The sequence below is a fragment of the Canis lupus genome, chromosome 16 (genome assembly GCF_011100685.1).
Source record: "Canis lupus familiaris isolate Mischka breed German Shepherd chromosome 16, alternate assembly UU_Cfam_GSD_1.0, whole genome shotgun sequence".
Taxonomy (NCBI): Eukaryota; Metazoa; Chordata; class Mammalia; order Carnivora; family Canidae; genus Canis; species Canis lupus.
In genome coordinates this window covers 30,652,615-30,724,703 of record NC_049237.1, presented here as the reverse complement: position 1 = coordinate 30,724,703, position 72,089 = coordinate 30,652,615, and the positions used below count along the sequence as shown (strand labels likewise).

General features: G+C 36.9%; 1 long non-coding RNA gene across 1 annotated transcript; it reads right to left on the bottom strand.

Moving 5' to 3' along the window:
• Positions 1 to 44,190: 44,190 nt before the first annotated feature.
• On the bottom strand, positions 44,191 to 60,166 carry LOC119869580. The gene is made up of 3 exons (XR_005371086.1): positions 59,393 to 60,166; positions 55,199 to 55,427; positions 44,191 to 44,453 (listed from the first exon to the last, which is right to left on the bottom strand). It is a non-coding gene; the product is annotated as an uncharacterized LOC119869580 (long non-coding RNA).
• Between the last annotated feature and the right edge of the window lie 11,923 nt (positions 60,167 to 72,089).

Below are 72,089 nucleotides of genomic sequence, written 5' to 3'. Positions count from 1 at the left end.
ACCACACTTCTTCTTTTTAATAGTCAAAAAATTAGGATGAATTCTTACATTCAGTCTCACACTCCTCTCTAGTTATTCTCTCAAAAATTTTTTTCAAAGAAGAGCATTTTTCATAGGAGAATTCATGGGAGATTAAAGATGGCTCCCATACTCCTCCTCCTGTCTCTGAGATGTCCAATCTGATTCCTCTCCCATTATGTCTGGGCTGACCTTAGTGACTCATCTGACCAATAATAATTCCAGGCCTTCTGGTATTAGTTTTCTGCCAAGGCCTCAGGGAATACCCCTTACCCCCATTCCTTAATGTCATGAGCTGCCATACAAGTCTAGGTCTTGGCCACCATGCTGAAGAAACCACGTGGAAAACCACAGCAATGACATGAAGCAAGGAGAGAGATGCCCTGGCTCAGCTATTCTAACCTCTCTAATGAGTAAGTATGAGGTCCCAGACTGCCATGAAGCAGAGGTGATCAACACCATACATCCTGCCCAAGTATCAGATCTGTAAGATAAATGCCCATTGCTCTGTTAAATCCCTAAATTGCAGGGCTATTTGTTATACAGTGATACCTACCCAGGAGCATAATTAATAAGTGTACAACCAACTTCCCTGGCCAAGAAACATGGGCACACCTGGGACACGTAATACTTTCCAGTGCCAATGACCTAAAGGGGAGAACGTGTAGTGTTTTTGAAGCTGCAAAGTGAAAAGAACATGCCAGCTTAGATGGAATACTTGTTTAAAACAAAATTCTTAATTTGGAGCAGGCTGTAAAGTGTAACAGCATCACATGCAGTTTATCTGGTCTCTTTCATGCTATATACATGCTAAATGCATATTTTTTAAAAGATTTTATTTATTTACTCATGAGAGACACAGAAGAGAGAGGCAGAGACATAGGCAGAGGGAGAAGCAGGCTCCATGAAGGGAGCCCAATGTGGGACTGGATCCCGGGACCCCGGGATCATGCCCTGAGCCAAAGGCAGACACTCAAACACTGAACCACCCAGGTACCCCATAACAGCTGAATGCATATTTCAATGAGTTAATGTGGAGTTAGTTATTCTACCAGGGGCTGATGATGGGTTTACAAAAAAGCTGGTCTCTACAACGCTGGTAAAGGTTAGTGTCTGCCATTCTTCAACTATTCACTGAGTTACAGAATTAGTCTTTTTCTCTTTTATTAATACATTCTTTGTATTTTATTTCATTTTTATAATAAGCAAGCCTTCTAAACCTCAAGCCTGGTAACATATCTTAAATCTTTAATACTTTTCTATAATCTTTACCATGTAGTAAGGAGTTTTGTTTTTTCTCCCTGTGGATTTTTTTTCATTACCATATTGACTTTTGCTTTGAATATATATATTTTTCAATCTTTTATTCACAGTCCTTGGCTGAGGTAACAAAAATCCCAGCAGCCAGTTGTAAGTACTTGCCAACAAATGACTTAAATAAATATTTTTCTTATAAAAGTCACCTCTGATTCATTTTATTGGGATTAAGTCAATAATATCTCCTTTTTCCTATTTAGAAATGAGATATTCAAGAATGTGGAAACATGTTATTAAATAAAAAGAAAAAAGTAGTTTTAGTTCTGTCTAGTATGTATTATATGATGCTGATTGAAATACATATACATGTATTTATACATACAAAGAGAGAGAAAAATTTCTGCCATCATTTTTAAAAATATTTTGAGTAGTGAGTTTAACTGTACCTTTTAAATTTTCTCTTTCAAAATATATATATATTTAAATTTCTATAGTTAACTTAAAATTTGAAGAGAACATTTTTTTCCATTTCACATGGCATACATAAATTAAAGAGTAGTGTTTGCATAATGACTTACAGAGTACAGAGCACTTGTACATAATTTTGCTCACTTAATTCTCAAAATAATTCTATGAGAATAGAATATTAATATCTTTGGACTTTATTTTTCTGGGACTTTCACTTTAGCCCTTTGGCATGAATATTAGGCTAGCCTTTCATTTAACAAATAAAGGAACCGAGGTTCAGAAATGTCTTCCATAAAGTCACACAACTTGAAAGTGGAAGACATCAAAGGCCAGTGTATGTCTGACTCCAAAAGCCTATTGTAACAATCTACTGTGCTGAAGCCATAGATGCACACAGCTTGCTCCTCTATTTTCTACCACTGCATTTCCTATTCCCTTTTAGGACGCCTCTTGCTATTTCTCTGAAGCAATCGGTTTGTCCAAATCAGTTTTGCTTAACAGCATATGCTGAGAATGCAGATACTGATTTTGGCGACTGCTGTGCTTCTACCAATACCCGCGCTTTGGCTCTCGCATTCACCACCACTGACTCCAGATCTCAGCCCCATGCCTCAGCACTGAAGTTCATGAAACAGAAGGCTGGGCCTGCTAGCTACAAAAATTGACCCACGTTCTAAAATTTGAGTTTTATCACATGTCAGATGAGAATTATGGACATATTTCCCATTATTTTTGTGAAAGCTTTATGGGCACTTTACCAGAAAACTCTAAATAATTGAGGAACACCTTGTTAATTCTATATTAAGAGAGCTATGAAAAAAAAGAACCTTAAGTATATATTATCTGATATTTTATTTAAGAGCGATAAGACATTTAAGTCAACTAGGGAGAAATAGCTACTTCAAATTCATGCTGTTTTGAATAAAACCATATCAATTTAACAAGATTTCATTGCACAAAGAAATGCTCTTATTACATTGTTGCATATATAATGGGAAGGTGTATGGAATTATAATGGTGCTGGTCAAATTCTCATCTTTGTTGTGATCAAAGGTTCTGTGACATTTGCTTCTATTATTTGATAGCTTTTGGGGGATCTCCCCCCACACTTTAAGGCAGGCCTTGCTTAGCTATATGTTTCTATTTCCCTTACCTGCTGTCTGTCCTGTGACCCTTAAATCAGTCCAAACCACACATCTCAACTCATGAAGACCAAATGCAGACATCTACCTGGAGTGATAGCAACTGTCCTGGCAAGCCCACTTCAAAGATTCCTCCCACCAAAGGGGACTCTCCAGCTTGGAAACACTCTGCATTGCTCCTTTTCATCCCCTCAGTCTTAAATGTGACATATCAAGTTAGTCTTTCCAGTGCCTGGCCTTTGACCTCCTCCTAGACACCTTGATACATGTCTCATTTCTTCCTTGTACTATGTTGCTGCCTGCAATCTTAGAAGTTCTCCATAGGAGAAGAAGAAGAATGGCTGGCAGCCTCAAGAATTTGGCCACATTTTTTCAATAGATTGGATTTCCATAGTCTCTGTAGCTTACGACACACTTCCTCATTCATCAGATGAATATTGCTGTAACATGGGAATTGTTGATAATCTATTTTTATAGATTAAAAGAAATTGAAATTATGAAGCTTCCATGGCTTTATCAAAGGCCACATGGATATTTAGAGTATAAAGTTAGAATATCTTGGCTTAAAGACTGTTTTGATCATTTCTAGTGTTTTGAACTTTTGGACTTAGGCCTTAAGATCTGGACTAGGAATGAGACAAAGCCCAGATATCAAGATTCCTAAATCCAGGGTTTTAGGAGTTCTGTGTCAGGAACGGAAGGCAAAGATCAATATGCATATTTTCTAGCATCTCACATCAGTGCTATGGATTTCATTCATGTAAGAGCCTCTCCACCTCACCTTCTGATGGAGGTGTGGGGAGTTATAACCAGAGCACGAAGGTAAACTAGAACAACAACTCTAATGAGCAAAACCCTGAAATATTTACAGCCAATAATCTTTCCCCAGCTGAGGACAAGCTAACCAGACATACGTATAAAACTCTACATATCCAGATGTGTAGGTCATGGAAGTTGAGGCTATTTCTCTCCCCTCTCCCTCCCTTTTTACCCTTTGATTCACTGTGGCCTCTGATTTGATTGTTTTAAATTGCAGTAAATGTCTGGTAGTTTATTACTGATGCACCCAAAAGCTGTAATATTTGTTTCATCTTTTACTTTTGCAAATAAAACCTCTCAAATTTACGGCGAGGATTTACTTTATTTTATCCTGCTTTTTGTTTCTTTTTATTTCCCCTCTATCCTAGCTGGTTAGAATTGGCAGCTGCTTTGCCCATTCCCTGGAGAAAATCTTGCAAAGCTAATGATGCTGGTAGGGGTTCCATTCATTGCAGGAAAATGTCAAACAAGGTACTTAGGAAGTGGAATTGGCTAGAGAATGTGGCTGTACATTATTATTTAGAGTGGAGGGGGGAAGGTAGGTCTGTCAATTGCTTGCATTTAAATGTCATTCTTGTCTGTTTCATGGAGTTTTATGTCAGATTGAATATAACCGAGATTCAGCTAGTATGAGTTAATGGAGCTACTTCTGCTTCTAAATCCCCTTTTTCCCCTTGTTTTCAGAGGTTATGTGAAAATCTGGGCAGTCTGATGAGAAATAGAAGTGGTTTTTTGCCTTACACACACGTACGTGCACACACATAATTTCCATGTAGTCTCTTGTGTCACTAACTATATGATTTATGTGGGAATCAAATTGTGGGTCTTACCCCAGCAAAACTTTTCCATAAGTATTCACCCAAAACGTATGCATGCTTCCACCACATCATCTTACACAGAATCTGTCAGCCTCCCCTCCTCTCATCTTCCTCCTTGTTCTCTTCCTTCTATAAAAAATCTCCACCAACTGTCTCTTTTTTACATATAAATATTATGAGTCTGGTTGGTCTTTTTATGAACTGAGTTGTGTTCCCCCCAAATGCAAATATTAAAGCCCAAGCCCCAGTGTGACTACATTTGGAGATAAGGCCTTTATGGAAGTTTAAGGTTAAATTAGGTCATAAGGCTGGGACCCTAATCCAAAAAAACTGGAGTCCTTATAAAAAAGAGGAGGAAATACCAGAGCTTTCTCACTTTGTGCATATACAGAGAAGAAAGGCCATACTTTCCTCTACCGAGTGAAAAGGTAGACATTTACAAGCCCGGGGGAGAGGTCTCATTGGCAACCAACCCTGCTGACACCTTGATCTTGAACTTCTAGCCTCCAGAATTATGAGAAAATAGAATTCTATTTTTTTGAGCCTCCTAGCCTATGATATTCTGCCACAACTTAAACAGACTAATAGAGTGCTCAATAGAAAGCATGTTCCAAATTCTCTTCTCTCTTCTTGATGATGAATATGTTTCATTAAATTGTGTGTACTCCCTCATCCTGCTCTCCTAGAATTATTTTCAAGTGTTTTTATATTTTTAAATGGATTTTCCAAACAGTAGACTCATAGAAACTTCAAAAATAGGACACAAATTTCCTGTATACCCTTCACCCAGCTTTCTCTAATGTTCTCATCATATATTACCATAGTAAAATTACTGAAACCAGAAAATTCACATTAACATGACATAATTAAATAATCCATAGACTCACTTAATTGTTTCACCAATTTTTCAACTAATACCTATTTTACAGCTCTGGGTCCAATTCAAGATTCTGTATTGTATTTCATTATTATGCATCTCTTTTCTCCAATTTGTGACAGTTCCAGTCTTTATTATTTCCAGATTATTTAGTAGTATATTTATCTCTCGTGTACTTCAGTATCTGAAAAATACTGGTCAAGAGCATTTTTTTTTTACAGTATCTTAAAATTTAGATTTCTCTACTATTTGCTCAGGATGAGATGAAGGCTCTGTACTTTTGGCAGGAATACCACAGGAAGGATTATGTGCCCTTCTCAGTGCTTCCTAGCAGGGATGATTATTAGTGATGCTAATTTTGATCACTTTGTTAAGATAGTATCCAATGGGTATCTCCACTTTATAGTTACAATTTTTCCATAGTCATTAATAAGTATCCTGTAGGAGATACTTTAAGATTAGACAGGTCTCCTTTTTCCTCATGTTTCTGTCACTAATTTTCACATCCCTCAGTGGTTCTGGATGTGGGAAACAAAGGCAGAAGAAACGTTATTAATTTCTTTGCTACCTACAGCCCATTGACAAGTCCTTGAAACAGGCAGAGTGACATTCCTCTAGGGACTCAACTGCCTCCATGTTAATACTTTGCTAAGGGCAAAAGGCAATTCTAGCCAAACCCCCTGGATTCTGTAAGTCTATTTTAACATATAAAGATTCCTTTAGAAAATTTGTTTATCTCCAAACACCCCCAAGATACATGTTGGCAATCATCCCCCAAGCATAAGGCCCACTAATATACATCTGAAGGGTATCATGACTCAGGGTTTATTAGAGAGTAATAAATGACCTTTTCCCAATGATAGTTCAAGTCAGGTCCTGGAAACCTTTCTTCCAAAATTCCTTAGAGAATTATGCCTTCCCTAAACCCCTCCCAACCTGAAAATACATAAAGAGCCACTCCTCATGATCTCGGTGCAGCTCTTTCTGCCCATGAGTCCTGTCCCCACTTTTTTGCACCAAAGGCATCTCAAGAATTCTTTCTTTGCCCTCAGCTTTGAACCCTAATATCTTTCCTACATCAATTCTTGTCTGCAACTATTATTATTACTGCAAAGTTTTCCTAGTGCTAAATTTCTGTTCATAGTTCATTCTACATTGTTTAACTGGAATTCTTCTCTAAGAAGAGGCTTTTCCTTCTCTCTAATTTATTTATTTATTTTAGTTATTTATCTGTATCAATATGGTCCCAAGATATTTCTTTTATTCTTTGTATTATGATTTATTGGTATCATTTCGTTGTTATTCAAGTTGTCACACATTTGGCCTTTGAGAAATCCTTCAGTTTGCTCCTGTGTTCTTTTGGCATAACTCTGTTGTTTTAAACACTCTCTGACTTTCTGGCAGCAAAAGATATCCCAAGGTCATCTTGTATTTCTCCTGCCCCAGCCCTATATCAATCATACCTCCAAGGAGCCCTACTTCTTTTTATTGAAGAATGATATTAGAAACCAAGATCTGGGCACCAGATGTGTTCCTTGCTACAAGCGTATGCTTGCTTGTAGGTCTTTGTTTAGATAGAGACAAGTGAGAAGTATGTCTATTCACGTGCACATAGATACAGCTTTGTTGATTTTTCTTAACTTTAACTTCTTTTTCTAACAGTGTGAAGGAGAACAAAATTTGTCACTCCAAAATATGCCTCTTTGGCATAAGAATTGTTTTAGGCTTGTTATTTGTCAGCAGACGTAGGAAAAACTGTAAAAACTAAGTAGAAGTTACCCTTTTATAAGAGACATTTACATTTAAAAGAGAAATCACCATTTGTAAGAGGGCCTCCCTCTCAGTACCAGGAATACAAGGACTTTAAATCTCTAGAAATGTATCAATGGTTAGGCAATAACATCTTTTTTAGTCTGTATTTTAATTCCAGTCAGTTAACATACAGGGTTATATTAGTTTCAGGTGTGCAATAACAGTGATTCACCAGTTCTATATGTCATCCAGTGCTCATCATGACAAGTGCTCTCCTTAATCCCCATCACCTATTTTCCCCATCCCCTGTCACCACCCCTCTGATAACCAGCAGTTTGCTCTCTAGAGTTGAATCTGTTTCTTGGTTTGTTTCTCTCTCTATTCTTTTTTTTTCCTTTGCTCATTTGTTTTGCTTCTTAAATTCCACATATGAATGAAATCATGTGGTGTTTGTCTTCTGACTGACTTATTTCACTTAGCTTTATACTCGTTAGCTCCATCTATGTTGTTGCAAATGACAAGATTTCATTCTTTATTATGGCTGAATCATATATATATGATTTGTTATATATATATGTGGGTATATATATATATATATATATATATATATATATAAAATCACATTTTCATTATCCATTCATCAATTGATGGACACGGAGGACACTTGGGCTACAAGGAGGGGATAACTTAAATCTGCATAAAAATTTTACACTTGCCTACACTACTTTTCCTGGAGACTTCTTTTAACTGACCTCCCTCATCACCTCACCACCAACATCTACTTTTGTCTTTAGCTGGAAATATTCTTTAAGGTGGTGGCTTGGGCCATTTGGGAGAGTTATTCAGTTTTCCTAAGTCTCTCCCATGTATACAAGTTATTAAACTTCTGTTCTCATTTCTCCTGTTATTTTGTCTTTTATTGCAGGGAAATCTCAGCCAATAACCTAGAAAGGTAGAGGGAAAATTATTTTTCCTCCTCTACAAGTGAGAAACCTAGCTCTCATTATCAACTATATATTTACTTATTTTCTCATTCCAAATATATACATAAATTAGTTTCAGAATTATTAGTCATATCCCTGTGGAAACAAAATTTACTAATAAGAAAGCCATGCTACTGTACAGTTCCTTTTCTTGTTATCCTTACAGCATGTAGCCAAAGTCATGTCTCTCAAAGCTATTTAAGTCAATCCTTTTCTTTCTTCCCTCTTAAATGTGATTATTTTATTCAAGTTATTCAAGCCAAGAATGACATGGTCACCATTACTTGTTAGAGTTTGAATTCCATTTGGGGTCCCCCTCATGACATCCTTGTTGATTTTAACTAATTTTTTAAAGATTTATTTATTTATTTTAAAGGGGGGAAGTGGGGCAGACAGAGGAGAGAAAATCTCAAGCAGACTCCGTGCTGAGCCTGGAGCAAGATGTGGGGCTCAATCCCATGACCCTGAGATCACAGTCTGAGTCAAAACCAAGAGTTGGATGCTTAACTGACTGTGCCACCCAGGTGTCCCTTAACTATTTATTTATTTGTGGAATAAAGGGTTCTGATCACTAAATTCTAAGAGGAGGTAGATTTCCCTTCACACCCCACAAGCATTTCTCAGACATCTACTGGATGTCCTAAATTCAACTCAATTCTGACACTATCTACTGGAAATAGCTAGCATAAGGTACCAGAGGTTAAGGGCTCAGTCCTATAAGACTACTTCTCTGCCCCCCTTCAGCCACCAATTGCAGGTCCCAGTTGTTACTTATGCTTGTCTGTCTGGCTACAGATCAGAGGTTTCCACAATCCTGTCCTGGGGTTCAATTAATAGAAGAGCTCGCAGAACTCAGAAACACATTTTGTATACTAGATTACCAGCTGATTATAAAAGAATATAACTCAGGAAGTCAAATGGAAGCAATGAATAGGGGTGAGGTATGGAGTTAAGAGAGGCGCAGAGCTTCCATGCCTTCTCTGAGAGAGCCACTCCCTCAAAATCTCTGAGTGTACACTAATCCAGAAGCTCCCTAAACCTGTTCTTTTTTGGGTTTTATGAAGGCTTCATTACACAGGCATGATTGACTAAATCATGGACCATTGACAGTTCAACTCTAGTCCCTCTCCCCTCCCCAGAGGTCAAGTGTAGGATTCAAAACTCCAACTCACTAATTACAATAGATGGGGCAACCAGCCCCATCCTTAGGTCCTTCCAAAAGTCACCTCATTAATACAACAAAAGACAGCTATATTGCTTTCCAAGAGTTTTAAGAGCTCTATGCCAGAAATGGGGAGGAAAAGCAAATAGATATAGATAGATGATAGATAGATAGATAGATAGATAGATAGATAGATAGATGATAGATAGATAGATATAGATATAGATGATATAGATATAGATAGATATAGATATAATTATGTCACAATATCACATTAAACATTTAAACTTTACCCAAAGAAAACAAAAGGGTATGTTTATTTATTTACTTTTATTTTTATTTTTTTTAAGATTTTATTTATTTATTCATGAGAGACACAGAGAAAAAGGCAGAGATATAGGCAGAGAGAAAGCAGGCCCCATGCAGGGAACGCAATGTGGGACTCAATCCTGGGACTCCAGGATCACGCCCTGGGCCTAAGGCAGATGCTCAGCTGCTGAGAGACCCGGGCATCCCCAAAAAGGTATACTTAAAAAAGAGTCACTCTCTCCTCATCCCTTTTATCATATTATCATCCCCACCCCTTCTTCCTCTATGCTCCTGTTAGGCAACTAATCTCACTAGTTTCTGGTTTATACTTTCTCCATTTTGCAGAAATGAGCAGATGTGTGCATATCTTCTCATATCTCTTCTTTTCCTATATACTTAATAGTATACTCTAGATAATCTTTTGTAATTAATTTGCATGTATTTTAACAAGAAAACAGGATACATCCCCAGTCATAACTGAATGTAGCTTTTAAAACTGAATACTGGGATCCCTGGGTGGCGCAGCGGTTTAGCGCCTGCCTTTGGCCCAGGGCGCGATCCTGGAGACCCGGGATCGAATCCCATGTCGGGCTCCCTGCATGGAGCCTGCTTCTCCCTCTGCCTGTGTCTCTGCCTCTCTCTCTCTCTCTCTCTCTCTCTCTCTCTCTCTCTGTGACTATCATAAATAAATAAAAATTAAAAAAATAAATAAATAAATAAAACTGAATACTAACAACCCAGACTTTGGGGCCAGAATGACCTGAATTTGAATGCAACTTCAATCAAGTACTAATTGTGTGGTCTTGAGAAAACTAACATTATCTAAATCTCAGTTTCTTTGTCTACAAAACAAAGATAACATTAGTATCTGTATTATAAGCTGCTTAAGGATTAAATATGCACTTCATCTGAAGCTTTTAACATAGTGCTTGGCATTTGGTGAAGCACCTAAGAGATGTAAGTAATAATAATATTAAGTGTATTAATACAGTACACTTAATAATTATATTAAGTAGCATATTAATTATATATTTATTGATATATTATGCATTATAAGTATTAATATATTAATTGTTAATTACTGTATTACATAGTAATTAATAATTACTATGACTTTGTAATTAGCTAGTTATCTATGGCTAGCAATTTTTTCTGTCATAATTTCTTTCTTTAAATAAAGACTATCAATAACTGCAAACAGTTTTTTCCTAGGGAATTACATGAAAGGCAGAATTGATCTCACTATGAATTTGGAAGAAACCCTCAACTCTGTCATACTGAAATTACAGTTCAGTGCATATGTTTTTAAAAGTTCAAATATTCTGCTTATACTAATCTTAATTTGTTTCACTTTCTACAAGACTCAGAAAGCTTCTCTCCAAATTGACTTCATATGCTATTTGTGATAGTTGAGTTTGTAAAAGACAAGATCTATATACTTGTTTTTACTAGAAAAGGCAATGATGAAATATAGTTTCTTCATCAGCTGCAGGTATGCTGTTGGAGAAATTTTAGTAAGTTATCATATTTAAATACAACTTCAGAGTGTGTCTTATGCAAACTAATCAGAATTCGTTTACTGCACTGTGTTCTGGTAAACACCTGGTAATTCATGATCCTTAATTAAGTGCCTGATACAGGTCATGTGTATATTAGGTGGCGAAGGTAAAACAACAAAAAAGTGATAGTTCCTCCTTCAGAAACATCACAGAGTAGCCAACTGCTGCCTGTTATTTGAGTTGGTAGAAAGCTATGTGAAAACTGAACCTTACAACTTGGATCCTCTTTGATCCAGGAAAAATCTGTTTGGACCATTCAAAGCTAGTAGGGGCCATTCATGTTGAATCTTGCTAATTATAAACAATTAGAATAATCTTTTCAACCCTACTTCGTTCTACAAATATATATAGAATAGATATTAGATGCCAGGCACTGTCATAGATGCAAGATCTATACAGTAAAGCCCATACTCTCAGGATGCTCATATCCTAGAGGAAAAGCAATTAGTCAATCCATCCATCCATCCATCCATCCTTCCATCCATCCATCCATCCATCCATCCATCCATCCATCTATCCAAATCATTCAGGTGATAATAAATACTAGGGATGAAATTGCTGAAGCATATGGAGAACAGATAAGTTGGGTATTTGGTTCAATCAGTCTAAAAAGCCCTCTCTTAGAATATCTAAGCAACAATGTAAGAAACTGAGGGTGTGCGGTATGTGTTAATACTGACAAAGTTGAGTTCCCTGAAGCAAATGCAGAGTTTCATAGTTGGAAGTATGCCTGACATATTTCAGAATCAGCAAGAAAGTCATAGCGAGAGAGAAAGTAAATGAGAATATATAACGAAAATCAGTATGGAGGTGAATTTCCTATCTACGAAGCTATAGGAGGATTTTTAGCACCATTTAGAAGGAGCCCTTTGGTCATTGGGCAAATAAGCTGCACTGGCATGTGGGTGAAAGGGAAATCGGTTGGAGAAGATGAATGGTGGATTCCTGGACAAGACTGGGAACAGAGGATGAGGCATCTGGGTGGCTCAGTCTGTTAAGTATCAGCTTTTGATTTCAGCTCAGATCCTGATGTTGTGGTTGTGGGATCAAACTCCAAGTCTGGCTTTGTGCTCAGCAGGGAGTCGGCTTGAGATGCTCTCTCTCTCTCTCTCTCTCTCAAATAGATAAGTAAATCTTTAAAAAAAAAGAGAGAGAGAGAGAGAAAGTGGAAGTTTGATGCAGTGATTTTCTTAAAGTATTGTGAATGTAGAACCTACAAAAAAAAGAAAAGTCATGTGGGATGTGCAAAAATAAAGAGAAGTTAAGAATGGATACAAAGTCTGGGTGTGAGCATCAATAAAAATCAAGTCTGAATTATTTATGATCTATTATGGGCCCCAATCAGGAAACAGTCTCTCATGCCTTGCTGGGGAAACCATCCCATATCCAAGAGAAAAGGAAAATGATCTGAAATTAACACACATTGAGAGATATATAATGTTTCAAATGGACAGAGGCTCATCCCCTGCAGTGTTTTGCTTATTACCTTGCCTAGAAAGACTGAGCAATGTGGTCTTTCTTGCTTGCATAGAATAGAGGTATTAAGAACTGCAGGGACATTTTTTGATTGTGACGAATAGGGGAGAAGCCAAGGGTGTTTCATTCCCATGAAGACAAGTTCAAACCTTAGTCAATGTGGTTCACATCCCTATACTGTAATCTGATCCACTTACTGTGTCCTCTTCAGGGCCAGAAATAGGTTCTACTCTATAACCACTTTAGAAGTGTTACTCTATTGGACTAAATATCCTGGAATTTATTTGCAGTTTAGGAACACCATGCTTGAAATTATAGGGTATTTGTCAAAAAAATGCACTGGGTTCCACTGTCTGGAAGGTTAGAGTAGTTTCTTTAGTTATAGAGCAGAATAGGAGATTTTGCTGCCCTAATGCTCTTCTCACAATTTAGAAAAATCAGATATTTCTTTGCCAGTGGTGAAGAAATACATATAATATTCTATCTTATTTCTAGATATGAAGGTTTCCTGTATTCTTGCAATTTTTGAAGGCCATAGTGGATTTATTTATTGTTGGGAATTGGTGTTTTTTTCTTTTTTTTTTTAGTCTGAAACATGTTTTTCTTTTCCCTCCACAGTGTGTCAGTTTACCTACATCTTTGCAGGTTCTTAGAAAAATAGTAAGACTGACTTGAAGTGAATTTATGTTGGCTTGGCCCCTACTGCAAATGACCCAGAGGAATTATCTGTATTAATAAAAATGAATTATTAATTGTGTCTTATAATTTAATAGTTGAGGGCTTATTTCTTAAGTTTATTTTTAGAAAGAGGTTCCATTTAGAACTATAGTGGGCACATTTGGATATACTACTCTGTTTCAAATCCTGCTTTTGGAGAAGGCAGCTCTGGTTACAAATCTTGCCAGAGAACCAAAGGAGGGAGAAGTGGATTTAAAAAAGGAGTCCATGCATGGAGTGTGACACTTGGGCTATTACAAAAGCAGAGAGATACTCTAAACTTTACTCTTGGGGTTTCTGGCAATGCATGCAGCTGGTATAAGCCCAATGAGCTTGTCGGGTCTAATGGGAATGACTGTGTTTATATACACAAGGGTTCCATTTATTCATTAAAAACTGCAGGTAAGCAGGCCTCCCATGAGGATTTAATGCCAGATTCGTGAGGGACCATGTATACTCCTTCTATTTCCCAGGCATGATTAAGCTAATTCAACACAGTTAATTCAGTGATGTTTGAGGGTAGAGCATGGAAAGGGTAATGGAAGCAGAGGGTGGAACTAGATATTAAATGGTGTGAGGAATGGCAGGGCACATCAGCTTTCTGTTTCCTTACTTGAAAAAAAGGGATGGGAACAATTAGAGTCAGTAACTTTTTTAAAAAAAAATTTATTTATATTTATTCATGAGACACACAGAAAGAGAAGCAGAGACACAGAAGGAAGGAGAAGCAGTCTCCTCACAGGGAACCCGATGCAGGATTCAATCCTCGGACCCTGAATCATGCCCTGAGCCTAGAGCAGATGCTCAATCACTGAGCCACCAGGTGTCCCAGAGTCAGTAACTTTTAAAGCCACTTCGAAATTTGAAACACTTTAAAAGTGTTTTAAGTGTTAATGTCCTTTGGGAGACTACCAGTATTTTAAAATGACTTTTGATAATTAAAAAAAAAGGAATGGTTATCCATAGATCAATAATAATGTACATGTCTGTGGATATTTTCTTCCTTTACTGTCAGTTAGGAAAGATTGTGTATTGTGTTCAGGATCAATATCAGCCCTTTGGCTCCCAGCCACTTCTGCGATATGGCTGGAGGTTTCCATACTCCTGTTCTTATACCAGGAGGATCCATCACTGGAACCATTTATATTTGACTCAGGAGCAAATGCCTTTAAACTCTGGGTCCTAATAATTTAAAGCACAGTCTGAATCCAAAATTTATCAGGATTAACCAAAGTGGGTAGTTAGAATTTTTCTGAGAATCTCCTTCTGAGAAAGAAAAAAGAGAGAGCATTCTTACTTCATCACATCATTTAAAAATACAAATCCTATATATGGATTGATTTTAAAAAAATATTTATTTATTCATGAGAAACACAGAGAGAAAGGAAGAGACATAGGCAGAGGGAGAAGAAGGCTTCCCATGGAGAACCCGATGTGGGACTCGATCCCAGGACCACGACCTGAGCCAAAGGCAGATGCTAAACACTGAACCACCCAGGCATCCCAGATACGGATTGATCTTTAGAGATTTCCTTTGTATTCTATTCCTGGTTTGAAATGATCCCATCATCATTGGAGAACCTCCCTCCCAAGCCCTATATAACGTTATATTGATGTTAGGAAAGGCAAAAAGGTAGCTGACTACCAGCTACTTAACATTTGACCACATTGTTAGTTTCTTCCATCCTTACAGCATCCTAATTAAGCAGGATTTATCATTCCATTTTTAATACAAAGGAACAGAGGAACAGAGATTTGAAGTAACTGGAGCAGGGTTGCAGAGATGGCCAGTGGTTCAGCCAGGTCTATAAAGTGATTGATGTCTTTTACTACCGCCTTGAGAAAAAAAAAAATAAGAGTGTGCTTAGTTTTTTATTTGTTTGTTTCAGTTCCTGAAACTGAAGACTTTGATTGCAGAATATGTCTTTTTTAAATAGAATTTCAGAGAGGGGGTGTAAATGTTTGGAGCATTAGAAATAAATGGCCCCAAACAGAAAAACCTCAGGTCATCAGAACTTCATGACTAATATTTTCAGGCCCTTAAGTCAAAGCTGTGGATAATTCAGCCCCTTCACTGATAAATCTGTAATCTTGGGTGAGTTATTTTTACTATCTACATTCCCAAAAGACTTGAAAACTGGGAGGTTCACAATTCAGCCAACCCAGAAAACCAAGATCCAATTCTAGGCATTAAAGTGTAAGATGAGAATTTGGTTTGAAATCCATATTTAATTGTAAACAAAAAAGAGGAAAGAGGCGATTAGAACTAAGGTTCGCCTGACCCTGAATTGAGCCATCCCAGATTTTAATTAGGGCTCCCCTTAAACTATCCCTGACCTGGGCTATGTTTGAATCAAGAGCTCACAGTCAGTGACAACTGGTGTTATCATTCATGGCTCCAACATTGAGAAGACAGAGAAAGAGGTAGAGATCAAGTCTTACCACAATATAGTGGAAAATGATAAGGCTGGTATTTGAGGGGTGATCCATAATGCTTCCTTCTATGGTTTGCCTGTTTGTTAATACTTTTACTTTCCCAGTTAGGAAATTGTGCAGATAATTTCAGAGGGTATTTCTCCCCATAAAAGCAAATATTCACCAAAGATTGGCACTGTTTAACAAATTCTTTCCATAAGTGCTCATCATACTAGGAACTACCAGTTTGCTACTTATCCTTTGCTTTCCTGAAATCAGTTTTCATATGCCCATAATCAGACTAGGGAAGGTCTAGATGAATCACAAATATTAATCAAGGGCCCTGCCCATGAACATCTATCAATTTTTCCTTTAACTAAGAGCTTCAAAGGGAATCTGGGTGGCTCAGTTGGTTAAGCGTCTGCCTCTTGATTTCAACTCAAGTCATGATCTCAGGGTCTTGGGATCGAGCTCTGTTTTGGGCTCCCCACTCAGCAGAGAGTCTACTTGTCTCCTTCTCTCTCTCTGTACCCCACCCTCCTGCTCACTCTCTCTCAAATAAATAAACCTTAAAAAAAAAAGCTTCAACATTCTGAGAATTCCATGAAAACATTGGTGGATGCTAGACCTGGACCAGCACCACCAGAAAAGAAAAGACTAAATTCTCCTATTTTAAAATTTAAAAATATGTATGCATAGATATATAAAATAAATATATATAATAAAATATTAAAATATAAAATTTTATATATGTATATATCTGTATCCAAATGAACAAGTGATCATGAAAAGCAAACATACCCTCAAAGATTGAACTTGCTTACAATTCAAGGCAACTAACTTGCTTACCAACGTCAAGGCAGAAACAGATTTGTTTTCTCTTTTCCTGTCTTTTTCTAACTTGTGTAAAACCTGATGAACAAACGTGATATGTCCAAGACATGCCACAGCAAGAAACACAAGCTCGCCCTTCTATTTCTGCTCTTCTCTAAAGTTCTGGAGTTACCCACTAATATTTAGCAGGAAATAGAAGTGATATGCCAGCCACCTTGTGGTACAGAGGCACATTCAGGAACTTGCACAACATGACATCAAAATGCTTAGAAATAATGTGACTTAGACTGCTTCATCGTGTTTATGGGTAACACAGACCAACTAGATGTGATAGCAACTTGGATTAACATAATAGATGTTACAGAGTAATTAAAATCCTTCCACATCACATGTAAGTATAATGTGTTAATAAAAAAGTAATCTCACCTCTATTGTTTCTACAGATTCAGCCTAATTACACGGCAGTGAGAACTCTCTCTCTCTCTCTCTCTCCTTATTCATACTCAGCAAGGTCTGCCTTTACCATCTGCTGATATTTAATTAATATACACTCTACACCCTGCTCTGTTATTAAATGTAATTTAACAGCTTCCTCTGTACTCTATAGTCAGGGTGACATGAATGGAAGATGTAATGAAAGAAAGCAGAATCTACTTCCCTTATTAAAATATTATATACATATTTATCCACACCTTACTTTATTTAATCCAATTTAGGAAAGATATTTTTCACCTCTTAAGTATGGATGGAATGACTTTTGGAAGCTTTAGGAGTTCATACTTTACTAAGAGCCAAGAAAGAAGTTTCTTGGTTAGCAGAATTATCTGATTTGAAAATAGCTTTCTGTTGACCTATTTCAAAAGCCTGGAAATTTGAAGAATTGGCAGATGATTAGAATGAACACAGTGTGTGTTTCCCCTTATCTAACATTTTTAGTAAATATTTAATACTGAAATGTTCTAATGTGCAGATCGCAGAGGTGAAAGGGAATGATGACAATTTTGAGACCATAGTTGCACTTATTACAAAATTCAGAGAGTATTAAGGTTTCCAAGTAAATGTATATGACTTGGCATTATAAACCAAGGAATATCAAACCTGTAAGTTTCTAAATTTTGTAAGAGAACAAACCCATCCATTGGTGTGCACAAGATTGCTTAGGTGAGATGGAAAAAAAAAAAAAAAAAGGAAATCCCTTGTTGCTCTGCAGGCAATAAGAGGGTAGTGTAGTGTCTTAAAGAGAAATTAAGAACAATTATAAAAAGTCAGCCTACTTTTTATTGTCACCATGCAGCGGCAGTTTCTATGACAAAATCCTCCCCCAAGGGACAGGCTGCCTTTCTCAAGTTTCTCTCTCCCCCCAAGAATGGGCTGCTGTTCAGGGCTGCTGACTCAGCAGTCCAAACACATTTCATGACCCCATGCCATCCAATCTCAATTCACTTTCCTGAAAAAAAAATTATAATGATGTATCAAATGAGGTGGCTTTATAGAGGTAAAAAAAAAATCCCTGTTAGGTATATCTGAGCTGATCCAAATAATGCAGTTACCAGTTTCCACTTTGAAGAGTGCTGGCATATACCAGTTTCTCTGAAATCTAGCTCTCAAAGAACCTCCATATGTACCGAGTTAATAAGAGGTAGAAGAGGGGAGGGTCTCAGGAGTCCCCCACTCTTAACTGTCATCTCTAAATATCCTTTCTAAGAATGAAATTATAGAATGGCATTGCTGAATGAACTTAGAGATACTTAAGCATTACTCCATCATTTTAAAGTGAGATAAAGAAGTCATACTGATAAATCTTTCTTGTTTGTTGCCTTCTTCTTCATAGGAAAGTAAATGTGACATTAACAGCAATAATCTATATGCAGAGTCATTGGAAGGACTGTTTTTATTCCATTCTCAAATAGAATTCAACTCGCCCAAAAGAAGTTTTAGTGGAGCAGGGAAGAGAGGTGCTAAACCAGAAATTACAGTTCACAGTAGATGAGTGTTGAGGTGGGGGGGAGTGGGGTGAGCCCATAGATCTAATAAGCTCTTGGGTCAAGAAATGTCTTCCCTAGAAAAGATATTTGAGGTGAGACCTAAAGGATCAGCAGAAGTTAGTCAAAATTAGTCAGAAAAACAGAACAACTTGTGTGAATTCCATGGAGCTAAATGTTATGGTATGCTCAAAACATTGGATGCCATTGCTGGAAACCAGTTGAGAGAGGATGGCTACTTGGGTGGTTTTGGTGGAGCAAAGAGCAGCAACAATAAGAGGGCAGGATTGTTAACAAGTGGGAGACCACTCTCATGAGGAACCAAGGATGGGTCCTCACAGCCTAGGTCAACATATCCTAGTGCTCTTATTCTCTATGATGCATGCAGCCTACCCTATAATACCTTACATTAACATTCATTGTTATTATGTCAAATTCACAGATGAGACCCTCTATTCTTCTTTATGCCTCCAGTACTTTGCTCAGTGCCTTTCATGTAGATAACTCTAATGTGCATTAAATTGAAATTATTCGATCTTAACTCCTGTTCTACCAGATGGCACAGAAAAAGTAAATTGGATTAAATTATTTGTATAAGATCACATGACAAAACAGCAGAATTCTACATTTCTACTTCTGAGATTCTCTTCCCAAAGTTGAAACAGGATCCATCTTTCTAGTTCAGTGAGGGCTAAATGTTCAACTTTATTCTCTCAGGGACTATCTTTCAAGAACTTCTCTTTCCCCTATATCTCCAGCAAAATCAAAATCCTCCTTAGGATGAGTAATTTAAAAGATCCAATGCTTGAAATCTCCGTTGTCTTTGCAAAAATGGTGAAGGGAAGATGTCTTCCCCATCATTGTGGCTGAAGTGACTTGTCAATCATTATTGACAAAAAAGTGCCAGCAAAGCTATCCCTGGGACAGACCTCCCTCTCTGTTGTTAATGGCCCATAAGAAATATTCAGTGAAGTTACTGTCCCATGAAGCTGGTCCATTCCCAGAAGTCATGTAAATGCATCAGTCAAGGTGTCACCAACATTTCAAGGTTGCTTTTACTTTTTATTCACTTATTTCTTAGGAGAAAAAAAAAAAAAGGTGGAGGGACATCTAAAGGGAGAAAAACTCCCAGTGGAAACATTTAACTGGTAGCAGATAACAGCTCTAAGTAGGCCCTCTTTTGTGTTTGATTTTATAAGTTGAAATTAAATGCACCCTCTCTTCCACCTTCAGGAAGCCATCAGCAATTCCATCTGCTGGAAGCATAGGGCCCATGTTCAAAGCAGAGAGGATCAGGCCCTGGTATGGCCCAGCTTTATGATGTTCCCCCTGCGACAAGGGATTGATGTTTCAGGCTGGATGTAGTTATGGCTTTGCCATGTTTCTTTCTACCTGCACGTATCTAACCTGTGAAAAGCATGTCCTGTTAACTTCTATGGTTTACAGGACCATATTTCTCTTATTTCTCACTTCCTCTTACAGTACCATTCAAATGGTTTAAACATAGTCTAGGGTAGGAAATACATTTCACATTATAATCCCATAAATATATATAATTGATTTTTGTACATTTCAGTATATGTTGACCCTTGAATGGTGCAAGGTGAGAGAAGAGGGCGGATTAGAGGCACCAACGCAGGCACAGTCAAAAATCCACGTACAACTTTTGGCTCCCCAAAAACTGAACCACTAATAGCCTACTGAACTGATAACATAGTGAATTATCATATATTTTATGTATTATTTGCATTATATGCTATAATTTTATAATAAAGTAAGCTAGAGAAAATAAAATGTCATTAAGAACATCATAAGGAAGAGAAAATACATTTATTGGGCAGCCTAGGTGGCTCAGCGGTTTAGCACCGTCTTCAGCCCAGGGCATGATCCTGGAGACCCAGGATCGAGTCCCATGTCGGGCTCCCTGCATGGAGCCTGCTTCTCCCTCTGCCTGTGTCTCTGCCCCTCTCTGTCTCTCTCTCTCTCTCTGTGTATCTCATGAATAAATAAATAAAATCTTAAAAAAAGAGAAAATACATTTACAATATTGTAGTGCAAAAAATCCACTGTCTAGGCAATGTGCTAGCAGTCCGCAGATCTATCTCTTGATTTGACTGCATTGGACAGAACAGACCCAGGAATACCCCTTCTTCCAGCCTTCAACTTTTTCCCACTCAACCTTTGGAAACATCCTCTCAGCCATCTTCTGCCTCCCAGTCCAGCTGACACCACTTTTTTTGAGCTTACCTCCATCTGGCCCATCAGCCATGAGCTCCAACATTCACCAGAATTATTCCACAAGGTGAAGGCTGCAATCAACCACATGATTTCTATGCATGTTGAGTAAATATTTGTATCTTCCCCAAATCCATATGTTAAAGCTTTAATCTCCAATATGATGGCATTTGTAGATGGGGCCTTTGAGAAACAATTAGGTGTCGATGAAGTCCTGACTGTGGAGCCTTTGCAATGGGATTAGTGCCCTCATAAGGAGATGAAGGAACCAGAACTTACTTTCTCCATCATGTAAGGATGTGAAGACACAGCAATAGGCTGCTGTCTACAAGGCAAGAAGCAGGTTCTCACCAGACACCAAATCTGCTGAAACCTTGATCTTGGACTTCCCAGCCCACAGGACAGTGAAAAATAAATGTTTGTTTTTTAAGCTACCAATCTGTGGATTTTTTTTAATAGCCTGAAGTAAGTATGACAATTAGTGTTTTAATTTAATCTGCAGCTGGGGAAGAGGGGGAAAAGTCACCTCATCCTCCATAGATTACTTTCATATGTTTCTCTCTCCATATTTCCTGAATTAAATCTCTACAACTAACACAAGCTAATCAAAGGCACCAGATGGGAGCAAGACCCACCTGACCTCTGCTCAGACATAGGCAAGGGCAGGTAAAGCAGGGCAAGATTATGTCTAAGATCTCTTTGTCATTTACCGTAAACATAATAATTGTGGGTTCGAGCAAATATTTGGGTCAAGGTTATTGTCTGGAGAATTTATTAATTGCACTAGTTAATGGGTAATTATCAGATCACACCCAGATGTTCTCTCCTTCCTTTTCCCCCCCACTGATACACATAATACAGCAACAAATTTCCATTTAATATACTAATGGATTTGCCTTATCTTGTGTTTCACTGGGAATTTGTTTCACCAAGACTTCACTGATATGAGCAGTTGTTTAAATTGAAAAATCGCAATGCCTTCCCCAACAACCTTGATACAAGTCTTATCTGTGTGTGAAAGTGACAAAAACATATCTTTTTGTTGAGACAGTGTTGGAATGAGCTAAGCTACATAAAGATGTTATTTTCTACCTAGGATTGAAAGAAAGAAAAGTCCTGGTCCTGGTCCCGGGTTCACCTGATTGTTGACACAAACTTGATGTGTGTGACTCTGTCACTTCCCTCTGGAACTGTCTCAGCAGCCTGAAGAGGGAGGGCACTGGACTGATATGTAAGGAAAGATGTGGGTTGACATTTAGGTTTAGGAAGGGAGGAGATGATGGAATCTGGAGAATTCTTATAGGCTTCGTAAGTATTAACGACTTATTGGATCAACTAAACATTTTTGTAGGGACATCTCTAATGTATTTTATTAACGGACTGCTTTGTAATGGCAATAGTTAAATATCAAGATAATGAAAGAATCCATTCAGATGCTCAAATAAGCAGAACTTTTAACTATTCTTACGAGAAATAAATATAACACTCTAGGCTGAAATATTTTACACAGATGAATATTTGTTTCTAAGCATAAGACAATTCCTTGAGCTAAAGGAAATGCCTGGATATGTTATAATATGTTGCATGTTCCCCTCATTTATCATTATAATTTTATTTATTATATGTAATGGTAGAACTTATAAGGACCCATAGTGTAGAGAGAAGGAAGAATGATTGTGCATGTGTCAATATGTGTGTCAATGTGTGTGCGTGAGTGTGTGTGCATGTGTGTGTGTGTGTGTGTAAAAAAGACAGTAGTTGGGAGAGAAGGAGTAATGTTATGGTTAGATATTAAGAGTATAAATGGCCAGATTACTAGACCTTACAATGTCTACAGTTGGATGAGAAATGCTCCTCAGAGAATTACAGCTGGTTCACAGAAACGACATTTGCTGATATATGCACCAGGAATACACCATTTCCAGATAAATCATTTCACAGAAGCCTATTCCCTAGGTGGGCTAGTAAAAGTAGATTATTAGGATGAAAAAAAAAAAAAAAAGAACCAGGGAATGATCACATGATACATTTTAGGATCTTACCCAGTTTTTCAGCCTCGTAAAGATAAAAAATAAAAATAAAAAAAGTGAAAAATGCTTGATCTCTCCAACTGAGGAATGTGTAGGACCAAACACAGATAGTTTTCTTCATTGAAATGCAGAACCCCTGAGCTGGCATTAATAAATTCATTATTATGAAGTACTTTGAGATGTCTTCAATCAGTTAAAAAATAAGTATAGACACATACGTGCATGCAACACACACACACACACACACACACACTTATGTATACTATTGTTTTGTACTCCTTTTCAGCAACCAAATCATCCCCAAGAGGGTTGGTTCACTTGTTTATTTATACGTACGTGAATGAAATTTATTTGTGTATAAGAGAATATAGTCACTGACCTTTATATAAGGAAACACCATGAATCTTAGTTCCTAATCACTCACTCCTCACCGAGTCCTCAGCCCACAAGGCATTGGTAAAACACGAGCCATAAGAAAATGAAATTTTAAGAAGCCAAGCAAAAGAATGACAGTAGCAAAAGACACCTGGTGCCTATAGGCAAAGCTAAGGAATTCCACACATGGCTCCTCATGGTGGCAGAATTAAACACGTTACAGCTTCAGAGGTTTGTTTATCTTTCCTAAATTCCCTTCCAAATTTTGCCTTCTAGGATTCAATTCATAGCCTGTCAGCATAACATTGTCTTTCAGTTATCATGACAAATGTTTAAGCTCCTTTGAGGGGATCTGTATTAAAGAGAAAAGTCTTGACTCAGGCATAGATGATGAGGACAAGTAAATTCCACACATCTCCACAGGGCTCAGGACTAAAGTAGATGCAAATATGATGCCTTGACTCTGGAGAATCTCGTGATTCTTACCACAGGGGCGAGAAATCTGGAAATTAAACAGTTATAGAACAGCCACACTAATCAAACATATACTGTTGGTTTTGCTTGCATTATCTTTAGTTCAGGTAATATCTTCACAGGTAAATATTCGATTTTGCAAATGACTACGGAGGTTTAGAGCAATTTCTTTTCTCAGGGTCACAGTTTTTGAATGATAACAGAGTCAGGATTTGGTTATATGTCTAATCAGTTCTAAATTTTGCCATTACTTCACAAAGCCATTTAGGGTCCAGGCTGAGAGAGGAGAGCTGTTTTCATCCAAAACCATCTGGCAGTCACTCTCATCATAATACCTGTATGCTTTTGTAGTATAAGATTGTCTGCTGAGTACTATAGGTTCACTTATGCAGACGTACCATCATATAAGAGAAACAAACAGACACAGCAAAAGAAAATTGTGGTGAGTGTATAGTCATTACACTCATACACCAGGGGAAAAAAATGTCAGTGGAAGAATACGAAATAAATAGATTAACTCTGCTTTGGATGATTAAGAACATTCATGGAAAAGATCTAAATTTAGTGATGCCTTGAAAGATAACTACACAGATATGAGGAATGAGTACATTATACCTAAAACAGAAAAGAGAAGATAAGTTGTGAGCAAAAGCATATGGCAAAATCTGGAAGTTTCATGAGTTAGTTGGATTAATGAGCACATAAGTTTAAAGTAGACTTTGAAACACAAGTTAGGGACATAGACTTCAAATGTGAATGGACTAATTCTTCAGTCAAAGGTAAAAAAGGTAACTTATTGAAGGGCAAAAATATTTGCAAATCACATATGATTTGAATCTAATATCCAAAATATATAAAGAACTCATACAATTAAATGACAAAAAAACCCACAAACAATCCAATAAAAAAATAGGCAAAGGATCCGAATAGACAGTTTTCCAAAGAAGACATACAGATGGCCAACAGATACATGAAAAGTTGCCCAATCACTAATTATTAAGGAAATGCAAATCAAAATCATAAAGAGATACCACCTTATACCTGTTAGAATGACTATTTGAGAAAGACAAGAAATTAAAAGTGTTGGCAAGGATGTGGAGAAAAAGGAACCTTTGTACACTATTGGTGGGAATGTGAATTGGTGCAACCATTATGGAAAACAGTATGGTAGTTCCTCAAAAATTTAAAAATAGAACAACCATATGATCTAGCAATTCTACTTTTGTATATTTATCCAAAGTAAATGAAGATACTTACTCAAAGAGATATATGCATCTCCATGTTTATTGCAGTATTATTTACAATAGCCAAGATATGGAAACAATCTAAGTGTACATTGATGAATGAATGGATAAAGAAATTGTGATATCTATTGTTCAACCAATCAATAGATAAAATGGAGTACTATTCAGCCATAAAAAAAGAAGAAATCTTGCCATTTGTGACAATATGGTTGGACCTTGAAGGTATTATGCTAAGTGAAATAAATCAGAGAAAGAAAAATACAGTATGTTTCCATTTACTGTGGAATTTAAAACAAACAAAAAACAAGCTCATAGATTCAGAGAACAGATTTGTGGTTGTCAAAGATCAGGAGATGGGAGGGAGAAATGAGTGAAAGGGATACAAGTTTATTTTTTTAAAACCTCAAGTTGGGAAATTTAGATTTTATTCTGCATACAAAGAGAGTATTTGAATCTTTCTAAGATGAAAGTGGTGTGATTGTTTGACATATTATAAACATAATCTGGAGCCAATATGCAGAAGATAGAATTTAAAAGTCTTTAGACTCTGGGGAGAGTGCATAGAAGTAAAGAAAAAAAATATCTGGAAAAATATTTCTGTCTAGAAACAGATTTGAAAAGAGTAGTTGAGTGTCTTGCCAATGTTTATGGCCCTGAGTACCAATATGTAATGACCCAAATCAATTAGTGTCTCCATGTCTGGGAACTGATTCCTTGCACTAAAAAGATGATGATTGTTTTTAGAGGAGTGGATTGAATGTATTTCCTCTAGAGAGTGAGCAATAAGTCTTGCTTCCACAAACTGTGCTTTGAATAAGGTTTAAGGTAGTGAACTTCCTGACAAGTGTCTTGGGAGCAGTAAAGGGTGGAGCCTTATCTCTTAACTGCTTGCTCAGGTAAGCTTTAGTTGGCATCCTCTTATAAAAGTTGAGAATCTGGAAAAAAAAAAAATCTGTGCTCTTAAGCCCACTCATTTTCTCTGTCTTCATATAGGCCTCCTAAATATACATGGTAGAAAGACCAAAATTCTCTCTAAAAAGTATCTTTCATTGGCAACCATCAAGCACTGAACTGCATACTTGCCTCCAAATCTTAAACTGCAATCATGTTTCTGAAGATATTTAAAGCAGACAAACCCAAATTCCACACATTCTCATGACCATTATTTTCAATATGGCTCCCAAGGACTCAAATGTTGATTTACTATGAAGCTAATGAGGCTTAAGTCTCATTGCTCTGGATTTGCAGGACCCTTCTAACATTCTAGAAAGATCCTGACAACTTGTAAAGTCTGTGGTATTTGTTGACTTTTTGTTATGAGTTGTAATTTGTTTTGATTTGTTTGTTTATTTTTAAAGTAAACAAGCATGAAACCCAACTTGGGGCTTGAACTCACAACCCTGAGATCAAGACCTGAGCAGTCAAGATGGTTAACCTACTGAGCCATCCAGGTGCCCCTGTTGTGATTTATTCTTGTCTACATAAACATTTAACTTACACCTGATTTTTTATGCTGTTTTTAAAAAAGGCTTCCCCAAACATCATAAGCTGCCTCCCCCCTCCATGCATGGTTACTTTACCTTAGGCCATATAACTTCCTGGTGTACTCTCCAAGGTAAATTGGTTGAAAATATAAGCCTAGCTAACTAAATGAATTAACTCACTAAATATAATTATTGATTCCAAGTCAGGTAAGTATTAGAGATCATATACCAATCATTAAATTGATTTTTTGTGATATTCATGTTGACAGTTGACAAAAGAGCCAGTTGTCTATTAAGACCAATCTTTCTTCCTGACAAAAGAAATCTGTGTAACCTGCATATGAGAAAAGACACCATCTTTTTGTCCTCTGTGGTAAAGGGCATATATCCACTTATCCAAGAGTGATTTCAAGTTATCAAGGACAAGTTAAAAAGCAGAACACATCTCCATTAAGAATTGCTAAGAATTGTGTTGTTATCTGATACAGTTCCTCTTCTACTGTGAGAAAGGATTTATATGAACAATAAAAACTCAGTATCCTGAGCTTATATTGAGCTCCAGTAGTTTACCTGGCAAACAATTCATGTCACGGAAACAAAGAAAGTGGAAAGGTCAGTACTAGCCATAATCTCGTGTTCTTCCAGCTGATTTCTACAAACAATGACAAATTGTGCCATTAATTGGGGTCAACAGCAATATAACTATACATCAACCTTGTTTTCTCTTGGTGTAGAAGATCAGCCTTAGAATGAACAACACAATGATCAATAAGAGAACTGGCAAATGTTTTATATGGAATGTTTAATGAACTAATGGCAGCTAATTAGGAGAAATAAAGGTTTGTTCTCTTAAAAAACAAACTGATAGGGATGCCTGGGTGGCCCAGCGGTTGAGCATCTGCCTTCAGCTCAGGGTGTGATCCCAAGGTTCTGGGATCAAGTTCTGCATCAGGCTCCCCATAGGGAGCCTGCTTCTCTGTCTGCCTGTGTCTGTGCCTATCTCTGTATGTCTCTCATGAATAAATAAATAAAATCTTAAAACATTTACTGCCAGCACCTACTCAGAAAGTAGGTTTGGCTTAGTAAAGTTCAAGGCAGTCAGCCAGCTTTGTGAAGCTTGGGAAAGCAAGTTCCTTCCTGTTCATTAAGATCTGCACTCTTCCATCAGTCCCATCCCAGACCTATTGGCCAGCCAAGGTCTTTGGGTTTCACTACATATTGTGACCACACTTGAGGTTTTGTATTTTTGAGATTTCTATGTGAGTATGTAAGTAATGTAAATAAGATAAAAATCCTAGAAGAATTCTTACTAAATCCAAATATTAACTTATTTTGTTTTACATTGTTACCTACTAATCCTTGTTAACCTTGACTCTGTCTATAGCAAGGATATTCTTTTACTGATATGCTCTGAGGATAGTATTGATATTAGGGCATCAGCAATATTCCTATAATGAGTTGGAAGGGAAGCCTTGTTTTCAAGCACCAGGAGGATATATTACATTTTAACATTTATTATAACTTTCTCATTATAAAAAGTAATAAGTATTCCTTTGAAAACCAATATGATTTTTTAATTGTAATTGTCCATATTCCTACTTCATATGTAACCTTGAGATTCTGATTCAAATGCTCCAAGATAGGACCAAGATATCTGCAATTTTAATAAATTTCCCAACTACACCAATTTTGAGAACCAATTTTGATTTATATATGCTGCCTTGTTTTTGTTATATCATATATATGTTATATTTTATTAAATATATATTTATATACAAATATATAAAATATTATAACATACTTTTATTTCAATAAAGATTCTTTGAATGCATGATTTTTTAATAATCTCTGTAATCTCATGGTTTCCCATCATGTGAACAGATTATAAAGTTTAAAATATTTTTCTATTTTTTATATATAGGTTCATTCTAATTTTGATCTTGTAAATATACAACTGTAAACATTTCTATGTATAGAACATAAATTTCTGATAAATTTCATTAGCTAGATTCCTACAAGCAATATTACTAGATCAAAAGATGTCGATTGTTTAAGACTTTAAAACATTTTGCTACATTATTTTCCAGACGTTATAATAATTTATGTTAGTAGTTACGATATTCCTCTTGTGACCCCACTCCACCAGTTTCAAATGTTATAATTATTTTTCACATTGCCAATCTGACAGCTGAAAATGGTTATCTCTTTGTATTCTTAATTTGCATGTATTTGAGTATAGAGAGGTTAAAAATTGTTTTCTATGTTTATGAGCTCTTGGTATTCTTTCTTTGCTGAACAGTCTATTCAGATCCTTTTCCAAGTCAGAGTTAAAAGCCCTTATATAACCACAGATCCCCAAGAGATTTTGAAATCTCCAAGTACATCAAACTCTTCTCCTTCCTCATATCTTACCAGTCTAACTAATGATGGCAAGTGAGGTCCCAGGCATCTGTACCAAAGTCACAACTTAAAAGTGGTCTCCAATCTACAGTATTCTTTCTCAGGGTGAGGGAAGACAGAAAGGACTCAGCTACCACAGTCACTCTCCATCCCTTGACTTCATGCTGCCATAGACAGGAGGGAAGTTGGGGTGCTAACATTTTGTGTGTTCCTGGTGAGGCTCCATTCCATTTCCTGGAAAACTCCCAGCTTTACCACCACCGTCAAAGAGACAGAGCATCAAGAGGAAGCCCTCTTGTCCCTCTACCTCTCCTACCCACTCCTGACCCACTACCCTCTCCTGACAAGAAATTCAGCACTCCCAACTCTGAGCACCCAAATTTTCCTAATCCAAATTTATGTCTTGGCCTCTCTTTGTTCCTGGCACCCTTTCTCCTCTGAAACTAAGAGTCACTCATCAGCTACATCTTTTTTTATTTTTAGGCTCTTATCTCAAAATGCCTGTTTCATTTTGTTCTATGTGGTTCAGTGGGGAAAACACAGCTCCTCTCTTGCAGCTCTCCCCACTGATGGCTGCTTTGTTTCTCACACACTTCATAATCCTAGGTGTGTAGATATAATTGTGTCTTCCTTGCCCCTCATGCTCTTCTCAGAGCATAGTCCCTCCATATGCTATAAAAGACTTTAGATCTGAACCTCAACTATCACCTCACTGTGCTGGGGTGATCTCCACCCCTCATTGTGCTGTCACTATACATTCCCAGTTTACTTACTTTCATGCCCAGACTGTTTTGGCTCATGGCTCATTTTTACTCTGTTCATCACCACTCACATGATAATTTTTGGTGGTTTCAATAGCCCTGATTCTGATCCTTCCAGACCCTGACATCTCAGATCCTTGAACTCCTCTCTTCCGATGACCTTGTTCTTCCCCCAATCTCAGTCACTTTTTCTAATAGTTACACCATAGACTCTACCAATAACTATATTCCTTCTGTATCCTCAATTTCAAGCATCTCACTTTCTGATTTCCACCTTCTATCTTTCAAACTCACTTCATCTGAGCACTCTGACAATTTAAACTCTTTGACCCTACTGGGATCTGCAGTGCATTCAAGCTATTAAATGTTCACAGTAACTCACACCTTCCGTGTCATTGGTTCCCCCCTTCCCCAGCCTAAATTTCATATTATAATGTTACACTGGATATATCTTGAACTCCCTAGACTCCCTCACTTGTTTCTTCTTCTTGGCAAAATCCGAAACCTGGCTAAATGCAGCTATCAAACTAAACGCAGCATCTGCACAACTGAATGAATCTAGAAACACACTTCTATGTCAACTGGACTCATTTTATATTTGTAGACTCCACAGCAATAGTATTATATTCTAGTCCATGAATTATCCCTTTCCCTGTGGCCACTTATATCTTCTTTCTTTCTACAAGCACTTAAAACATCCTCAATCTTAGCTTGTGACTTTGATTCTTTCTCTTCTGAGGAAACAGGAGCAATGAGAAAATAGCATCTATCTTAACTTGCCTAGCTTAATCTGAACATATAATAGGCTCAGTGCATTGAAGGTCCCAATAGAGTAAGAATGTAAGTGTCACAAAAAGTCATGTCCTCATTTGTATGAAACCAGATCAGGAATGGATGAAAAATTTCAGGTTATATGACATGGGACATTCAGTGGTAGGATTCTTAATGTTGACAGAGAGGTCATATTTTAGCCTTGATAGCCAACCAAAAAAATAAGTTCTAAGATAAGATCAGCATGGTAACTGTTCTAATATCTCATCACTTAGATACAAATAATATTGGATATACTGATAAAGCAACACCTGCAGATCTTTACCCTTCATATCTCAAGCACTCATCATGTGGGATAGATGGTACATGCTCCACAGAGCATTTTGAATTTAAATAAATAGAGCTTTTGACCTTGCTATTAATCTTATTTCCAAGAAATCAGCTTTTTCCAGCAGAGTATATAGCTCCATCTGACTGGCCCAAATGACTCTAATCCAGATGACTCTGTTCTTCTGACCCAAAGTGGGGTTTGATACTAGGAATGTGGAAGATTATAGGTGTATGGGCTGTGTTTGTGTCTTACTGATAAGCCAACCAAATAAAGTTTTATTCTTAAGGATTATAAGCACACAAAATATCGCAAAAGCATTGGTGGGATAATAGTGGGAAACAGCATCACTCCAATAAACCAAATGTACCAATGTGAAGAGAGAAGACTCAGCATCTAGATCTCTTGATTTTCTGGTATTTTTGAGCAATGCAGCCTCTAACAATGGAAGCCTTTTCAAGGTACCTTGAGGAACAGCTCATAAGTGGAGCCTCTGACCATTAAGTTTCAGATTCTCATTTATACCATCACACCTACAACCATACTGCTTACCTATCATCATAAAAATTTTTTGAATAATATATTATAGTAAAAAGACTTTAATTTTTTACTTTTTAAAAATAATGACTGGGGATCCCTGGGTGGCGCAGCAGTTTGGCGCCTGCCTTTGGCCCAGGGCGCGATCCTGGAGACCCTGGATCGAATCCCACGTCGGGCTCCCAGTGCATGGAGCCTGCTTCTCCCTCTGCCTATGTCTCTGCCTCTCTCTCTCTCTGTGACTATCATAAATAATAAATAAAAATTTATTAAAAAAATCATTTAAAAAAAATAATGACTGTATGATAGACAATTAAATGCAAATTAAGACTAAAATATGAGAGAAAATAAAAAGAATTAAGTAAACAGCAAAACATAAAATTCAGATAAGATTAAAGATTAAAACTTAATAAGATAAAATAGATGTGATTTAAAATAAAAGATAAAGAGCAAGAAGCCAGTAAGATAAAGAGGTTAAACAAATGAAAGTACAGAAAATAAAAATTAAGATAAAAGGCTAAAGCTCAGGAGATAAAAAATTAAATATGTAAAAGAAATTAGATTAAGGATTAAGAATGGAATGGGGAACTTAAAATGCAAAATTGAAAAAATGAAAATCTGAAAAAGTAAAGAGCATCAGGAGAAAAATATTTTAAAGGAAAATAGAAATAGAATGCTTAAATATAAAAGAAATATGATCTTGAAAATATCCTCCCGCAGTTGACTAAGAGCAAGAATTTACTATTATATATTTCTTAGGGGTTATGTGCCATTTTTCTTCCTCCAGTGGACTTTGTCCTTTGAAGTGGCCATTCCCCCTTCAGAGCCTTACATGGAGAGAGCTTTTCAATGAAGTACCTTCATGGTAGGTCATGAGACTCAACTGCATAAATTAACAGTAGGTTGAAAGAAGCAGCACCCAGTGTGTCTTCTGGTAAATCCTAGGGGGAAAAAATGTGTGATGTATGGAGACAAAACTCATTACATACATTTCCCTGTTGTGCCAGTTGATGAAGCACTTTCTAATTTTTCTACCTCCTTGTGATCTTTAGATCAGCTTCATGAGGTGGGCAGGCTAATCTGCACCTTTGAGAAGAAACTAGTTCTTAGAGATTGGAGGCTGACAGAGGTAACAAGTGTGGAGTCAAGTAGCATTATACTATGAGGAAAGCACTAAATATGAGCCTATTTCTTCTGAATCTGAGCAATAAAACTATGTTAACACAGTCATAAAACAGTAAGAGGAAGCCTTTCAGAATTTTTTTTTGCAACTAAGCCCATTTGCACAACCTGAGCTGGAGGACCATTATGAATTGCCTTAGAAAGAAGGAAGGCTCTGGAAGGGCCTCAGTGCCATTTCAATAAAATCCCTTTCCTGTTTTCTGCCTGCCCTGCTGTATGTAATCTATCCCACAGCCATTTGTGCAGCCACCTAATGACCTTGCCACAGCAGGTAAGAAATGAGAAATTTTGAGGATGGCTGCACTCCCTGGATTTTCATGGCCTTGGCATAAAAATATTTAGTATAGGGCCTTTCAGAGCAGTGAACTGTTGAGGAAGGGTTGCAGAGTTCTCTGAGCCTTGAAGTCCCCTTTCTGCCTATGAGGGGCTGCCCCAGCCTCAAAGGTTCTAGCAGTCTGTAAATACTAAGGCCAGCAAGAGAAGAATTACTGTTTCCTGTGCCATCATTAGAGAATTCCCAGTTCTTTGGAGTTTTTGGAGTTTTTCCAGACTTGCTATAAAAAAAAAAAAAAAAAAAAAGTGTGTGTGTGTGTGTGCGCGTGTGTGTGTGCATGTGTGTGTGTGTGTGTGCTTGGTTTTCTGCTGACCTTTGAAGGGGAACATTTTATAACCTAGGATTAACACAGATTTGGAAAACTTTCTAGGTTTGAAAGAAGCATCATAGTTCTTGATAAACCTTTATGTTTGATGTTGGAAAGCCTCTGGAAGAAGTGGGCAGAGATGTTCATTTACTTCACAGGCCCTGTTTCCTACAATTCTGAATTTCCTTAATACACTGATTTGAATTCCCTGTTCTAGAGGTGGAAAGATAGAAGCAACTAAACACAGAAGGGAAAAATTAAAAAGGGCAACAAAATAAGACTAGCAAGACATCTTAGAGAATAGAGAAAGACTCAAAGGACATTTTTAAAGAATCAAGGCTTGATAAGAGTAATAAGTAAGCCAGCAATGCCATAGAAGAATTTGAGAAGTTTCTCCTATAGCTCCTGCATTATGGATTCGTGTTTCTTCTCTGCTTTGACCTCACTCTTTTCCTCCTCTTCCTTTCCTTTTATTTTCCTGACTTTAAAAAAAAAAAAAAAACAAAAAAACACCTAAACTCACAGCCTCCTTCTAGTATCTTCACTTCCAGGTAGAAGCAGCATAATATGACAATCCATTCAATCATTTGTCTTTTAACAAATATTATTGAGTGCATGTTACAAGTCAGGCACTATACTGGGCACAGACAGTGCTAATTACAATAAATGCATATATTGAATATGCATAGAATATAGTATAGAAAAATACTTTAGAAAAGTAGCCTAAAGCCTTTGGACAGAAATACTGGCTCATGCTTCCTTCATCAAGAAATGAATTTCTGCAGCAATCAGCTGGCTGCAAAGTTACTTCAGATACCATTTTTCTTCCCTTGACCTGTGTTTTTCATTTGCAGGAAGAAAAAGTGCCAGGTGGTTCTTGCTTATCACTTTGTGTCAATTTCTTATTCATCCAAATATAATTTCTATTGGCAGAAAAGTTATAGCTGGCATCTATCCTGTATCTGATGTCAAAATATTAATGCCTCCTACATTTAAAGCAGAAAACAATATAGAGAAATGGGTTACCATATGAAACAAGTCAGAATTTATGTACAATTAAGACTTGTAAGCAAAAATAATTTAAAAAAATCTTTTTCTTTGTTTTAATGAAACCCATTCTGTTATTGTACTTTCTTTATAAAGGCTTGGAATTAAGATTGAAGGTCACTACATTGTGAAAATTTGAGACCAGGAAAAGTGTCATGGATGTTTGAGCCAGAATTAAACAGCAGGTAATAACAAGAAACCTAAAGGAAGTAGGTGGGACCATCATCATCTCAGATGACATCAACAAACAATACCCAGGGATGCAGAGATGCAACAAAATGAAGGATGCTTTCAGAAATATAGACAGGACCATGTGTATGATAGCATAATAGAAGCCCTTCTCTCTGCACCAAGTCTTCAACATGGAAAGGGAAATGGAGAGAAACAGTCTTGATAGAGAATTTAACATTCTGAGTTGCCTACAAAGAAGTTTCATTAATATAATTTAACAAGATAAACTACTTTCTCAAGAACAAGGTGAGATCATGAAAAATATAGAGTAAGTTAACATTTTGGAAATAAGGATCATTGTGTTTCAGATGACTTTGCTATACATACCTTGGTCTAACTGGCCCTAACTGGAACTCTTTTTAGAAAGGAGAGATATAAATGTAACTTTGGTAACCGTTGATCTGTAAACAGAATGCCAAAAATGAAAACAGACCATCAAGTAATATCAAGTCCTGTATGAACCTAACCTTGCCTTTCAAAAGATACTTTTTGGTGAGAACCTGGGCTCACATGGCTGAACACATGGAAGCAAAAGCGAATACTAGGGGAATTTTTTTCCAGAACAACTGACCTGAAAGACTATTTGATCCAACTTTCATATATCAGCTATATTTTTGTCATCTATCTCTGATCTCAGCAAACCAAAAATTAAGGAACTAATCAAGTAAATGCATTTTTTCTAATAAGTATATCACCTTGTTGATACCCTGTATTAAAGCCAAGGTAAAAAAAAAAAAAAAAAAAAAAGCCAAGGTAACTGACACATTGCCTAAGAATTGAAAAAGGAAAGTTTCATAATAGTGTTTGTTTCATGCCAGTTTAAAAACAAAATGTAATGGCATTGGAAATACAGTCTGCGCTAATCAGAAGACTCTTATTGTTCTTTTATGTTCTCTACTGAAGCATTCCTTACAAGGACAGGATCTAGAGGTTTAATTAGGTAGGGACTCAGCATGGGACAATTGTGTCTTAGTTGGATGCAAAATCTCACCTGATTTCCAACATTGTTCAATAATAAATATTTAACAGGAAGCCATGCAGAGATGGAAGATATTCAACTCAGAGAAAGATGTAGCACACCAGGCCAATGGTTAAACCAAATTACTGCATTTTGCAATTGGATGCAGCAGATTTATAAATGAACTGACAGAAAAATTGAATCACCACCTAAAGAGCATTGAGTCTGAAAGATGTTAATCCATCTGCTGGCCTCAATTATTTTCATTTAAATATGTATGACATGTATTTTCATTTAAACGTGTGTTTTCATTTAAAAGTATATTTTTATTGAAACATGTATAAACACTTCATTTAAATATGTATAACATGCAAATACATATAGCATTAAAGGAGGAAATTTAGGGGTCCAGAGAATAGGGATCAGAGAAAGATGAATTGTAGAGAAACGGTGGTATCTGTCATGCCTCACCACAATTTCAAGACCCTGAAATGATTGTCTAGTCTGGTCAACACTATAAATCAACTGGATGAGCCTTCCATCAGAGGACCAACAGCTCTTAGTGAATTTCTTACTCTATTTCAAAATCTTTTCAAAGGCTGGTGTCACCTGTTTGCCTCAATCCCTTAATCATTGCTCATGCAGACTTTGGAAGATAAGGATTTCAGATTTAACAGGATTTCCAGAGGGTCTAGCTATCATTAATAAAATCACAAACATGTAAATAGATTCGTAAATTATTAAAGGATGGTTCTCAAAAAGCTCTTTGCAAACCAATTTTCTTACAATTTGAGTTCCTTTTAAGTACACCCAAGGAACTTTTGCCTTAAAAACAGCCCTGTCTTGAGTCTTACAAAAGCAGATTGCCTTGCATTTATTTTGTATGCTAGATTCCCACCCATGGAATTCCCTAAGGCATGGAAATCATAAATACCAATTATAGAACTCACTATGAGGTTTTTTAAATGATGTGAACTATTCTTTGCTTTCTAGCTTTCTTTCAGCCCTTGGATCTTTCTTTCCTCACCTTTCTTCTTAAAAGGAGACTAAGTCTGATCACGCAGAGCCATTATTTTTTTTCTGCAGACAAAAGAAAAAGCATCATTCAACCTCCTTCCTTCTGTGCCCCCCACCTCCTTTTTTTTTCATACCCCATGAGGGACCTAATTATCCAACATGGATCAGATATGAATATAAGAAAAAAATATTTATGGGAGGTTGTCTTTTCCACTTAAAATTCTTAAATACACATATTCTGGCAGAGTTGTAAAATAGAATAGCTTTGATTCATTTAAATTATAACATCCTCTTTTCCTCCTATTTTAAAAAAATTCATTCAAAGTGACATTTCCCTAATACTGACCACATTATTCAGTGAATAATTAAACCTTTGTAAGCTACTGACATTAACTCCTTTTAGTTCTAAACATTGATTTATTGAGCAGTATGTACATGCATTTGATATATATTGAAAAATTAATACTTTTTTAAATTTAAATTTTAGTTAATATACAGTGCAATATTAGTTTCTAGAGTAGAATTCAGTGATTCATCACTTACATTCAATACCAGTGCTCATCACAAAAAGCGCCGTCCTTAATACCCATCACCCGTCTAGCCCATCCCCTACCCACATCCCTCCATCAACCTCAGTTTGTTCTCTATTGTTAAAAGAGTCTTTTATGGTTTGTTTCCCTCTCTCTTTTTTTCCCCTTCCCATATGTTCATCTGTTCTCTTCCTTAAATTCCATATTAAAATGAGATCATAAGGTATTTGTCTTTCTCTGACTTATCTCATTTAGCATAATACACTCCAGCCCCAAATATGTCATTGCAAATGGCAAGATTTCATTCTTTTTGATGATAGTAATATTTCATTGTGTATATTCCACATCTGCTTTATTCATTCATCAGTCAGTGGACATTTGGGCTCTCTCGATAGTTTGGCTAATGTTGATAATACTGCTAAAAAACATTGGGGTGCATATATGCCTTCAAACCTGTATTTTTGTATCCTTTGGGTAAGTACCTAGCAATTGCTGGATCCAAGGGTAGTTCTACTTTTAACCTTTTGAGGAACTTCCATACTGTTCTCCAGAGTGGCTGTACCAGTTTGCATTCCCCTGTGGGCAGCATATAGATGGATATTGTTTTTTTTACCCATTCTTATACTCTGTGTCTTTTGATTGGAGCATTTATTCCATTTACATTTAGAGTGATTATTGAAAGATATGAATTTAGTGTCATTCTGCCACCTGAAGAGTTGGTGTCTCTGGTGATATTCTCTAGTCCTTTCTAGTCTTTGTTGCCTTTGGTCTATTTTCTCCAAAGAGTCCTCCTTAATGTTTCTTGCAGGGCTGGTTTAGTGTTCATGAACTCCTTTAGTTTTTGTTTATCTGAGAAACTCTTTATCTCTCCTTCTAATATGAATGACAGCCTTACTGGATAAAGTATTCTTGGCTGCATATTTTTCCCATTCAGCATATTGAATATATCCTGCCATTCTCTTATGACCTGCCAAGTTTCTATGGATAGATCTGCTGCAAACTTGATCTGTCTTCCCTTGTAGGTAAAGGACTTTTTCTCCCTTGCTGCTTTCAGGATTCTTTCCTTGTCTGTGTATTTTGCAAATTTGACTATGATATGTTTTGGCAATGGGAGGCTTTAGTTGAACTTAATGGAAGTTCTCTGTGCTTCTTGGATGTTGATGCATGTATTCTTTCCCAGATTAGGGAAGTTTTTGGTTATAATTTGCTCAAATAAACCTTCTCCCCTTTTTCTCTCTCTTTATCTTCTGGGACTCCTAAGAATGAATGTTATTCCATTTTAATAAGTCACTGAGTCCCCTAAGTCTACATTCATGTTCCATTACCATTGTTTCCCTCTTCTTTTCAACTTCATTATTTTCCATAATTTTATCTTCTATATTACTATTCATTCCTTTCCTTTGCCTGTCCTCATTTTTATGACATCCGTTTGGGTTTGCATCTCAGTTATAGCATTTTTAATTTTGGCCTAACTAGATTTTAGTTCTTTTATCTTTGCAGTATGGAATTGTCTAATGTCTTCTTGCTTTTTTCAAGTCCAGATAGTATCCATATAATTGTTGTTTTAAATTCTAGTTCATACATCTTTTTATATCTATATTGATTAAATCTCTGGCCATCATTTCATCCTGTTCTCTCTTTTGGGGTGAATTCCTCCATCTTCTCATTTTGGAGGGAAAAGAGAAAAAAAGCAAAGTAAAACAACATAAAAATTTTAAATTAAAAAAATTAAATTAAATAAATATATAAAAGAAGGTAGGTCCTAAGTGTGTTTTGGTCTTCTTGTCTGAGATGCTTGATTTTTAAAAAAGTAGAAAGGAAGAAAAGAAAAAAAAAAATAAAATAAAATAAAATAAAATAAAATACCTAAAGTAAAATTCAAAAATTTTAAAAACTATTCTTTCTGTATCCAAAAAAAGACCAAGACAAAAAACAAAATCAAAACAGAAAGAAACTAAAACAAAACAAAGGATACTACATCCTGTTTCCTCTAGAGCTGAGGCTTTACAGCAGTCTAGGATCAGTAGACTTGGTGTGGGCACAGGGAGGTGTGACTTGGTGTAGGCTTTGTTCTCCACTTGGTGGTGCTGTGACTCACTGAGGTGGATCAAGATGGTGGGTGCAGGGAGAAAATTACTTTACCCCGTTCTCTCTTCTCAAGAGTGGAAAATGCATGTCACCCCCCTTCAGTAAGCCCTCACGGATGTACAAACAATGACCCCTCCTTTGTCCCTGGTTTCCATCAGATTCCAGCCTTCACCTTGTGTCCAAGCAGTCTACCTTACAAAGGCATCACACTCTTGTTTTCTCAGGCACTACTGTGTTTCAAAACCCCACTCTTTAGAGATGCCCACAGCATGGACCCACACTGAACTTCTGCATCTCCCTGTGCTGTGGCCAGTGCCAGCTCAGACTACAGTTCTGCAATCAAACCTTCAAAGATTGTGGTAAATCACAACATACAGCTGGCACCAAGGATTACTGTTCCTATACTGGTGAGCTGGGCAGCTAGATGGCACCAGTGGGGTTCCTTTGCATTTGGAGAAGCCTTATCACCTCTACCAAATGCAACCCAAGAAGGGGAACTGTTTCTCCTGTGTGACCCTTGGGATCCTGGGGCTTTGCCCTGCTTCCTTACCAGAGCACCATTCAGCTCCCCAGGCACAATACTGAAAATATCGCAGACCTCCCAAACTTCAGATTCTGTGCTCAGCTGTTTATAAAAACTGGTGGTATTGTAACCCTCTCCTTAAACTTCTGTCAGTGGTTTTGGGGAATGGTTTTCTTGTGCAGTCCTCTGTGTGTGTGTTTTCACTCTTTTTTTTTTTTTTTTTTTTCCATGCTTTCTCTCTCTCTCTCCTTTTCTCTTGCCACTCCCTCTACCGGTGCTCCCTCCCCTGGGTAGTGCCTACAGCTCTTTTCTCCCATAAATCAACTCTGCAGCTTTTGCCTTCCATGCATCATTTTTCTGGTGTGTAAATATGTAGCTTTGTTCTCTAAGACTTCCAATCAATTTCTTGGGTATTCACAATGATTTGGTATTTGTCTAGCTGTGCTTGTGGGAGGAGGCAAGCTTAAAGTTTACCTATTCTTCCACCATCTTACCTCTTTCCCAAAATTTTAAAACTTTTTAAAGCATCTAAATAATGAAAAGTAACAGTAATAGTAATAGCTAACATTTATTAAGTGAATACTATGAGTCAGATGCTTTGCTAGGTACTTTACATAAACACATTTAATATTTGCAACAATCCTGTGGGATGGTGATATTGTCTCCACCTAATGCAGGGGGTAACAAAGAGGCTGAGTTACTTGCCTAGAGACCCACAGACTGGAAGTGGTGTTTAAACCTTGATGGACTATCTCTAGAGCCTGTGCTCTTAATGAACTGAGAGAATGAAAAAAATAAAAGCCTCTTTTAAGGAAAAAGGGAAAACTATCCACAGAGGGTACAGTGATTGAAAGAGTAAGCAATGCACAATTGCTTACTGGGGAAGAGATGGCCATAGAGACGTATCCAGGGCAGAAGTCTTCCTCAAATCATTTCCAGAACAAGTAGAACATGGAGGTACTGCTGGTGCTTAGATGCTTAAAAAATCCATAGATAAGAAAAGGAATGGAGAAGAAGGTAAAGCAAATACCACTCATCCTATGATAAAGATGAATTTGATAAGAGAGGTATCTATTCCAGCTGAGAGAGTCAAATCCATAAATAGCTGAGCAGAGGGTGGAAGAACAAGTGCAAAGACATGAACCTGGAAGATGCTAGAGAAGAAAAAAAAAAAGCGTAGGGATCTATAGATTGTGCCTATAAGTGAGAGGAAGGGAACTTGTAGCTTAACTAGAAAGTTCAGGGAAAAGTAGTGTTAAGTTGAAGCATCAGTTTCAGCTGTGTTCACAGTTGACTGCCACCAAGATCCAGCCTCAACTATTCTCAGAAAACTCAAATAAATTATTTATCTACCATCTATCCTCAAGAGAAAACAGAATAATTCTATTCAAATATACATAAAAACACATTTCTCTGCCGAAACTCTTCCAATGGTTTCCCATCTACTGGGAAACAAAATCTAAACCTTTCCTATAGCCCATATGCCCTTCCACACTGGTCCTCACTTACTATACTCTGGCTTCCTTGCTGTTCTTCAATTCTGCTAAGTGATCTGTCTGCCTCAGGGTCTTTGCACATTCTGTACCAATTGCCTAGACTTCTAGTCTTAGAAAAATCAGCAAGCCTCCTTTCCTCTCTTTTTTTGTATCTCTGCTCAAATACATCCTAATTTTGAGGCCTCTCATATAAAGCACTCTATCTCCCCTGCTATATGTTATTCATAATACATATTGTTGCCTTTTATATTATTTATTTATTTATTTTCATTGTTTCTTTCCACAAGAATGCAAGCTTCATAATGATAGGCACTTTGTGTTCATTGCTATATCCACAGCACTTAAAAGCACTGGGTATACAGTAAATTTTCAGTGATAATTGTTGAATGAGCAAATGCATTAGATATTTCTGGGAATTTTGAATAATGACAATGATATTAAAATGTAGGGGGAGACAGCCTTATTTTACTAGTCTGGGGGCAGTAGGTTGAGTGCCCTTAGGCTGAATGCAGTCCTCAACCATATTTTGCTTTTTCTGCAGAGCGATTTTTTTACAATATAAACAAATATTCAAATATCAAGAGAGTTCACATAACAATCCAGGACTTGGCATCTCTCCAAAATATGAAAATATTTGGCATCCACTGGGCCTATATTCTCACATTCTAACAATCATCTGAACTTGAGTAGAAGCATCTTTTTAAGGCCAGGCTCACCTTCTCTAGTTTACCTACAACTATCTCTCTAACATCAAGGCCAAGTGTTAGTTGCCATTTATCAATGTTATTGTACCTTTGTATGGATTAAGGCAGATAAATAATTCTCTGTACCCATGTCTCTGTCAACAGCAAGAAAACAAAAGACTGAAAGAGCCATATGATTCAAGAAAAATGGGAGCAAGTATATTTCTTTGTAGAAGTGCAGACATTCCTATATATTTAAAATGCCAACATTGGGGTACCTGTGTCATCTATATTAGCTGTCTGGCCCCTGCAATCACTTGACTTTGCCTTACCTGTGCTCTACACAAACTAAGAAAGACAAAGGAAGATGGCTGGATCCAGCAGGCTTCTTGGGGTTTGGGGTACAGTGGTTTTATGACACAGAATCTTGACTTGATACTGTGTCTACTTCTGGACTGTTGCCTTTGGTTCCTGCTTGTTGTATATTTGCCTTAGTTTCCTAGAAAAGTTCTTTGGAAAAATTCTGTATCTCAGGTGAAGAATTTAAAACCTATGACTTATTACCAAGTATTACATGTCTTGAACAATGCTAAATGTTTTACATGTATTTAGCTCATTTCATCTTCCCAGCAAACCTACACAATGATAATTACCATGTTACTTTATTTAACAGATAGGAAAACTGAGGAACAGATAAGAGAAATATCTTGCAATAACATCAGAGCTAGTAAATGGAAGAGCCAGAATTTAGTTCAGGTCTGTCTGACTCTAAAATCTGTGCTCTTGGGGCATCTGGGTGGCTTAGTGGTTGAATATTGTCCTTTGGCTCAGGTTATGATCCCTGGGATCCCTTGATCCTGGGATCAAGTCCCGCATTGGGCTTCCTGTGAGGAACCTGCTGCTCCCTCTGCCTACATCTCTGTCTCTTTCTGTGTGTCTCTCATGAATAAATAAATAATAAATAATTAAATTAATAAAATCAAATCTGTGCTCTTAACCTTCTCACTGCACTGCCTTTGCAGTAACACCATGGCAGATTCTCACAACTTTGCCACTATTGACACTGAGGGGTGAGGAGCTGTCCCATGTGTTGCAGGATGTTTTAGCAAGTAACCTTGGCCCCTACTCACTAGATGGCCGGTGATACTCCTCCAGCTCCCACCATGTGACAAACAAAAATTTCTCCAAACACAGCCAAATGTTTCTTGAGGGACAAAGTGGCCCTTGGTTGAGAACCACTTCACTGAGGGAAAATTAAGCTTTGCTCGTCCCTTCTTGCAAGCCAAGCTTGTTAGAAGACTCATAGGACCAAAAGCAAAGGTGATAGTAGCATTTTGAACTTCCATATTTAGATAGAAATTTTTAAGAGAAAATTTTAGATAGAAGCCCAAAATGTGGCATACAGACAAAGAATAAACCACAAGACAGGGAGAGATATATGGACACTAGTGACTGTCAATCTATTCTCATCATGAATGTGCCTCTCTCAAGCGATGGTGATAGAATCTAAAGCAAAGGCATTCACAGTACTCACCTTTTTTTTAAGGTTTTGTTTATTTATTTATTCATGACAGAGAGAGAGAGAGAGAGAGATAGAGAGAGAGGCAGAGACACACACAAAGGCAGAGGGAGAAGCAGGCTCCTCAGGGAGCCACTCAGGGAGCCTGACTTCGGACTTGATCCCTGGTCTCTAGGATCAGGCCCTGAGCTGAAATTGGCGCTAAACTGCTGAGCCACCTGGGCTGCCCCAGTACTCACCTTCGATTTCATTGAAAGGCCTGAGAAAAGATTAATTGGAAAGATAATAGAATCAAAAGAATGAGAAACACTAAAATAGCCTAACAATGCACTGGGCACCTAATTGGTTTTGTAAACATATGTATTGATTGATAAGCTGATTGGTTTAATTTTTAAATAGAATTAAACTATGTAGTTTCAAACTTCACTTTATGAAATAAACATGTTTTCCTCCTATCCAAATCCAAAATAGTTTAAGAGTAAAATTTTGATCTTCCTTGCCCACTTTGCTCCGATACTATTGCTGCTCTTGCTAAGTGCCACTTCTCAAGATTGTCATTGTCAGTGTCCTTCACTATAGAGAGGGTGCACCTTGCTTTACAAGTGTCCACTTCAGTAATATCTCAAGGCAAAAAATGCTATTTCAGTTTGATTGAGCAATAATGGCTTCAGGATTTAGTATTAGTTATAAGATTCAGATTTAAGAATATATTTATATTTTATAAAAATAAATATTGGCTGAAATACATAAAGGAAATTTCTAGCTATAAAATAAGAGTTAAGCAATTGATAGAAAAAAGTGAAATACAGCTAAAGCTCCTTTTGTGTATGTGTATTTGAGTGTGCCTTTCCTTTACTGAGGGAAGAATAATAGTATGTGTGTGGTTTAGCAAAATATTATTTATTATTGAAGAACTGTTTGACAGGTAGCCTGTGTGCAAGAGTGCAAGTGGGAGGCACAGTGGCTGACACAGACCCTTGCTTATAAGTCACAGAGGCCATCTCAAACTGGCTTAATCATAAAGGAAATTTATTAGAAATATTCTCAGGTGCTGCATGAAATCCATAGATATTATTAGTAACCAAGACTCAGGAAGACAGAACTAGAGTGGAGGAACCCAGTGCTGGTGTGTAGAGGACCACTGGGGGAAGGCTGATCCTCTGATGTCAGCCATGCTGCAGCATGGGCTAAAGGGAGCCAGACATGTGTATGAGTGGCACTCAAGCTTTGAACTGTAGTTTTGCCACTCAGCAGCTGTAAAGTAAGCCTTTGGCAAATTACTTGATCCCCTCGTATTCCAGTTCTTTCCATCTGCAAAATCAGAATAAAAACAACACAAACCTCATAGAGTTGTTTTGCTCATTAAATAAAATAATATGTGTGCAGTGCTATAACAGCACCTGTACATCTCAAGAACAAGCTATTATTATAATGATCATGATGCATTATGAGTAAGGTATCTTTCCACGAGGCAGACAACGCATGGGGCTTGGAAGTATTGGAAATGAGAGAGGAATCTGATATAAAAGTCTGCTAAAATTCCTAAAAGATTTAAGCAATTTATATTTTATCTGATAAAGTTACGAAATTCTATACTTATATATAGTCTTTTTTATGATTGCAACAGACTGTAATACAGTAATTTTTCACCCTAAAGAATGAGGAGATGAAAGAAATTAAAAGGAGTATGTCATGGTCCAGTAAAATGTGGTTGAGAGAGAGTCCCATCACTTTACCTCCTGATGTCCAATGACTCAGAGGGCCAGGACTCCCACCCCTAGAGTCTGTCTCACAAAAGCCTTTGTGGGGGCTGGTGCAAGGTGAATGGTGGTTTGCACCCATACATGATGCCTCCCAAGGGCAATTATCTATCTTCATTGTCATCATGATCCACTACCCACTTACTTCAGAGCATAGCTCAGGGCATATTTATTTAATAAAAACTAGGTACTATAACAGGCATTTCATCCTCTTAACTTTGTGAAGGATGTATTATTGTCTATATTTACTGGCAATGAAGCTGAAGCTCAGAGAGAATGAACTCTCCAAGATCATAAAATTGAGCAGTAGAAGCAAGGTTGAAGCTTTCTTCACCTGTAATATTTTGCAACAATTTTTTTTCTAGAAGAAAACAAAACAAAACAAAAAAACAAAAGGAAAACCCTCCTGCTGTTTCTCAGTGCAGTAAGAAGTCATTAGACAGACTGACATTGCAGTATCAGCAAAGATCTCATACCCATTCGCCTTTCAAACTTCCTGTCCCACCTGTTTCTTGTGCTTGTTTTGTCTCCAGCCAAGCCAGACTGTTCTTGCTGAGCTCTTGAAATCGCTACGTGTCTTGTCTTCGCTCTGGTTTCCACTGCCTAGAATAATCCTCCACCTACACATGTCTTTTCCCATCAAGATTTTTCTGACCTTCAAACTAAAAGTGTTTTTTCCCCTTAATAATGAGTGTACATATTCTTTGTATGTCTATTAAAGTATTTTTAATTTCTTACTTATACAATGACAATTGATCTGACATTTTTAATCCCTGGAAACTTCTTAAAAGAAGGAATCACATCTTATACATCACTGTGATGCTTAAGATAATAAAGTTTCTGCAACCTCTAACAGTTTTGAAGACAGGGGCATACTCAATCACTATTAGTGAGAGAATGAGCATAAAAGATCACTTAAAGGGATGTTAACTAACTGGTAAAAGAGTGAAATGTATTTTTGAATGCTTGGTTGGGTATGGGATATGATAGTTTAATGGCTAGGTAATGTCCTCTGGGTATGATATGTGATTTGAGTCAGCATATACAAGTCTGGAACACAGAGGTGGAAAGAGAATAAATTCTCTCACGAGAACATCTAATGACCTACTAGAAGTTTTTTGCTTCTCATTCTCAAAACTTTGGGTTCCTTTTAATTAGAAGTCTTAGTGTCCAAAAAAGGAGAAACTTCTAGGTGACCCAGCAAGCATTTCATTGACCTGGTAAGTCAAGACTGATGCCTGGCCACTTTGGGCTTCTCAAACAGATTACGTGTTGGCTGGATGACAAATTCTGACTATCCAGGGAATACAGTTACTGATACACAATGGGGCACAAAGGAGTATGCTTATAATCCAAGATATTCTCTGGGGGACCTCTTATTATCCCCATATTTCATGGTAAGAAACCACAATAACAAAGTATAATCAAAATTATTAAAAGTACAGACCCACCAGAATAAGAACCATCTGGGGCACTGGCTGAATAGAAAGGAAAAATGAAATGAGCAGTGGAGAAGGAGAGCTACAAATTGCAGTTGTAGACTTATGACCAGTTACAAAAATGAGAACCAAATTATTTATGCATATTTTTCATTGTTTCAGTATAGATAATACACTTTGTGTATGAAACACACACATACACACATACAAATTACCAGTTCTTTCTCCCTTCTTCAATTTACTTTGTATCTGATATAAGATGTGTTAATAGAGGGTGATGCATGAAAGTGTCAAATTACTGTACTGTACACCTGAAACTAATATAACACTGTAAGTTAATAACTGGATTAAAATAAACACTTTTAGCAATTAAAAAAATAGAATGTGTTAATAATTGTTAACTCTCTAACTCAGTTTTTAAATTAATGATATCAGAAAGACTGTAAATTACTAGAAGGATTATAACTTACTAGAAGAGTAATATCACTCAGGGTGAGTAAAGTGGCATATATAACTTCATGTGTCCATTTAGTGAGAATATGAGAAGGTGTTTGTTTGTAATCAACCAGCTGCCTCCATGTTAGCCAGATGTTGTTCTTTCTTCCAGTTAAATATGGGTTAAAGGGGTGGTATGGATGCTAAGTCAACAAAGGCGTGGACTGTGCTAGGTTGTCAGATACCAACATTTCACTAGATCTTGTATGTGATGTCTATGAGAATGTGACTCCCAGAACTCAAGTGCAGAGAGCCCACTTGAGGAAGAACTCTGTGTGTGCTCTTAAATCTATCACCACATTTTACTGAGATCACACTTTCCATGAGCTACAACCAGACAGTGACTGGGTGTGGCAAGTGTATAGGCAGGCATCTTTCTGGGAGGCCTAGGATTACTCTAATGACCAACTTTGGCCTGAAGACTCCCTGATACTCTGGCAAACTTTCTTTTGACTCTATGGCAGTACCCCCTCATTTCCATCCAACCTTCTTTCTCTCTTCCTTTACTATTAATCAGAATAGCATCATGACCTGATGCTTTCCCCAGCCTTCCCTAGCTCGCTTTTTATTTTTCTCTTACAGGCATTCCCCCTAATAAATCTGTGCACTTAACTCCATCTTGGAGTCAGCTTTCTGGATGACCTACACTAATACAACCCCATCTTAAGATCTCCTTTACAATGCAGGGTAGAAGCCAGAAGATACATTTCTAAGCTATTCCTTTCCTGTATGGCTCTTTATAAAGTTTACCTATGAAAGTAACTTGCATGAATTTAGAAGGCAGAATGGAAGAGAAGTCATTATGCTTTGGAGGTCTTTGTGAGCAAATCTAGTGGCTTTACAAACCTCTCTGTGAGCTCTTTACTATGGTAAACTGGGAAAATGGTGGGATCTTTCCCAAAGACTTAAAATTTGTGGTGGTTTATCATAGTACTTTTGAAAAACACCCACTGTAGTGTTTCAGGCTGAAATTTTCAGAATTCTTCTAACTGCAATCTTCTTCCTATCAGCTCTAATCTAACTGTGGCCTCCCAGAACATCATTGCCCAAGTTAGGTAAAAAACTTAATTCCTATGTTGAAACCCTTTATTCCAGGAATGGCTTCATTTTCCTAACCATATCCACACTGATACAAGAAGATACTGAGGCTTGTAAATCTACATGATGTTTAAGATACATAGTATTTGAGCACTGAAGATGCTTTTTAACTATTAATTAAAAGAATGAAGACAGTGGTTCATTTAAAAGGACATAATTATCAATTGTCAAAGTTAGGTGAAAGTCCTGAGTACTTGATGTTTTTGACTTATCATGCTCTATTCCAGCATTTAGATAGACTCTTTTATTTGTACTCCTGCCTCTACTCCTACCCATGAGTTTTCAATCCTTCCTCTACTTCCCCTTCATTCACATTAAATCCACCAACATTCACTAGGAACTCTTCCATTCTGAACTGGACAACCACCTCCTGCTGGCTCTCTTTGGTTTCTCTATTAATGATTTGCTCTTTCCATAAAAAGCACAGTGCTTTCTCACATGGAGGCCAGCATGATTGTTCCAAACCACAGATCTGATTATGTCAAGTTCCATGCTTAACATGCTTAAATGTCTGCCCATTAGCTTCAGAATTCAATCCAATTCATTCAAAAGTTCTTAAATTGATTTCAAGACCTTGTGTAACATTTCTGTTCTTATTTAAAGCATGTTCTCCTTTACACTCTATGCTTCCACTACTCCTTTTGTGAGATTTCTCTGTGTATTTTGCTATTTCTATTTCATAAGGTTTTTCATAAGGTTTTTTTTTTTTCACATCATCACATCCTCCCTGAAATACCTTCCTCCTTATACACACACACTGGTCTGTGTATGCATGAAACACACATCTTTCACCTCACAATTTTACTCATGTTACAGGTTTCAGCTTAAAACTCATTTCATCAAGAAAGTCTTTCCTGACCCCCTACTAGGTCAAATGCCTATGCTATAAGTTCTCAATGTGATTGTATTTACTTTTTTTTGCAATATTTTATGTCTTTTCCATTTCAGCTTCTTGTGGGAAGAGATCAACATTCTTATACTTGCCATTATATTCACACATATTAGATATTTAATAAATATTTTTGAATAAATATATATTCCTCATATCAACAGGCCAAGTTCTTAACCTGTATTTTGACAATATGTCTATTTTCTGTATTGGGGTCCAAGAATGAGCTAATGAAAAAAAAAAAAAAAAGAATGAGCTAATGACAGCTCATCATCTTCAAGACAAAGTATTGAAACTGAAGAGAATGTTAACATACCCCAACTTTCTTTTTCTAGAAAACACAGTAACTAACTGGCTTATCAAGAGCCCAAATAATACAAGGAAGAATGGAAAATCATAAGAAAAATAAAGTATGTTAATATCCTTCCAGAACTTAAACCAGTGTTATCTGAAAGGACAAATTTATGTCCACAAAGCAAATTTTTGTGGATAAAGAGATAAAATTAGTAGTCTTGATTGAATTTGTTAAGGACATCCAAAGAACATTACATATAGACAAGTTTTGATAAAACAATATTGGAAGGAAGCATTGATTGTCCAGATCTTTTTGGAGCAGCAGCATGGGATTCAGATGAAGAAATGTGCCCTCCTCCAAATTATTCTCCAGGTACACACTTACCTATTTAATGTTTATAAAATAAGCATGCATGCCCATGCCTTGAGACAAGACCTTCATACTTCCCACTGCTTTAAGATGAACTATTTTATTCTATACAATAAAAATACAATATCTATTCCATTACTAATTTCAGAAAGAGGCAGTACCTGGGAAAAGAACAATACTTCTGGCTATGCTAAAAATCCAAACAAGCAAAAAGTCACCCTTGGAAACTTCCATTGCTGGTAAATGGATTGTATTTATGTTTCATGCTTCATTTTTTTTCCTTTCCAATTGAAACATTAAGAATGTCTCAAGGCAATCTGGTCTATTTGTCTAACAATACCCCAATGTTTATATATCATTCTTTTGGACCCTGACCTCTCAAAAAAAAATCTTTTCCTTTCCCTTAGTCTTTTTTTTATTTTATTTTATTTTATTTTTTTAGACTTTTCACTTCAAAGTTGGCTAACATCACTGGGAAAGTCTGTTTAAGCTTACCACTCAGATAGGGTCTTAAAGCCTTGGTAAATCATATTATATACAATCCTAGTCTTATACGACCTTTTAATAAATAAAGTCAGAACTCAGAATCCCAGAAACTTAGAAATTGCCCCCCAATCTCCAGGACAGTAACCCTCAAATGTTATCTTTTCATTGAGACTATTATTAAAGCAACTAGTGCCACCAGTAAAGGCTTCAAAGATTTAAGAGTAGGTGATTTCTGGCTTCATTAAACTCACCTCTTTGCCAGGTACAAAACCCACATGCAGCATGGAGAGTGACTATAAACTGTTACAAATTTGATCAGGTGGTGATACTATCATGACTATAGTTCCAGAAGTGGGACCTTCTAACACAAATCAACAAGCACCTCATACTTGATATGCAGATATTGATTGAATAAATGCTTTCTTTTTAGTCCACCTCAGCAAAGATAATCAAAAGCAGTTTGTCTTCAGAAGGCAAAACCTGCGATTCACCTTCACTATCTACACATAGAGATGGGAGAACTCTCCAGTCAATTGTCTGCAAAACCTTCAAGATCTTGATGTCCTATAGGAGACTACATTCATCCATTACATTAAGGACAATTTTCCCAATCTGCCCTGGTTATTTCTTGCCATTATCCTATATGTTTAAGTAAAGCACATTGATATCAAAAGATGAGAGATAAACCCAACGAAAGTGCAGAGCCTGCTGCATTGGTGAAGTTACTAATGGTCCACTGACAAACAGCTTGACCAAAACAACAACAATAACAACAAAAGCCTTTTAAAGTAGGAATCAGGTCTCTACCGCTGTATTAACCATCAAACAGAAAAAGGCACAGAATTTGGGGGAGTGTCTTTGGATTTTGGAAGACAACATAGGCTAATTTGAATGTGTTGGGCTGTCTAATTTTCTAGGTAACCTAAAATTCTAAATGTTTTGAATGGGATCTGGAGAAAGAGGAAACTGCAGCAGAATGAGGCTATAATGTAAGTTGTCCTATTATTTGCATCTTATGACCCAGTAGACCCAATAGTGTCAGAAGCTATTTGTGGAACATAGAGATGACTTACAGAGTCTATGGCTAAGCTCCCTACAATTTTTGAGTAAGGCAGTACTGGTTCCTGTAGATATGTCTTCTTTTGAAGAGCAACTGCTAGATTACTACTTGGCTCTGGTAGAGACTGAATACCTAACAATGGGACATGGAGAGTATCCCTAAAATGCTATTCAAGAATAAGGTGGTATCTCAAGAAACAACAGGTGTTGATGAAGATGTGGAGAAAAAGGAACACTTGTGCACTGTTAGGGGGAATGCAAACTGGTGCAGCCACTGTGGGAAACAGTATGGAGGTTCCTCAAAAAATTAAAAATAGAACTACCTTGTGATCCAGCAATTGCATTACTGTGTATTTACCCAAAGACTAACACAACACCAATTCAAAAGGATACATGCACCTTTATGTTTATAGGAGCATTATTTACAAGAGCCTAGATATGGAAGCAGGTAAAGTGTCCATCAATTGATGAATGGGTAAAGAAGAAGTGGTGTATATACACAATGAAATATTATTGGGCCACAAAAAAGAATGGAAATCTTGCCATTTGCAATGACATGGATAGAACTAAATAGTATAATGCCAATAAAAATAAGTCAGTAAGAGAAAGACAGAAACCATATAATTTCACCCAGATGCACAATTTAAGAAACAAGTAAACAAAGGAGGAAAAAAAGAGAGAGAGACACACACACATACACAAAGCAAGAAACATACTCAATTACAGAGAACATAACTGTTGGTTACCTGAGAAGAGGGGAGTGGAGATAGGTTAAAAAGATAATGGGGATTTAGGAATGCACTTCTTGTGATGAGCACTGGATCATGTATGGAAGTGTGAATCACTCTATTGCACACCTGAAACTAATATAACACTATATGTTAACTGGAATTAAAATAAAAACTTAAAATCACCTCCCTTCAAAAAATAAAGGGCATACTGCTCATACTGTGCCAAAGCTGAGTGCCCAGGCTGCCATCAGAAGAAGGCAACACTAAGCCCCAGTATAGCATTAGAAAGAGCACCTATCTGGTTGCAGATTGATTCCATCACAGAACAGGTAGTAATTTGTTCCAATTAGGACCTAGGGTTATAGTGTTGTCCTACAAAGTGTAGCATATTTCTTTCATGTGTGGGCAACATATAGTTATGGCTACCCACAGTCAAAGTGAATTGGTCCTGGTATCAAGAAACCCAATGGAAGAAGTCAATTTAATACCTAACACTTAAGGAATTCCTCTTGCCCTTCCCCATTAGCTTGAGAACAGTGGATTTGGAGGTTTTAGTGCCTAAAAAAGAGGTGATTCTGTTGGGGAATATAATCATGTTTCTGTCTAAATTTTAAAGCTGAGACTGTCTCATAGCCATTTGCAGCTTCTCATGCTGCTTAACCAACAAGTAGTAAAAGTAATCACTCTGCTGGCTGAGATGACTCACTCAGTTTACTAATAGAGAATTAGATATGTCAAGGACTTATCACCAATATCAAGAAGATTCATTCAGATGCCTTTTAAATAATCATATTAATTAATAGAAAACTGAGGCAAACCAATAAGATCAGGACTGCTGAGGACTCAACTGCTGTGGAGATTATGGTTGGGTTCATCCTACCTGGTAAATAATGCCATCCAAAGGAAATGCTGATAGAGAGCAATGGGATCATGGAATTAGTGGGAAAAAAAAAAGAGGAAACTTTGACTTTGGGTTCCCCCAATGATAACCAACTATGGGAAATCATCGGGTAGAGGTTTAATGCCCCTGCATCTTTTCCTATCAGGCCAGCAATTGATAGAAGTTACATTCCTCAACTGAGGGGAACATCTCCTTTCTGGCAGCCCTCTCTTACAGTTATCTCTCTCCCCTAGGTTTCATAACCGTTCCCTCCCGTGACTCTTTCAATGGGTGGAACGACTTCATCAACTCCTGATAGTCTTCATAACCTTGTCAACATCTTTGAAGACAGTCTGTCACTTAAATTATCCTCAACTGTACTTTTTGAATGTGCCATGTATTTCCTACTCTGATTCTGACTTGAATAAATTCCATGCTCCTTCCATCCTGGGATTCTTTGTTTCTTTTCGGTTCTTGTTCTCTTTTATCTCCAGGTTTACTTAGGCTTTTTCTCTTGCCTAAAGATTATCCTCCAATCACACTATTAAATATACCATGATTGTATATCCTTCCCTGAACTTTAAACTGAGCATGTAGAATGGATACCTTCATCTTACCTATTCTCATAGCTCCAGCACCTCCCATAGAGCTAAGCATATAATAGTACTCTGGAATAAATGATTCTATGCTCGCAACTGCCCCATCCAGAAAAATGTTGCCTTAGGCCTATTTTTTTTTTCACAAAAGGGTTTTGCAAAGCTAAACGTTGATAATTCATTTTTCTTTCCTGTCCTGATTTCATCCATTATATTCTCAATTAAACTGAAATTACCTTATTTGCTCTAGAGGCAAATGTTTCTCTGCTTCCGTGACCAACATAAACTTATAGGACAAATAGGATACATGATGATCCATGGAATGCAGAGTAGGTTCTAAATTTTCTGGGCTTCCAAATTAGAGATAAAAAGCAATGTGTTACACTGGTTTCAGCTCAAATGTGTAAAAGGCATGCTCATACCTACAGCAAACTTTGGAGTTTTGGAGTCAAAAATTCATGGGAACACGTAAGTAAGATATTCCTGAGAGCTGCAGTCTTAAAGGAGTCCCCAGATTTTGTACGTTTTACCTCCAGGAATCTACTAGTTTCTCAAAGTGAAGATCTAAGAAAGATTCTCTCATAGTGCCAGGAGGAAACTAGTCAATGTGAAATACCCTCTAAGAGTATTCTCCATACAAAGACCTTCTCTTCAGGAAAAAAAAATCTAACCAAAGTCTTATCTGAAATGAGGGAAGAACATTGCTGCCACTTCCTGCCCTCTAGCTTTCCTGTCTAATCTAAGGGAAGAACAGAGCTATAAAATGGAGAAATACTTGTGAAAGTTACAAACCTGAGACCCAGGCCCTTGAAAACAAGATGAAACATAAGATTATATAATGCTTTCTCTCCCCTACTAATCCCTACTAACCATTCGTGATAAAAACTCTCAACAAACTAGTAATAGGGGGGATTTTCCTCAACTTGTTAAAGAACACACACACACACACACACACACACACACACCCCTATAGCTAACATTACACTTAATAGTGAAGTACTGGTTACCTTTCCTATTAAGATCAATAACAAGGCAATGATGTCCTCTCTTATTTTTATTCAGTGTGTAATACTGGAAGGCCTAGTTACTGCAATCAGATAAGAAAAAGAAATAAAACATGTTGATAGATTGACAAAGAGCTAGTAAAACTCTCATTTGTCCGAGATGATGGGATTGTCTATGTAGAAAATCCCAAGGAATCAACAAATATACTCCTGAAACATTACCAAATATAGCAAGGTTGTAGGATATAATGTTTATTTACTAACATCAATCGCTGTATCATATGCCGCCAATAAACCATTAAAATTTTAAATAAAAGAAAAATACCATTTTGAACATAAAGACTCCTAACTCTGGGAAACGAACTACGGGTGGTGGAAGGGGAGGAGGGCGGGGGGTGGGGGTGATTGGGTGACCGGCACAGAGGGGGGCACTTGACGGGATAAGCACTGGGTGTTATTATGTATGTTTGCAAATTGAACACCAATAAAAAATAAATTTATTATTAAATAAATTAATTAATTAAATAAAATATCCTAAATGGGAAAAAAAACACACGAAAAATTAATTCTTTAAGTATAAATCAAACAAAATATGTCGATGATCTATATGTGGAAAACTATAAAACTCTGATATAAGAAGAATAAAAATTTATCTGAATAATTGAAGACATATTTTTGTGGCAGTCGAGAAAATTAAGGCCATTCCACCTTAAGTTCAGCGTTAGCACAAGTAAAGACATCTCAGGCCCCTGTGAATAAGAGCTGAAATTTACCTTGCTTCAGTTACAGGAAAAAACAGCTTACAGCTTAACGCCCTAGAAAGCCCCATATTAGAATGAGAACAGAGCTCAATGCCCTTGAAAGCCCCATATCAGAATATAAACAGAACTTGAGAATTTCCTCCCCGCTTCTGGAGGTCCCCTAGACCAGTCCATAAAACTAAGCTGGAACCCACCTCAGGGTCCAAGTCTCTGCTCCATTGAGTCGGGTATACTTGGACCCAAGCTTGAGCTTGTAAATAAACCCTTGTGTTTTTGCATCGGTGTCGGCTCCTTGGTGGTTTCTCAGATACGTAATCTTGGGCACAACATTTTGTGTTCATGGATTGGAAGACTAAATATTATTCGGATGTTGATTTTTTCCCAACTTGATCCAAAGATTATATGTAATCCCAATAAAAATTCCTGTAAGATATTTTTAGATATTAACATTAACTGATTTTAAAATTTATATGGAAAGGCAAAAGGCCTAGAATAGCCAGCACAATACTGAAGAAGAACATAGTTGGAGAGCTCACATTACCTTGATTCCAAGACTTAGTACAAGCCTCAGTAATCAACGCAGTATAGGTACTTGTGAAAGAATACACACATAGACCAATAGAACAGAATATTCATCTAAATGGAGAAATACTTGTGAAAGTTACAATCCAAATGTAGTCAACTAATGTTTAACAAAGGAGCATGGATAAGTCAATGGAGAAAGAATAGTCTTTTCAACAAATGGTCCTGGAACAAGTAGATGCCAAATTAGACAAAAGAGAAAAGGGGAGAGGGGAGAGGGACTAAAGAAAGATCTTAACACCTTTCAAAAATTAACTTGAAATGGATCATAGGCCTAAATGTAAAATCCAAGCTATATAACCTCAAGAAGAATACATAGGAGAAAATTTAGGTGATATTAGGCTTGCTGATGCGTTTTTGCATACAGCACCAAAACCAAGATTGAAGACAAAAGAAAGTAGGACTTTATAAATTAAAAAAAAAAAAAAAAAAAAAAAAAAAAAACCTATGCTGTGTGAAAGATACTATTAAGAGAATGGAAATATGAGCCACAGACTGAGAGAAAATATTTGCAAAACACATATCTGACATAGGACTTATATCCAAAATATACAAAGAACATTTAAAACTCAACAGTCAGAAAGCAAACAACCAGATTTAAAAAATGGGCAAAAGTCATGAGCAAACACATCACCAGAGAAGATATACAGATAGCAAATAAACATATGAAAAGATTTTCATCATCATTTTTGTTAAGAAATTGCAAATTAAAACAACAAACAATATACCACTAAAGCCTATCAAAATGGCTAAAGAAAAAAAGACTATACCAAATACTGGCAAGGATGTACAGTATAGTAATTCATAGGAATTCTCATTTGCTACTAGTGGAAATGCAAAGTGGTACAATCACTTTGGGAAATATTTTGACAATTTCTTACAAAGCTAAACATAGCTTTATCATATGATCCAGCAATCATGCTCCTAGATACTTACCTAAGTGATGTGAAAACTTCTGACCACACTAAAACTTGCACTTGAATGTTTATAGCAGATTTATTTATAATTAGCAAAACCTAGAAGCAAGCAAAATGTGCTTCCATATGTGAATAGATAAGCAAACTGTAGTATGCCTGTATAATTGAATGCTATTCGGCAATAATAAGAAATTAGCTAGCAAGCCACAGAAAAAGATGAATAAATCTTAAATACATAATGTTTAAGTGAAAGAAGTCAGTATGAAAAGGCTACATGCTGTATGATTTTAATTATATGACATTCTAGAAAAGCCAAACCAATAAAAGAGCACAAAACCATAAAAAGATCAGTAGTTCCAGGAGTTTGGGGAAAGGGGAAAGAAGGCAGGGGACTAAATAAGTGAAGCACAGGGGACTTTTTAGGGGGTTGAAAATATTCCATGTGATATTGTAATGATGAATACATGATAATATGCAACTGCCAGAACTCATAGAACCGTATAGCACTTAAGGTATGCAAATTAAATAAGCAACATGTAGGGGGTCAGGAGAATCCCAGGATGGAATGCAGAATGCGACAAAACAATCTAACTCTATTACAAATGTATGAAACAACCTCACTCTAAGGGAATGGGGGAAACTGCTGATGTAAGTAACTGGAAATGAGTAGAATATGTCAAACTAAAGGCAAAAGAAGATATACCTAAGAATTGTATTCCAGATGATAAAATTGTCCCATGATGATATAAATTGATCATTGATACTTCCTCTTGCAAACTAGAATTACACAGATAAGTAAATGGACAATGGATAGTTGGAAAATAAAGAGTTGGAGATAAAGAGGTTCCCAGACAAACAAAAAATAAAGGAGTTAATTATTCATGATTACTAAACTAGGCCCACAAGAAATATTAAAGGGGAACCTTTGAGTGAAAAGACAAAAACTGATGGCATGAAGGTAGAAAACACAAAAGCAGTAAAAATGAGTATTTCTGGAAAACAAAATAGTCAAGGAATTCACAAAATAAAAGGATATAAAATATGGCACCATACACCTAAAATGTGAGAGGAAAGAGATAAAGAATGGGTTCAAACTTAAATGACCATCAACTTCATATAGACTGCTATATGCAGAAGATGTTATATACAAATCTAACAGTAACCACAAATCAAAAACCATTAATATGCAAAAAATAGAGAAATCTAGATAGATCACTAAAAAAAAAAAAAAGAAAATCAGAAAGTCATGAAAGAAAGACAAGAAAGGATCAGAAAAATCTTTAGAAACAACACAAACCAAGTAATAAAATGGCAAAAAAAAACATATATCTATCAATAATTGCTTTGAATGTAAATAGACTAAAATCTTCAATCAAAAGATAGAGTGACAGAATGAATTAAAAAAACAAGACCCACCTATATGTTGCTGACAAGTGACTCATTTTAGACCTAAAGCCATCTGCAGATTGAAAATGAAGGGATGAAGAAACATTTATCATGCAAATCATTGTCAAAAGAAAGCCAGAGTAGCAATACCTCTACCAAACAAAATAGACTTTAAAACAAAGACTGCAATAAGAGACAAAGGAGGATACTATATGATATTAAAGAGGATAATCCAACAAAAAGATATAACAATTGTAAAAATTTATGCAGCCAACATGGGAACACCCAAATATATAAGAGTTAATGACAAACAGAATGGAACTAATTAATGATAATAGACGATCCAAACAGAAAATCAACAAGGAAACAATGAATGACATACTGGACTAGATGGAGTGAACATGTATATTCAGAATATTACATCCTAAAAAAACAGAATACATAGTCTGTTCAAGTGCACATGGAAAAAGATCAGAATTCTCCAGAATAGATCACAGGAGAACCACAAAATTCGCCTCAACAAATTCAAAATTGAAGTCATAGCATGCATCTGTTCTGACCACACACTATGAAACTAGAAATCAACCACAAGGAAAAGATCTGGAAAGATACAAATACATGGAGGTTAAATAACATGGTACTAAACAATGAACAAGTCAACCAGGAAGTCAAAGAAGAAATAAATGGTACATGGGAAAAAATGAAAATGAAAACATAATAGTTCAAAACCTTTGGGATGCAGCCAAAATGGTTCTAAAAGGAAAGTTTATAGTTATACAGGCCTACCTTGAGAAGAAAGAAAAATCTTAAACAATCTAACCTTACACCTAAAGGAGCTAGAAAACAAAAGATAAGCAAAACTCACAACCAGCAGAAGGAAGGAAATAATAAAGATCAGAGCAGAAATAAAAATAGAAGAGGTAAATAAAACCAGGAGCTGATTCTTTGAAAACCATCAACGAAGTTGATAAAGCTCTAGCCAGACTTATCAAGAAAAAAAGAGAAAGGACCAAAATAAATAAATCACAAATGAGTGAGGAGAAATAAAAAACAACACCACAGAAATACAAACAATTATGAAGCTATGAAAAACTAAATGCCAATAAATTGGATACCTAGGAGAAATGGATAAATTCCTAGAAACATATAAATTACCAACCTGAAACAGGAAGAAATAGAAAATTTGAATAGACCAATTATCAGCAAAAAATATTGAATCAATAATTAAAAACTCCCAACAAACAAATTTGTAGGCAAACTCTACAAAACACGAGTTAATATCTATTTTTTCTCAAACTATTCCAAAAAATAGAAATGAAAGGAAACTTCCATACTTACTCTATGATACCAGCATAACCCTGATCCCGAAGCCAGATAAAGACACCATACACACACACAAAAAAGGATCTATACGCCAATGTCTCTGATGAAAATACATGCAAAAATCCTCAACAAAATACTAGCAAAGAGAATCTAACAATACACTTTTAAAAAATCACTTACCATGATCAAGTGGGATTTATTCCTGGGTTGTGAGGGTGGTTCAGTATTCACAAACCAATCAATGTGCTACATCACATCAAAAACAGAAAAAATAAAGATCATATGGTCATTTCAATAGATGTAGAAAAAGCACTTGACAAAGTAAAACATCCTTTCATGACAAATACCGTCAGCAAAGTAGGTTTAGAGGGAACATACCCCAACATAATAAAGGCCATATATCAAAAACCCACAGCTAATATCATCCTCAATGGGGAAAATATTGAGAGTTTTTCTCTGTAGTCAGGAACAAGACTACTTTTATTAAACATAGTACTAGAAGTCATAGTCACAGAAATTAGACAAGAAAAAGAAATAAAAGGCATCCAAATCAGTAAAGAAGTAAAACTTTCACTATTTGCATATAACATTTTATTATATATATAGAAAGCCCAAAAGACTCCACCAAAAAACTGCTAGAACTGATAAATTCAGTAAAGTCACAGGATACAAAATCAATCATTGAAAACTGTTTCACTTCTATGCCCCCCCCCCAAATGAAGCAGCTGAAAAAGGAATTAAGAAAACAATCCCATTTACAATTGTACCAAAAATAAGACACCTAGGAGTAAACATAACCAAAGGATGAAAGACCTGTACTCTGAAAGCTATAAAAAAAAAAAAAAAAAAAAAACTAGTGAAAGAAGTTAAAGATGACACACACACTAAGAAAGGGAAAAACATTCCATGCTTATGGACTGGAAGAACAAATATTGTTAAAATGTCTATACTACTCAAAGCAATTTACACATTTAATGTAATTCCATCAAAATACCAAAAGCATTTTTTTACAGAACTAGAACAAATAAGCCTAAAGTTTGTATGGAACCACAAAAGACTCCAAATAACCAAAGCAATGTCAAAAAAAGAAAAGCAGAGCTAGAGACATCACAATTCTGGACTTCTAGCTATATTACAAAGTTGTAGTAACCAAAACAATATGGTATTGGCACAAAAATAGTTCAGTACAATAGAATAAAAAAACCCATAAACAGATCCACAACTATATGGTCAATCAGTCTGCAACAAAGCAGGAAAAATATCCAATGGGAAAAACACAATCTCTTCAACAAATTGTGTTGGGAAAACTGGACAGCAACTTGCAAAACAATGAAACTGGACCACTTTCTTATACCATACACAAAAACAAATTTCAAATGGATTAGAGACCTAAATATGAGAGTTAAGAACCATAAAAATTCTAGAATGTAACAGTCAGTAACTCCTATGACATCAGCTATAGCAACTTAAATATGTGTTCTGAGGCAAGGGAAACAAAAGCAAAAATTAACTACTCTCTCAGTCAAATAAATAAATAAATAAAATCTTTTTAAAAAAATTTAAAAATTCAAAACCAGAAAGAAAATATCACTTTATCACTGTCGTTTTCCCTTCAAAAACCCATACCCATATTCCAGTCTAATCATGAGAAGATTTTGAGGAGAATTTATAAGGTCTTTTGTGGACAAATTCTAGGTAAGGTACAGTCTACAAAAGACCTCATAAATTCTCCTCAAAATTATCAAGGTCATCAAAAACAAGGAAAATCTGAGAAACTCTTATAGCCAGGAGGAGCCTAAGAACACATGATCATTAAACAGAATTTTGCAGTGTTTTTGATGTAATCCTGGAATGGAGAAAGGACATTAAGAAAAACTAAACAAACCAAAAATTTTGCTGGAAACTTACCTTTCTCACCAAACACCTTGCCGTGCTACTCTAAACATCAGTGATCTCTCACACTGGACACTTGGTGTTAGAGTAGATTTTGAGCCACTTAACCTCTACTCTCTTTTTATCAGTATGTTGGCTCCTTAAAAAAAAAAAAAAAAAGGATAGCAATCATCTTTGAGTACAATTGAAGGCTTAAGGTACATGGCAATTAAAATTTCTTGATTAATTCACAAAAATCATAAGTGATGTGCCCCAAGATACCTCATCAGGTCCATGAGTACATCTATCACTAAGTACCATTCTCCTGTGTGTATGACTATAGGTTTTGAGACTTACAAGATGGCAAAGACTAACTGATCTTTTCTTTCAAAGGACACCATAGCTCCCCAAAGACTAAAATATAAAATCTCAACTCATCTGTATCTTCACAAACTAAGTTCTGCAACCAACTTTGGTCTTAACCCCTTGTATTCTCCCAAATTTACATTGTGCTCCAAAAAAAAAAAAAAAATAGTTTAGTTTATTAGTGGAAGGCGAAGGAGATTTTCATGTTCTTCTCTACCTCTACATATTTACAATTCACCTTCACACTGTTGAAGCCATGTCCTCAATAAAGCCACTCTTAACCCGTCAGCCTACTAAGACTTAGGTACTTTTTTTCCTTCCTTTCTATATTATTTCAAAGTACTGTATTGCATTATTTCAAAGTAATCATCACAATACTTATTACAATGATGTAATTATCTTTACCTATCCATCTATCCAACTATACTATGAGATTGTCAGTAATAAGGACTATATTTTCTTCATATTTATAGCCCTTGTAACTCAGAGTAATTGGCACTTAATGCATCTTCAAATGAGAACTTACTGAGTAAATGAATAAATTAATATGAATATGGCGTGCAAGAAAATAATGTATTCTAGCCAGCATGATTCCCAATGCCTAGAAATCCATAGAAAGTTGTCATTGTTGATATATTTCCTATAATATTCCAAATAATGGAACCCTTCTAAGAAGTGCCTCGCGGGAACACCTACTAACTTTCTCAGTAAAAGATCTGAAGCTTTAAAGCACATCTTCCATGGATATGCTATATGTATGGCTTTTCTTTATCATTTTATATTGCATATCTCTTATTGCTTTATATGGACATTTTATATTCTATTACTGACTTAAACTGTTTTTAATGGACCTATCCTGTGCTGTACACAAATCTTGAACAAACCATCTCTTAGAAGCATAGATTATGCCTTTCAGATGAAAGCTCCCTTTAAAGTTTCTCTATAAGAATTTGAAATACCTTAAAGTGTAATCTTATTTCCTATGAGCTTTCAACCAAGCAAATGGAATTTGCAATGACATTGGTCAAATGGGAGGCCTAGACAGGTGCACAGATAGAGTGTTGCTTTCAAGATGCGCTATCACAGTACGGTAAAGCTGAAAGTAGTTTCCGTGCTTTCAGTCACCACATATTTGGAGGCATACTTACTATGAGCATGTATGATGTGATGCTAGTCTCTGGAACACTTTAGCTCCAGACCAACCATTTCATTTCATGCAAATAAAGACAGAAGTCTAGACAGGTAGGTTGATTCTCTGCAGTAATTATTGACAGAGTAAAGACTAGAAATCAGGCCCCCAGTTCTTCCATACACTGACACTTTTCATTATTGACAGGTAGGTTGACAGGTAGGTTGATTCTCTGCAGTAATTATTGACAGAGTAAAGACTAGAAATCAGGCCCCCAGTTCTTCCATACACTGACACTTTTCACTGATGGAATTCTCTAAAAGGAAAAGTCCACCCTTTCCAGAGTGCCCTCAGCACTGAAATTCCACCATCCAATCCTTTGGGTTTCTTCTCTTTCTAACTCACCTGAGACAAGTAAGAAGTTAGCATTAAAATATGTAATACTTCAGAATAAATTAATTCTTAAGTGTGGGAGAAATAGAACAGCAGAGAAATACTGGGCACCTGGCAGGGAAATAGATAATTTAAAAAAGCAAGAATAAGGAGCAGGAAGGAAAGAAAATCTAGGTGATGCATCAATAGATGCCAAGTGCTCACAACTTCGCCTCAGGCCAACCTGGCCTGTTTCAGAATGGAGTAATTAGCTTGCTCAAGTCTGAACCCTTGGTTCCTCTGTCAGAGGGTTTCCCTGTGGTTTATAAACTTCATCCTTCGGCCTCTGAGGAAGCAGACCTAGCAAAAAATCACCTATGACACAGAGTTTGCTGCTGCTTAACAGGATTCCTTCAGGAGTGCTCACTCTGGAATCCAAAGAACAAAGAGTTTCAAGTGTTGATTGAAACTCTTTCCCTTGTTTTGGGTCAGAAACAGCAGCAGGAAAAAAGGACACTTAGGAAAGGATATATATATATATATATATATATATATATATATATATATATATACATTTTTTTTTAATTGTCAAGACCAGAAGAAATTCTAGCAAAAGCAGGATCTTTCTGATACAAGACAGCTAAAAAAATGGCTTAGCCTAGCTGCTTGAGTTTTGTTTTTTTTTTCCCTTAAATTAATTAGGAACAGTGGGTGGACTCTGGGTGAAAGTAGAAAAGAACCAGTCTGGACAACCCAAAAGGTCAAGCTTAATAGGGCTGTGCTTGGGCAGGTGGCCAGATGGGTGAGTGCCTCCTATCAAAGAGAAAGGTTGATGTATTGCACTTTAGAAAGCCATTTTCCTCCAAGCTTCATACAAAATAGGACCACAAATGGTAAGAATGAACCTATTCACTCTGCTTGTGGAAGGTCCCATGAGCACTGGAGTGTGCAGCTATTGCTGCCAATGACTCTCTGCTTGAAGCATTTGATATCAGATGTAATGGCCATAAAAGTACCTTCCATGGGAAGACTTTGCCAAGTCGATCTTATGTGGCCTGGTCTGCCTCTTTCTTTCAGCCTGTTTGAACACCAAAAACACTTCCTCAGAAAGAGTCTGGATATATTTAGAAGATCTATCATGAAGAGGTCAACAAAAAAGAGAGATTGGATACCTTTTGATGCCATTTCATTTAGAAATGAGAACTTGTGTCTCAAGGGTGAAACTTATCAAAGGGGAGAGAAGGTTTAGTCTTTGATTTGGAATCTGTATATTCAGCTACAGGTTTTCATTAGAAATATAATACCAGACAACTCTGATTTACAAAGCTGCAAGGTGTTTAGCATTCTGCTGATGCTAACTCTATACTCTTCCTTGTCTGTTTCTTTGTTTCTTTTGCCATTTCATCCTGAAAGAATTCAAACATAAATGTGCAGAAAAGAGTACACACGGGTGCATTCAGGTACCCGTACATCGTATCATTTTGTCATACATATTTCAGTGTAACTTGCCTTTGTATGACCTGTATTTCTTAAGATATGTTGAACTAGTATGGAATAAGTTGGCGGGTTCTGCTGGGGATCTGATGTTGCATTCTTTTTTTTTTTTTTTTTTTAATTTTTATTTATTTGTGATAGTCACACAGAGAGAGAGAGAGAATGAGGCAGAGACACAGGCAGAGGGAGAAGCAGGCTCCATGCACCGGGAGCCCGACATGGGATTCAATCCCGGGTCTCCAAGGATCGCGCCCTGGGCCAAAGGCAGGCGCCGAACCGCTGCGCCACCCAGGGATCCCCTGATGTTGCATTCTTAAACAGCACACCCTCTTCTCTATGCCCAGAATTCTTCCTCCGTTGATGATAATACGCCAAAGAGCCTCTGATTTGAAGCTCAGGAAGCACAGTTAGAGACAAAGGAAAAGAGCCAGTAAGGGTATGGTGATTGCTTCTGTCTGTCCTCCTGGACAGGATTCAAGTCTCTGTGATTCAAGGAAAGGCAGCAAGTGGATAGAATAATTTCCATGTAGAGAATGAGTGTCTGAGTCTGGGGCTAGAGCCTGGAGAGGTTGTATAGTGGAACACAGAGAACACTGATCAAAATAAAAACTCTTTGGGGGGCCATGTATGAGATGGGGCTTGGCAGAAAGTCACTCTTCTGACTTTTGCATGGAATTTAGCAATACTCTGACATTCTGAGATTTATACAGTATTCAGAAATAGCTGCATTAGAGTTTCAGGTGTTTACAGAAGGGATGCTTTCAGCTCTGGCAAGAGCAAATACCCACCATTAATTCATTATTTTTTCTATCTTGTATTTATTCAAGAATGTATTAAGTCCCTACTATGTGCCAGATACTGTTTGTGTTACTGTGATCATAGCAGAAATCAATATACAAAAATTTGCTCCCGTTTTAGATGAAAAGAGAGACAATATGCTCTAATCATATAATGTCAAAAAAAAAACCAAAACATATAATGTCAGGTGGATAAATACTATAAAAAGGAAAGCAAATCGAACTTTTTTAAAAAGCCTAACTTCCGATGGAGGATGGTGTTTTATACAGGCAGGCATGGAAGTTCTCTATGAGAGGATAATATCTAAGAAGAGGCCTGAATAAAATATGGGGATGAGGCACCCACAGGTGTCAGTGAAGAACATCTGGGTTAAAGACACAGAAAATGCAAGGTCCCTGAGATTTAAATAAGCTTGGTATGATCAAGAAAAGAAAGACCAGTGTGGCTATTGTGTAGTGACCCAGGAGGAGAAGGGTAGGAGATGAGCCCAAGAAACAAGTCAGACCAACCTTGCAGGGCTTTGGAGACCACAATCATGTATTTGTTCTTTTTTTTTTTTTTTTTAAGATTTTATTTATTTATTTGGGAGTGGGGAGGGTGGTGGAGCAGAGGGAGAGAGATGAGCAGACTTCACAACTGAAAACTAAGCCCAACACCAGGCACCATCTCACAACCCTGAGATTTGACCTGAGCTGAAATCAAGAGTGGGATGCTCAACAGAGTGAGCCATCCAGGTGCCCCATATTTGTCTTTTTAGTATGTGTTCTTTCAGTGGTGCCTCTTCGTTGCTTAATGACACAGGCACCATTCCTAGTCCCCACAATTGGTCAGGACATAGTCTGCATGAGTTTAGGCCGTGGGCCCAAGGCTAAGGGCAAGCAAGGGAGTAACAACAGCTTCTATTTTAAAAAGAAGCCCCTTGCTTTTTTTGTAAGCACGTGATTCAGGGCAATACAATGAAAGCTGAGACCTTATCAAAAGCGATTGGGATAATCTGGCAGGAGGAGATAATGGCTAAACCTAACAAGGAGATAATGAGATATGTGTGGATTTAAGCCGCATTACCAGATGTTGCTGATAGGACTTGCTGATGGATCAGTTGGATGTAGCTGTGGAGGGGATACTTACATTTTTTATGTCAGGGCAGCAAGATGTGCAGTAGTGCCCTTAAACAAGATGGGTAAGAGTAGGTTCAGGAGTGATATAAACACACCTCCAGTCCCTTACAAACCACATTTCTTGGGCAGCCCGGGGTGGCTCAGCAATTTAGCACTGCCTTCAGCCCAGGGTGTGGTCCTGGAGACCCGGGATCGAGTCCCACGTCAGGCTCCCTGCATGGAGCCTGCTTCTCCCTCTGCCTGTGTCTGTGCCTCTCTCCATTCTCTCTCTCTCTCTCTCTCTCTCTCTCTCTCTCTGTGTCTCTCATGAATAAATAAATAAAATCTTAAAAAAAAAAAAGCAAACCATTCTTCCTTGTTTTCTTTCACTGTTTTGTCCATTTGTCCCTTTCTACTGATCATTTCTAGAAGTAAACAAATGTACCATAACATTTCTCATCTTATATCCATTCCCTTGACTTCCCTGGTTCTGCAGGGTCTGGTCCTGATAGGCCACATTTCCCATGCTCACAGGCTAACCGACCTGTGCTGGGTTGGGCCAATGGGAGAAAAATGGGGGGAAGATTGTAGGACAAGAGGAATGAGAACCAAGATGCTTCTCCGGGTCTACTTCCCAGCTGCATCACTGGTAGAATCAAGGACTTCGGCACCTATTTAGACTTCAGGAAGGTCAAGAGGATCCAGAAAAAGGAACTAAGATGGAGTAACCTATAGAAAAAGAGGGACCCCATAAACCAAGTGATAAAAACTTTTCAAAAAGAGAAAATAATCAACTTTGTCAAATGCTGCTGAGAAGTAAGAAAATGACAGAATTATTCATTATATTTCACAATTGATTCTATGAGAATACTTTGGTTGGACTGGGGAAGATGAAAGTTTGATCACGAAAGATTCATGCAACATCTGAAAAAAAGGAAGTAGAAACAAATACTGCTAAGTTTTAAGCATAGAGAAATGTGACCCTCATTTAAGAGGAATATAGTGTTTGGGCAAGAATTGTCTAAAGATGGGAATTCTATCCATCAGAGTCAACCAGTAAAGCAGAAATCTCTCAAAGCATTTAAAACAAAGGTAATTTGGGGATCCCTGGGTGGCTCAGTGGTTTGGCACCTGCCTTTGGTCCAGGGCGTGATCCTGGAGTCCTGGGATTGAGTCCCACTTTGGGCTCCCGGCATGGAGCCTGCTTCTCCCTCTGCCTGGGTCTCTGCCTCTCTCTCTCTCTGTGTCTATCATGAATAAATAAATAAATAAATAAATAAATAAATAAATAAATAAAATCTTTAAAAAATAAAAAAAATAAAACAAAGGTAATTTAACTAGATAATGCAAAAACTGAGACACCAGTAGGGTCAGATAAGGAGGCCAAGATTAGTGCCTACAAATCCCTACTTCCTTCTAGCTAAAAGGACAGAGGAAAGAAAGATGTTACTAGAATCCAAAATGTGGAATCACCTACAGAAGCCGGAATCACAGCAATTGTGTCCTTTTGGAGCTACAGCCAAGAAGAAGATTCAGCTTTTATTAGATATATTCTAATTATTCATGATTCTTCTTGCTGGTGGCTCAATATTGACTTGGAGAATCTTGGACAGTGATTCATAGCAATGTCTGTAAATACAAATCATCTGGGGAGGCTTTAAAAAATACCAGTACCCAGACTATACCCCAAACTAATTAAATCAGAATCTATGAAGTGGGGACCAAAGCTTTGGTATGTATTAAAAGATGACCATATGATTCTAATGTATACCAGCACTGAGAACCACTGCTCAAAATTCCGCATGATGAAACAGTATCAAATGCTTCCTTGCACAAAACTGCCTCCAGCACTCAAATCTAGTCCTAACGTATCCATCATAGCAACAAATGGTAAAAGCCCAAATGGTGAAAGCTCCCTGCATCATTGAATTAATTTTCTTAATGAAATTGGCTGTCTGAAAGCTCCCATCCCTTTAATGCTCTTTTGAGGTTAGAGAGCAAAAGATGAAAAGCCTAGAAACAACATTCTCTGTGTTTCCTTTCACTGTAACAGAATAATTAAGCGATGTGGTTACCCACATGGCACCGAGAGACACATTTTTCAGGCTGCTATAGGTCACAACTGATAGAAGTAGGGTGGCATACACTGCCCACATGGAGTGAGGAATTAACACTCCTGATTTCTTTTCAAACCACCCAAATGCCTTTCAGAGTGGCTCATGTTTGTGCTTCTCTAATTTGGAATATAGTACGTTTCTCATAATTAGGGCTTCTCTCTTTCTTGAAGCCTGAAACATTTGTCACTTTTACGGAATCGAAATCTTGAGTCTGTGGATCAGAAATAAGCTCCTGGTCTTTTATTGGGAATCCTGCATTTCGGATAAGTAATTTCCCCAAGCAGCTGGGATTGAGTCAGTGTTCTTAGTTATAATTAAATGATAAATCTTCACATGGAAGGCATCCAACACCAAATATGTCAGTTCCATCAAAGTGGAATAGAGCACAAGATACATTTACCTAGGAAAATGATTCCACTTTGGAAAATTATATTCTCTTGTCAGAAGCCAGATGACAAGCAGTTGCCTGTGAACAGTCGATAACAAAGGCTCTTTAGTGGCTCATGATGCATCTTTCAGACCTTGCATCCATGCAGTTTTCTGGAAATAATGAGTGGCTCCCTCCCTGTCTGACATTTCCTTATTGGCATCAGCATCACCAATGTCCAGATAGGCTTAGTGCTCAGCATTGATTTAGGGATGCTGGAATGCTCAGTTGGAATGTGAAGCACATCACAGCCAGCTCTTCCTGTGGCACAGAGATCATTCTACCATTCGGGACTGTAACTTATGTTCCTTTCAAACCTCTTCACTAAACAAACATTTATTAAATACCTACCATGGACTGGGCTTATACTAGGCAATGTGGGAGGTTACAACCCTGACTGTGACAGTTTTGATTCACTTGTCTAGTCAGGCATGAGGAATTCATTAAGATGGGAGGAGCCAGAGAGCTTGGAGTTGGTGATTCAGAATTGTCATTTCCGAAATGAAAATGATATGGCTCTGTTTACATATGCTTGTGTATATGTATGTGTATATTTATGTTTATTTATATGCTTAAATATGGTACTGTTTAACTCACTTCCGTATCCCATGTGTCCTAGCACGAGGCACTATAACTACTAAGAATTCAATAAGCTTCTGTTGACAATGCATTGCATGAATGAGATAATTAATTATGATCACTAAAATGCATAGCATAAAATTTTTAAATGGTAACTAACACATAGATCACTTACTGTGTGCAGAACACTCTTATAAATCATTTGATCCTCACAAGAACCATAGGAGGTGTTATTATTTTTTTCATTTTAAGAAAAAATGGGAGATACTTATAAATCAAGGAACCCATCCAGGCACACCCAATGAGTAAGGGGCAGAGAGAGGGTGCATACTAATGCTTTCTGATGTCATTTGCACACCAACAAAAATACAGTCTAGAGAGCTGTTCTAAGTTTTTGACCTATAATAGCTTCGTTTCTCAGAATTAGGGAAAGATGGGGCCCTAGAAAGGGATTTGATTTGGGGATCCAATAAAGCCCACTCCACATTGAAAGGCTATGTGACCTTGAGCCAGTTTATGGACCTGTCTGAGCCTCAGTTTGCTAATCAAAATTATAACCATGCCTATCTGGTTAGTAAACCAATTCTGAAACCAGACTAACTGCATCACTAAGCAGTATGTATGTACTCCTAAGCAATATGTATGAAATGCTTTGAATAATGCCCAACACCTAACAAGGGCACACCATCAATGTCAGTTATTATTGCATTTCTATAAATAGTACTATTACTATTTATTTGGCTTTACTAGATATTAAATATTTGTGTTGCTACCTAAGGTCAACTCTTCCACTGCAGTAAATCAAACTTCCTTTCACCTACTAAAGCATTCATTCCAGGAACACCTCCCTCTATCTTATATCATCCTTTCCCCTGGATCATTCCAATCAGTATTCAAACTTGCTACAATTTCTCCCATATTAAAGAAAACTCATTTTATCCCATTTCCATTCCTGTTTATACTCCTTGATATAATAATAGTCCTTTAAAAACTTACCCATATTTGTCTTTGCCTGTTTTTCTTCCATTCTCTTATTTTTTAATTTTTGTGGTACAATATATATATATAACATGATATGTATTATCTTAATCATTTTAAATGTACATTTCAGTGACAATAAGTACATTCATATTGTATAACCTTCATCACCATCCATTTCTAGAACTTTTTTCATATTTCCAAACTGAAACTCTATACCCTTTAAACAATAACTCCCTATTTGTCACTCCCCCAGCACCTGGCAGTTCCCATTTTACCTGTTGTCTCTATGATTTGGGCTACTCTTATTACCTCACATAAGCAGAAACATATAATATTTGTCTCTTTGTAGCTGGCTTATTTCACTTAGCATAAGGTTCACTAAAGTAGCATATGCTAGCTTCATATGTTTGATGCTCTGTTATTGGGTGCATACATGTTTATAATTATTATATCTCCTTGCTGTATTCAATCTTTTAATAGTATATAATATCACTTTTCACTTGAAAGTTTGATTTTGAAGGGCACCTAGGTGGCTCAGTAGTTGAGCGTCTGCCTTCAACTCAGGTCATGATCCTGTGGTCCTGGGATTAAGTCCCGCATCAGACTCTGCACAAGGAGCCTATTTCTTCATCTGCCTGTGTCTCTGCCTTTCTCTCTGTGTCTCTCATAAATAAATAAATACAATCTTTAAAAAAAAAAAAAAAAAGAAAGTGTGACTTTGAAAATTTGATTATAATGTGTCATGGTGAATCCCTTTAAGTTCACCCAGTGAGGTGGGTGCTTTTCGACTGTCATTATCTACTTCCTATGCTTGGGGCAGGACAGGACAGGTGCTTTGTTGTACTGGTCCAGCCTCCACTGTGGACTGGCCCCCTTCTTAGTGAACCTCAGATGTAGAGATTCTCAGCATTCCAGCTCCTCCTCCCTGTAACAGTCAACATTGCCTTGGGTCTGTGGTAGAAGAATTTTTTGCTTCTAGACCTTGAATATAGGATAATCAACCTAAAATTCTTTTCTATTCTTTCTCTAGGATTATAGGGATTTTTCTTCCATCCTTTCCCAGAAAAAAAAAAAAAAAAAAAAAAAAAACACCTTAAGGTTCACTGTCCCTTCCCAAGAGGCTTAAAACTTTTCTTTTGTGTGAGCAAAAGAGTCTGGGGAAATGTGTGATGTTTTATGCCTGCTCTGGAATGCAATCAAGCCCTTCTTACAGGCCTATAGCACTGTGGAAGAGTCTCTGGTCTCCTGTTCTGGACCATCAATCTTTCTACCATGCACCTGAATGATGTTCAAGAAAAATAGTCTATAAATGAGTATGAAACTGCACTGTGTCTGGGGTTTCTAGGGGATCTATACTGTCATATTAGCCCACATTCAACTATTCACTGTTCATTACTGTATTTACTGAGGTTTTTTTACCCATTGAATGACAACTGGTGGTTTTCCCTCCCATGCTCTATTATTTCTCTCTCCTGAAAGGTCTTGTCCTTGACCTTTAGGCTACTTGGTTGCCCTACACATCAACTACATGGTAGGTTCCAGAAAATTAATGACTTTGTAATTTATCTTACTTTTTGTATGCAAGTGACACATGTTCTAGTTCAGCACATTCTAATCATAAGCAAAACTTATCCATTATATTTTA